The sequence below is a fragment of the Taudactylus pleione genome, unplaced genomic scaffold, assembly GCF_031769625.1.
Source record: "Taudactylus pleione unplaced genomic scaffold, aTauple2 ptg000021l, whole genome shotgun sequence".
Classification (NCBI taxonomy): Eukaryota; Metazoa; Chordata; class Amphibia; order Anura; family Myobatrachidae; genus Taudactylus; species Taudactylus pleione.
In genome coordinates this window covers 20,649,361-20,710,308 of record NW_028284423.1, presented here as the reverse complement: position 1 = coordinate 20,710,308, position 60,948 = coordinate 20,649,361, and the positions used below count along the sequence as shown (strand labels likewise).

The 60,948-nt window shown below is 44.7% G+C and overlaps 1 pseudogene; it reads left to right on the top strand.

Annotated features, from left to right (window-relative positions):
* Positions 1–22,886: 22,886 nt before the first annotated feature.
* LOC148540269 (5.8S ribosomal RNA) lies at positions 22,887–23,027 on the top strand (annotated as a pseudogene).
* Positions 23,028–60,948: the final 37,921 nt, after the last annotated feature.

Sequence of the window (60,948 nt, the reverse complement as noted above, 5' to 3'; positions counted from 1 at the left end):
TATTTTTTAAGCTATTGCTGTCCACGATACTGCCTGAATGTATTTATTTTTTAAGCTATTGCTGCCCATGATGCTGCCTGAATGTATTTATTTTTTAAGCTATTGCTGTCCACGATGCTGCCTGAATGTATTTATTTTTTAAGCTATTGCTGTCCACAATGCTGCCTGAATGTATTTATTTTTGCTACTCTCTTTCTCTCTCTACTGCCCCCTGCTTCTCCTCCCCTTTTCCCCCTTTTTATTCCATCTCTCACTTCCGGCTCTGTCTTTTCCTCATATCTCTTTTCTCCCTCCACACTTTCTCTCTCGCTCTGATATTCTCCTTCCCATTTTTCTCATCCCACTACTTTTTCTCTCTCTTCCCTCCTGTCTTCCACCTTTCCCCCTATCGCTCTCCTGCTCCTCTATGTCTGTGTCTGTTTCCTTTCTGACATTCTTTCCTGCTAATTTTTTGTAATGGAGAACATTGATGGTGTTTGTGTGTTATTAAGTGTGAGTGCCAGGGTGAGTGTGTGATGGTAACATTGTGGGTGTTTGTGTGGTACGTAGCTTGAGTGATTGTGTGACTGGCAGGGCTACTGTAATTGATGAGTGTAGGGACATTGAGGGTCAGTGTGAGTGATACAAAGGTGAATGGGACAGTGAGTATGAGTGGCAGGAATATTGAGATTGAGTGACAGGCACACAGTGTGAGTTACAGGGAGGGTGAGGCCAGGGACACCGAGGTGGAGTTACAGGGAGGTTGAGGGCAGGGACACAGAGGATGAGTTACAGGGAGGGTGAGGGCAGGGACACTGAGGGGGGAGTTACAGGGAGGGTTAGGGTAGGGACACTGAGGTGGGGAGTTACAGGGAGGGTTAGGGTAGGGACACCGAGGTGGAGTTACAGGGAGGGTTAGGGTAGGGACACCGAGGGGGGGGGAGTTACAGGGAGGGTAGGGACACCGAGGGGGGGAGTTACAGGGAGGGGGAGAGCAGGGACACTGAGTGGGGAGTTACAGGGAGGGTGAGAGCAGGGATACCGAGGGGGAGTTACAGGGAGGGTTAGGGTAGGGACATCGAGGGGGCTTCTTTATTTATATAGAGATAGAGCATCTAGGTGGGCAGGTACCATTATTGTGGAGCAATGGCTAGATATGTGTGTGTGTGTGTTTGTGTGTGTGTGTGTGTGTGTATATGTATATATATATATATATATGTATACACACACACACACACACACACACACACACACACAGTATATAACATTTCCACAGCAGACTACATACAAATTCATTAAAAATGAGTTTTCATGAAATTCATAAGCAAAAAATAGCATATATAACACTTGTCTTTTCAGAGCCTCTCTAGCTGGTATGGCACTACAAATCCCAGCACATTCAGTTGACAAAGTGTGCTGCGACTTGTAGTCTCATCACAGCTGGACAGGCAGTCAGTGAATCTAGTTGCACATACAGTAGGACACCAGGGCCTCTTACCTAGAGCTCCAGGTCCTGCTGTGACAGTAGTGCGCCGGCTGCAGGGTCCAAGATTGCTGTATGATGACTGTCAGACTGCGCTGTAGTACCGCTGGGCAGGGGAGCTGAGGAGGAGGTTTAGGAACCGCCCCGTCCTCTGCTAAATCCGGCATCATGACCAGCTCCTGAGTCCTGACAGGTGTTGCCCACTGCCCGCACAGCTGAACGGTGGTCTTGTGCAAAAATGGACCACCCCTTCTAACTCTGCCATACTCTGCCGCGGCCCCCCGCAGTGTCCTGGCTGAAGCACAAGCACTCCGGACGCTGACCCCGCTGCACTGCTTCTGGCTAACGGCACTATAAAGTGCCTGCTAGCCGGAGCAGATGACAGCTTCCTGTTGGCATTCCATAGCGGAACACTAATACAGGAAGCGCCGCGGCCGGCAGCCCGGCACATAGAAATTGGCATGGCCCGCCAGCCGATGACAGCCGGCCCGGCAGAAGGGTTCATGGGACCGGCCCAGCGGGAACTGTCCCGCTGTCCCGGCGGCCCAATCCGCCCCTGTGCGTATACATCGGTTTCTTCTTACACACAATTACAGCAGGTCTGACCTGTCTCAGAATTTGCAAGTTTCATTGCACAAAGTACTCAGGCTGTGTATGCAATCACAGTGGCTAATTTATGCACTCTCATGCAATGGCATTCAAATGACAGGCACGTCGGCTTCCGCAGTCACTCCCCCGTCACCACCCCCAAACACTCACTGCCTGTCGCTCATTCTGTGATGGATTACACAGTGCATACACATGCACAGTACACAACACTCGGCCGATTTGCGTACACGGTTGCAATTACAATTCTTGCTGATTCCAACCCATTGTAAATGATGCAATCTTACTCTTTTCCTGCTAGATTATGCATTCAGGAAGAGTACAGACTGCCTTCACAGAAAATAGCTCACCCACATGAAAACCACCACCCACATGTTTGCTACATGAAATAATATGAACAAAACACTAAATATAACCCAAACTAATCAAATTTCAAATGACATAATAGGAAAATCTAAACTCTGTTAAATGTTATACATTTACAATATATGAATGAAATGTATTATTTAAACCATTATATACAAAATTCTTCCCTTGGATCTCCTACTCAACCATTTACTGTACATGGCATGTGATGCCACCGCAGCCAGCTGAGCTTTCACTGATATGGTCGTATCCGATTAGACTATGCAGTCTGATTCCTTTCCCTGGCTGTAACTGCGGAAATCCATTATGCACAAGTGATTGTTTACTGCAGCTCCGGCCCCCCTGCTGTGATGTAGCAGTTTGTGAATGCGGACTTCAATGCCGAAATCGTGCCACAGAATGCAGTGCAATATGAACTTCTGGGCGCATGCGTCGGGAATAAATGTGCAAGGACAGAAACTTAGGTTCCCCCGAGCACTGTCAGGGAGAGGAGTGTGATCTTATGGCACCAGGGGTTAGGTTGGTAGGGGATAAACTGCACCTGGATGGGGGGGGATTATGCATAATAAATAAATATTAATTACTTTAACGGACCCCTCCGGTCCTGCCCCCCTCTCTGACCCTGTCCACTATCTGCTGTTCCCAGCCCCCTCGTGTCCTGGCTCCATCCCAAGTCAACCTGCTCCCTGCTACGCTCCATCCTGTCCCACTCATTGCTTAATCCCCCACCCTACACGCTCCCATACTTATCCCGTCGGACGGTCCTCCTCTCTGAAGTTTGGGCCTGATTCAGACCTGCTCGCGAGCGCTGAACGCTCGCAAGTGGGTCGATGGTGCCCAAGTGTGCATGTGCACGACAGAGGTGGCTTCATCGGGCGCATGCGTGAGACCCGAGTAACGAAGGCCAAGCCGTCGGTATGGGTCTCGCACCAAAGGGGGCGTGCTGTTGATGTTGATTGACAGCACGCCCCCTTTGGTGGGTGTGCCGGGGGCGTGGCTGCCCAGACAGAGGTGTTTCCATGGGAACACCTACCGTCTGGGTCCGGCCTCACTGACATCACTAGTGATGTCAGTGGGAGTGCTTTTGGCTCTGATAGAGCCAAAAGCACTCCAGGGCTTGCGGCAGCGGGACCCTACCGCAGGGTCTCGTCGCAAGCCCGATGGTCGCGATGGTCTTGACCATCGCGACCATTATGATGGCCGCTCGCTATAGCTGTGGGTGGTCACCCACAGCTATGCGAGCGGCCAGGAGGCCGCTCCAAAAAGGAGAAGGGACGGCCCTGATTCAGAGCGAGCGTTCTGTCAGAGCGTCCGGCTCTGAATCAGGGCCTCTGTCCCATCTCCCTCTGAGTGAGAGCCATTAGAGTGAAAACCCATGTTGTCACTGCATGTGCATTCAGGATAATGAACAGACCTTACACAATTATTTTGCAGATATATAAGAAAAAGTAAAAAAAACAGGCACAATTGGACTATTTGGAACTAACTGGGATACCCGGCATTGCCCGGGTTGAAGACTGGACCCTGAAGTACACTTGCAGCCTTTATTTTTTTACATTAGCCTTGCTTCTAACCTCATTACACTTATCCTGAAAAAGACCCCACAGTTTGCTAACATGCATGCAAACAGTGGCGTAACTACCGTGGGTGCAAGGGGTGCGACTGCTATGATGCCCGAGCTGCCTCTGTGGGCCGGTCCAATTAGACCCACCGAAGGGGGCATAGGTGGCGGCCCACCAATGGATTGGCAGGCAGAAATGTGGAGACACTACCACCAATCATGATTGACAGTGCCGCTAGTCGCGATTGGCTGCCTTACAGTGGCGGCTCCTGATTGGCTGCCAGTCCACGAGCTCTGATTGGCTCACAACCGGTGCTAGATTCCAATGGTGCCTATGCTGTCTGTCCATGTCTGCCACTGCCTGCAGGTGAGTCAGCTGTAATTACCTGGGGGCCTGGTTCCAAATCCACACTTGCTAGCTGCTGATGGCACACAAGGGGAGGCGAGAGGCTGCTGGAGGGAGACAGGGAGACAGGGTGGTGCGATGCTGGGGGAGGCATAATGTGTAAGGGGCATTACTGTGTGGCATTATGTTATAAGGGGCATTACTGTGTGGCAGAATGTGTAAGGGGCACCACTATTGTGTGAAATAATGTGTTATATGTGGCACTGCTACTATGTGGCATAATCTGTAAAGGGCATTACTGCATAGTATAATGTGTAAGGGGCATTACTGTGTAATGTAAGGGGAATTACTATGTGGCATAATGTATAAGGGGCACTACTACTGCATGGCATAATCTGAATGGGCTCTGTGTGGCATATGGGCTCTGTGTGTGAGCAAATGTATGTGTTTTTTTATCTTTGGGGGAGCCCTTTTAAGATCTTGCTATGTGGCACCCAAAGTTCTAGTTATGCCCTGGGCTGACCAATATATATGGTCACTTTAAAAAGGACTAACCCTGGATTTAATATGAACTTGTATGAGTCATAAAGTTTGACACATGCTCAGACTTTGAGGATACAGTACTTTTGTAGCTTTCTCACAGGTTGTTGGCAGACTGTAATTTTCCACTGGAGCCAGCCCCGGAACCTTTGTAATTTAAAAGTGTCCCCATTTTTAGGGATTATTCAGATGGTTAGCGCGCAACTCCGATGGGGGAGGATGTGGGAGGATGGCATATGCACAGGAGGTGTACTGCAGGTTGCAGCATTTATGAGGCGGAGTGGGGGCGTTCCCAGGCAGCTTTTCTGGAAACGGGGGCATCGCCCCAGTTTTCCAGGAGGCACAAGACCAGGGTCTGTGTGGGTGCACGCTTCAGCTACCGCAGCCTGGCAGAAGGGACTACAATCGTGACCTCGGTCTCAGCGCTGCGATCATGCCGATTCAGCAAGGAGGTGTCTGAGACCTCCTTCTGCATTTGCATTTTGAATGGATGGAATTGCACAGCCGATTGTGTAATTCTGTATGTCTCTGAATCAGGCCCTGTGTGACAGTGTGTGGCCCTGACAAAGTTTTGAAACCTAGGCAAAAAACCTAATCCTGATCAAACTACACCACCATGCCAAATTTGGTGGAGCTAGGCCCAAAACTCTGGCTATGCATATAGGACAAACAAACAGACAGACAGACACGTTTTCTCGCTTATTACAGTGCATCCGGAAAGTATTCACAACGCTTCACTTTTTCCACATTTTTTTATGTTACAGCCTTATTCCAAAATGGAATAAATTCATTTTTGTCTCCAAAATTCTACACACAATACCCCATAATGACAACGTGTAAAAAGTTTTTTTGAGATTTCTGCAAATTTAATAAAAAAAAAAACCACTAAGAAATCATATGTACATAAGTATTCATGGCCTTTTCCATGAAGCTCAAAATTGAGCTCAGGCGCATCCTGTTTCCACTGATCATCCTTCAGATGTTCCTACAGCTTAATTGGAGTCCACCTGTGGTAAATTCAGTTGATTGGACATGATTTTGAAAGGCATACACCTGTCTATATAAAGGTCCCACACTTGACAGTGCATGTCAGAGCACAAACCAAGCATGAAGTCCAAGGAATTGTCTGTAGACCTACGAGACAGGATTGGCTTGAGGCACAAATCTGGGGAAGGGTACAGAAAAATATCTGCTGCTTTGAAGGTCCCAATGAACACAGTGGCCTCCATCATCCGTAAATGGAAGAAGTTCGGAACCACCAGGGCTCTTCCTAGAATTGGTCGGCCGTCTAAATTGAGCGATCCGGAGAGAAGGGCCTAGTCAGGGAGGTGACCAAGAACCTGATGGTCACTCTGTCAAAGCTACAGTATTCCTCTGTGGAGAGAGGAGAACCTTCCAGAAGGACAACCATCTTTGCAATAATCCACCAATCAGGCCTGTATATTAGAGTGGCCAGACGGAAGCCACTCCTTAGTAAAAAGCACATGGCAGCCCACCAGGGGTTTGCCAAAATGCACCTGAAGTGCTCTCTGGTCTGATGAGACAAAGATCAAACTCTTTCACATGAATGCCAGGCGTTATCTTGGAGGAAACCAGGCACTGCTCATCACCAGGCTAATACCATCCCTACAGTGAAGCATGGTGGTGGCAGCATCATGCTGTGGGGATGTTTTTCAGTGGCAGGAACTGGGAGACTAGTCAGGATAGAGGGAAAGATGAATGCAGCTATGTACAGAGACATCCTGGATGAAAACCTGATCCAGAGCGCTCTTGACCTCAGACTGGGGCGACAGTTCATCTTTCAGCAGGACAACGACCCTAAGCACACAGCCAAGATATCAAAGGAGTGGCTTCAGGACAACTCTGTGAATGTCCTTGAGTGGCCCAGCCAGAGCCCAGACTTGAATCCGATTGAACATCTCTAGAGAGATCTGAAAATGACGTGCACCGACGCTTCCTATCCAACCTGATGGAGCTTGAGAGGTGCTCCAAAGAGGAATGGGCGATACTGCCCAAAGATAGGTGAGCCAAACTTGTGGCATCATATTCAAAAAGACTTGAGGTTGTAATTGCTGCCAAAGGTGCATCAACAAAGTATTGATCAAAGGTTGTGAATACTTATGTACGTGTGATTTCTTAGTTTGTTTGTTTTTATTAAATTTGCAAAAATCGCAAAAAAACTTTTTACACGTCGTCATTATGGGGTATTGTGTGTAGAATTTTGTGGACAAAAATTAATTTATTCCATTTTGGAATAAGGCTGTAACATAACAAAATGTGGAAGAAGTGATGCGTTGTGAATACTTTCCGGATGCACTGTATATAGATATGCAAACATGAAGACTGAACTTTGGAACAGTTGCAATAAACCAAGTACTGTATGTTAATTGTGCAAACTACCAATGTTTCGGATCAACAGCTTCATAAAGGAACCTATATACTGTATAGTGTCACGGGGCGTATTATCACTAGGTGGTGGTGGGTAATGCTATTGGAGACCTATTTTTGAGGGGGGATCTATTGAGGGTGCATATCCACTAGATGATTAAAATAAGTAAGTGAACGATTACGACATTGTTATCATTCAGTCGCTTATTAATAGTTCATAATTTGTGCATTAAAATGTCGAAAATTACCAGCGATGTGTTTTCGACATCAATCATTGCCTGAACATGCAGGCCAACCTGCCGATAACGAGAGGTTGTACATGCTTGGGGATGAGGGAGGGTGCCTGCACTGAACGACATATCCTTCAGTGTAGGCACATTATCCACTGCACAGGATGCAGAACGATTGCATGATTATAATGCTCTAATCGTACAGTCGTTCCGCTCTCATCTAGTGGATACGCAAGACATCCCCAAAGCATGTTTTTTTTCAATACAATATATATTTTTTAAAAATATTCTCTAAACTTAATAAGTTAAAAATTACAATTTCTAAATATTTTTGAAATAAAAAAAATAAACCAGTTAAGTGGTTAATTTATGTTTGGAGTCACCCTCCAAATCTCTGACAGTAAATAAGTGGGACGTCCAAGAGCAGAGCATTTTGTACGTGGTGGAACTGGTCATGTTGTCTCAGTGCATTGTGTAAGTGAGAACAGATTGATACACTTGGTCACAAAAGCTCAGCTGCATTCAGTGTATATAGGACAATGGAAAGATTTGTCTGTAACACATCAAGATGAACAACATGGAGCATAACACAGGAACAGGAGAGAGAAAACACATGATGATATAAAACATAGGAGCTCATATTGCCTAGCAACCATTTCCCTACCACAGTAATCAGTCACATGAGTATTAACCTTTCATGTGCTGTAAGCTGTACGACCAGTATACGTTCTGATTCAGCGTCCGACTCCCCAGAGCTCCCTGGCAGTCCCGGCAGCATGTTTGTTGTTTTTCTTAGCACAGGATCTGTCGTATGATCGATCCTGTAGCTCACGTGCTCATTAGGGAAACAGCCACTGAAATGACTTGAATTGCTGCACGATGGATCGCATGAACAAAATAAACGGCCTGATCTGCACACGATACGATGGAACATATGGGCTGTACCTCTGATCATAAGATCCGATTATAGGAGCTGCGGGAGCGCGCATCGGATCTTATCTTACTAAAAAATTATACGATTTTCACAAGATCCATCATATGACTCATCAAAAATCGGGCAATCGGCCCGAAATCGTGTAGTTGTATGGCCAGCAGTAGTATAATCTCTCTGTTATAATCCCTCTCAATTGTGTAAGGCTTAGGGGTCTATTTACTAAGCAGTGTTAGGAGAAAGAGGGCCTGATTCAGACCCGCTCGCGAACGCATTGTGCTCGCAAGCGGGTCGATTTTCCCCCACTGCGCTTGCGCTGCCTCCAACGTGCGCATGCGCAAGCCCCAGTGAGCGACGGCAGCTCCGTCGCTCCGGGGCTCACTACAAGACGGGGCGGCTGTCGATGTTGATTGACAGTTTGCCCCATTTTGTAGGTGGGGAGGGGGGGTGGCTGCACAAAAGCAGGTGTTCCCTTAGGAATGCTTGCCATTTGTGGGTGGCCCTGCTGACATCACTAGTGATGTCAGTAGTGGACTTCCTGCTCTATTAGAGCAGGAAGTCCACTCGGGCTTGTGGTAGCCGAGACCCTCCTGCAGGGTCTCGACGCAAGCCCGATGGTTGCGATTATTGCGACCATCGCCAGGCCACTCGCACTAGCTGTGGGTGGTCACCTACAGCTTTGTGAGCGGCCTGGAGGCTGAATAAAAAAAAAAAAAAACGCCCTGATTCAGAGCGAGCGCACGCAAACAGCGAGCGCCTCTGAATCAGGCCCAGAGTGAAAAGTGATAAGAAAGTGATATCGTTCCAGCCAATCAGCTCCCAACTGTCATTTTTCAAACACAGCCTGTGAGCTGATTGGCTGGCACCTTATCACTTTTCACTCTGTCTCCTAACACTGCTTAGTAAATAGACCCCTTAATCTTCATGACGTTATCTAAGACTCATTTAAAACCTGCACCCAATTTTCCACTAAGCACGTCAAGGTATTTTACCACCTCACACTCTTTGGAATCACTCCTATACAACCAGTCTCTGCCTACAGTACAGTCTAAAATTTAAATAGGGGAGTCGCACCAACTGCCAGTGAGTCCCAGCCAGTGATGTTTGGCAGCGTGTGAAATGACAGTTGGTGTGGCTCCCCTATTTGAATTTTGAACTGCGCTGCAGCCCCACCTCTTACCAGGGAAGTCCAAGACCAGAGCATTGTTGTCCCTCCTGGAGAGGGTCATGTTGGGAGGTAAGGTATGCAGTATGTCACACAGGGGCATATTACGAGAGAACGGGGCCTGTGTGCATTCCCCGTCCGGGGCTGCCTCCTCTCTCCCCGGCGGCAGGCGGCAGACTGGCGACTGCAGCATCAGTAGACTCTGGGTACTAGCCTGTGACCAGAGTCTATTGCGCATGGACAGGTCACCGGAAAAATGGCGCAGCCGCCATTTTCCCATCGATTTCTCACTGCACATGCTCAAAACGCTGGGAAAATTTCCATGGCGGCTGTTTTCTGGCATTTTGTGCAGGGCCGAGACACCTGAAGCGAGACCTTGGAGCGAGAAGTATTACGTAATATGAGTGCAGGGTGGGCGGTGCACCTATTATAGATACACCCCTGATGTCACATCAAAATCCAACCGACTTTCACTTTAGGACCACTCCATTTATTTCCATTATTTAATTAACCTAAAATATTGCCTCAGTAATATCTTAAAGTAGAGTGTTCACCCCCTATGGTATTTAATTTTGTTACATCTTGCAAAAAATATATATTTTTTTAATTCTTACCAGAAAAATCCTATATAATGTCAAATAATAAAAAAAATTTAAATTTTATCATATACTGTAAATGAGAAAATACATTAATTGATTCCATAATCATTGTCCCTGTACCCTTGTTTTAGTAATTGGTATAGTTGGTAGATATTTATTTTGCTGCAATAAGAACTGACTCTAGTTGGGTAAGTTTTTAACAGCTTCCACATCTGGACTAGAGATGGGCGGTCTGGATTTGAGTCAGATCTTTATGCCAAGTTCAGATCTCAGAACGAGGCAAAACGTCATCATTCATGGACAAAGATGACATTTTATCTGTGAAAGATGATGCTTTGCCTGGTTCTGAGACTCTTTGAGAAAGCCCTCGTTGCATATAGGGGCGAAACGCGTCAGTGGGATCCCCAATCACTTTGATTCAGTCCAGAATATTCAGCGGCTGCTGACTCCACCGCCCGGAACGCTGCCATCCATGTGACTAACGACGCCGCTACACTGTTGTCCTCACAGCTTGGTTGCTGCTACAGTGTAGGACACTTCTCTAACGAAAGGCAAGCTGGTGCCGATGCCAAGTTCAAGGCTCGTGATAGCTGGAGCTCAAACAGGAAGCCCTGTGGACATTGAGCACACTAGCGGGGTGAGCAACAATTAAGCTGCTGTTTTAGAACTGGCCAGTTCAATAATTTAACATTATACAGGACATTTTCAGTGGTTAACTCATTATCCATCTATGAGGAGGATTAATCAACTTTGTGACGAGCAGAATAAGTCCTCACTGAGATATATATATTTTTTATATGCTGGAATACGGACTGTACCAGGACATTTTATTAATTGTACAACAAATTGAGTAATATTAGTACAATCATCGCTTGAGGTGCTGTGTATTGTATAAATTAAGCAATTGCTATGAATTTGTAGGCTATTTCAAAATGGATTTCATCATATGTATTATGTGATATATTTATAATGGTTATATGTGTATGATTAAATGATTTATTAATTTTTTGATCGAGTCCTGAACAATTTATATACCATCAATAGTTGTTGTGGTTTATCTGCCACTTCACATATTTGTAGTTAATTTTTAATTAGCACAGAGGGTATATATATATATAGATTTTTCTATATATGTAGATTTTGCTCTTGTGTTTTCAATTAGGGTGAGTTTATTATGGACGGGGGGTTCTTTTGTCTTAGACCAGTTTGTCAATTTTTTGAACAATTTGCCGAGCTCCATTAGAGTAACATGCTCTAGCAGTCCCCAATGTTTACAGTTTTTGGACGTTTCAGTTTCCATTGAACAGGAGAGATTTGTGACTAATATTTAAAAAAAACCCACTGATTTAAACACAATACTGATGGCCGATAGCTTTCACCCGACTCCACTTAAAAGAGGTTTGCCATTCTCACAATTATTACGGGTGACTAGAATTACCTCTGAAGTTGAAAAGTTACCTCAAGCACTTTATAGAATGGGCAAGGACTTCATCGACAGGGGTTACAGCCAGTCCGAGGTGGATGATGCCATTAAAAGATGTCTTGCGTTGGATAGGCATGACTTATTAAAAACCAGTAGTGAGCCTGCATCGACACCTGAAAGGTTGATTTTTCCGACAACCTATTCTATCTCATCTAGCAGGCTAAGAGAATCAATCCTTAAACATTGGCACATTATTGGCACAGACCCCATCTTGAAGCATGCATGTGAAAATAAGCCACTTTTTGCCTATAAACGGAGCAACAACCTAAAAGACCTGGTGACCAATGCCGATATACGACCTGGAGGTGGGGCAGATAACTGGCTGATGCCAAGGAACGGTGCTTTTCGTTGCAGTGGCTGCGTCAATTGTAAATATATTTTGACTGGCGATGTCTTTGTTCATCCAATAAATGGCTATAAATATTATTTACATCAGAGGATGAATTGTGAGAGCCGTTATGTCGTGTACATTATACAATGTTCTTGTCCAAAGATTTACGTTGGCAAGACAATCAGGATGTTAAAGGAACGCATTGCCATGCATCGATCATCAATTAAAAAAGCTTTTTCAGCCATTGATGCCAATACACCACCAGTGGCAAGACACTTCGTTGATAAAGGACATAATATGGGTGACTTTCACTTTATGCCTATACATCAGATCAAACCTCTGAGAAGGGGAGGTGATCGGGGAAAAAAGCTGATGCAAAAGGAATGTGAACTAATATATCAGTTGGGTTCTATTCGTCCCTTCGGTCTCAATGATGAACTATCTTTCAATGTATTTTTGTGATGAGCCTACAGGACAAATTAGTTTGGGGACTGCTAGGCGTAGCTAAGGGACTCGATGTTTGTTTTGGTTAGGTGACATGATTTATTTATCCTGTTCTTTTACTGGATGGTAATATCATGTGTTTAAAAATAATTTTTTTGATGTGAGATGTCTTTCATTAGGCAATTATGTTTTTTTGTACTTTTTTGGTCCGTGTATTTGTATATATGTATGTCTTTCAGTGTTTTGTTACTGTATTGTTGGATTAAAGGGGGCCTGTCTGACATCTATTTTTCACTCTGCACGGAGCAGTATGTGCATTCCGGTCACCTAGGTTACCGCTATGGGACAGGTCTTCCGGGTCCCTGGGACACGTGACGCAGTTGTGTCACGTGTCTCTGGCGCCCACTGCACAGGTTTGGTGCTTGACACACGCCCCTCGCATCACGCGCCGTCATTGGTTTCTTTGCGGCATGACGTTTTGCGGGCGGTACCTGTATCTTGCAGTGTTAGATGAACAGCCGTTCTTGCCCGGTATGTGCAGCCCAGAACGAGTCTTGGCTCCCCTGCACCAGGTGAGAGTGTTAATTATTTGTCTGATTCGGCGCCCTTTTCTCCTATTTTTAGGCCAGGTTATCAGATTCAGCTTGTGCTCATGATGAAGGTGGTTGTACCACCGAAACGCCCTTCGGGCGCTTCACCCAGCATTTTGCATTAGGTCACCAGGCATTGTTGAAATTCTACTGCATCGCAGATGTGACATGCAAGTGTATTCTTTTCCCGATGTAATTTGGCTGTATTTCACTAATACATGTTTTTTTCATTGACTGCTCGTTTGGTGTGCTGACTTCAGAGGTTGGTTTCCCCTTTCTTGATGAAGGGGATCTAGTCTCACTTGTTATATATATATATATATATATATATATATTTATTTTTAGTATTAAGCACCGGAGTAATTTTTTCTGTTTGTTGCCTGGTTCTGAGATCCAAATGCCTTCTGTTATTAGGGTTCCAAAGATAAAAACCTTTGCTTTGATTACAGTATCCTAGTACAGTATGATCACTTGATGGGCAAGTTTGTGTCTTTACTCTGGTTACATGAGCATAAGAGCATAAGCTCTACTTCAAGTAGATGGCTGATATTTGGCTTTTGACCAGTCCACACTTCCAATGGTGTCATCTCCTTTACTGCCACTGTAGGAAATTGATTTTTACCATAAACAGTTGTTCTCACTGCTTCAGCCCAAAAATTTATTTTTGAGATTTGAATCATTCAGCATAGCTTGTGTTTTCTCAAGTATTGTTCTATTGGTTCTTTCAGTGAAGTCATTCTGTTCTGGTGTATAGGCAATAGTTACCTGTTTGGTTTTCAATGAGATTCTTGTACACTTTGATATTACTTGTTACCTCACTTTTGTCTCTTAGGAAATAAACCAGTGGCATCCTTCTAGCATCATCAATCAGTGTCATAAAGTAATGCCTGGCACTCATGGTCCTCACACGTCAGTGTGCACTAACTCCAATGGCACTTGTGCTATGAATGCGGACTTAGGAAAATGTGCAACGTATTTGTTTGTCCTTGACATAGCTCCCACATGCTGGTCTTTCAGGATTTTCCTTTGACATCCCAGGCACTATACCACTCTACAGCTTCTGTAAATTGTAGTAGCCTAGGTGTCCCAACCCCCTGTGCCACAGTTCCTTTGATTGGGTGGATTCCTCAGCGACCATTGCACAGCACTCTTCAGTGTCTAAGGTATATAGTTGTTGGTACCAGGTTGATGCAGCAATAAAAGTCCCTCTCTGATTGTACACAATGCACCAACCCTTTGCAAATTGGAATTGGCATCCTCTCCTTTTGAGAAGACTTATGGCAATACTTATGGTAAGTAAGTTAGTTCCTAGGATAAGCATAAATAGTACATCTTACACATCAGCAACAACTTCCTTGTCTCTCACTCTTAAGCACAGTGTATTGTCCCAACTTTTGTGATATTTAGGACCTTGTCTCCTACACCTTGGACTTTGGTTGACTCCCGCAGCTTTAGTGACTTGAACCAGTTTTCATTACAGTTAAAATGCCTTGTGGCTCCTGAGACCATGTTCCAGCAGTCCTTATGATGGCTATATTTAAGGCTGACTAATTATTGCTTTCACACTTAAATGATGAGGTGCCACTTTATACATTTTCAGCAAACTCTTGGGGTACAAAATTAACAATGCTAAATCCAAAGTACTCTCATTCCATCTACCAGATCCCCTCAAAAAGCTACTTAAACTCAACTTTAACATCCAATGGCACAAGATCTCTGTCAAGTACCTCGATATTAAATGATTAAGTCATACTCCCAGCTGTATAATGCCAACTATACCCTCTTCGTCGCCCACATCGTACTTTATCTTTAGCCTATGTCATGGATAGGCTGGATCAATACAATGCATACAAACTTAGATGCAGCATTGGTCACACATCATTTGATTGTGGCAGTCCTGAGTGAGTATATGGGCCCCACAGAATGGGCATGGGAACTGAGATGCTGGAGCCATATTTCCTGCATATAGGTTCACATATGTTTCCATGGATGTTATGTGCCCCTGAAATGGTTGCTCCCTGACTGTCAATCATACTGCAACTAAAAAGTCGCTGTCAGCAACTATAGTAATGATCCTTGGTGCATGTGCAGTGCAACTCTTTCGCATGCACAGACGGATGATAATCGCACTACTGCGAGGACATCGGCATCAGGCCCTATGTATGAATAATCGTAGTACACCTGCGATTATTCTAAGTCCAGATCGACAAGTTTATTTGAGAATTTTTAACTTAAGTATCTCTCTATGCATGACATAGATTATGCAGGGACAGCTCTTGTGAAGACACGCTGTCCCTGTGAACATCTTGCCAGAGAAGTGATTGCTATGCACATGTGCAGCAGTGTCATTTTCTGAAAGATCCCTCTCATGCACGAATGACTCAACTGGCAAAAAAGGACTGAAGACGGCATTAACCTCTGGGGCAAAGCTATGTTTTACATAGGGGCCAGACAGGAGTCACCATTGAGAAAGGGGACTGTGAACTGCAGTGCTGCTTACCCTATTGCAGCAGATATCTGCAATACCTCCTGCATTAGGCTAATTTTGCATAGCCCTAATACTTCATGCAGAAACTGCAGTTACTTCAGATTAAACAAAAATAATTATGAAGGTACTTGGGAACTGTTCAAACTGTGCACTTGAATTGTACATTATACATATGTTCCTTTTTACTGCACAGAACTATGGTGTATTTTTCACAATGCATTGCTGTTATTATTCTGGTACATCCTTAAGTGTGGGCCCCTATCACTGCATTCCCCTGGTTCGCGTTTCATGTCCCAGTAAGACACTGAGCAAACAGTCCTCAGAAACTAGGGATGTGCAGGCCCGGATAGGTTCGAGTTTGCACGCCGAGTTCGGATTTTTCCCTCCAAAAAAACGGAACTCAGAAAGAGGCTAAACGTCATCTTGCATGGACAAACATCATCATTCCTGGACAAAAGTCTGAGTTCCGTTTTTTTGGAGGGAAAAATCCGAACTCGGTGTGCAAACTCGAACCTATCCGAGCCTGCACATCCCTATCAGAAACAAGGATTCCAAAACCAAAAAACCATAATATTAGCAGATAACATGGATTTATAGAATACTTTATTGTACTGAGAAACAAAAGCCATGTCCATTTAAGACAGTGATGGAGGAACGCAAAGACATATCACATGTGCGCAGCCACAAGGTGATTGTTGAATTTCTAAGCCATATTTGATACCTTTGCACCACATAAGTCTATAGCATGAAATGATACCTGGGAGTAAGGTGGTCATCTCTGATTTGGTTGGGAATAATGTGAGCGTGTTACAGAAAATTAATTTTTATAAACATGATTTAAAAAATGATTACTGAATTTTTTCAGTAATGAAGTTTTTGAGTGACAAAGCAGACAGCCGCCAGGCGGAAATTGTTCGTCAGCATGGTTTACTTCTATTTCTTAGCTTATTATATAGTCGTTGTAAAGGAAGTTTAACATATATGCAGTAATTATGACACATTTTTCATAGTCAGTTTACATGTATTTATAACTGTGATATTTATTCAAAGGAAAATTATCTGGTGATGTATATAATGTTGTATTAAACTGATAATTGAAGTTTGCAGTTTATTGTAATTATGTCATAGGAATAACTGGATGTGTGATATCCCAGAGTCTGAAGGTATCACTGTCTTTTCTCTGGGAGCTGCACTGCTGCAAGACACTACAGTCCCCACAATCCCCTGAGGTGCAAAAACCTGACAGCTGGAGAGAGGAGCGATGAGTGTCAGTAATTGTCAGCAGGCTGAGAAGAAGCTCTCATCCTAAGGTGGCAGTTGCCTGAAACGGCAGCTAAGACCAGAGGAGAACTAGGACCATTACGAAGGGCAGCACTATCTTGTATAGAGAGCTGAGGTGGATGGAAAAGCAGTTCCAGATTGAACAGCAGCAGAGAGTAAACAGAGGTTTCAGGCTGTGAGATCTTAAGAGAGGGAAACAGCAACCTGAATCTGAAAGAGATCCTAAGTGAGAGAAAGAAGTGGACGGACGAGTTGCAGGAAAGTGATCAGCTGCAGAAATTTGAAGACCCCCAGAGTTTCCTGCTGAGGCTGGAATCAGAGGGGAAGCTGTCCCTGTGACATGGTATTTAGTAAGAAAGTTCCAATTGTTATATTATTAAGCGGCAAATAGTTATTTACAGTTCAGAGACCTACCCAAGGGTCATACTGTTGAAGCTAGAGTGCGTTACTGCGCATATGCCATTATTGGATCCTAGAGGGAGGCTTCAAATCCCTAACCAAGATGGCCACCAACCTTACTTCTGTGAATGCGCGGTGCCATCTAGTTGCTTCAAAATACAAGGAAGTGGTTCTGGTGTCTTTGTTTGGTTATGTTGTTGATGTCCTCGCGGTTCCATGTTTAGGTAATTTTACATACATTTAAAAGAAAATGACACAATGTGTGAACCAGATTTCAGCAGAATTTAACTAGACTGGTGTTAAGTGCAGTTAATGTTAAATGTTGTCTAGAGCGTACCCCTACTCACTCAATAGAGGAGGGGAAAACTCCTATAAAGGTATCTTTCATATGGTGTAATTCCCAGGGGACAAACATTGTGTTCCCAAGGGTATATCCTTTAGAAGTGAGAGTCAGATGGAGGTATTGATGGCATACCTCACTTACATTCATCTATTTAGTATGGGCTCATAACGTTTTCTTTCTGACTGATTTGTTGTAATGCGGACCAGTATTCATGGTCAAAAGGGTGTAAAGATTTTAAAATTTACTGGAAGCACTATATGAAAGGGATCTTCCACGTGCCTAAAAGAAACCCTTATGTGAATGACTACACCCTTTTGACCATGAGTACCGGTATGCATTACGACCGTGAGTCATGAAAGTCAGATGTGAAACTAAAGGTGGACATAGGCCAGGTTGTCATAAGCACACTTGACTGATTGTATAGTGCAATTACTAAACCAACCTTCAAGAATGCAGGTCAAACCAACAAATCCAGGCATTGCTGCACTTCATAGTGGGTGGTCCCACCTTATTGTTAGTGAATCTTCTTCTTTTTTTCTTGTCTCCACTGCATTTTATTCCTCTAGTCTACCTTCTCATCGAGGCACCTGAGAAGACTTTGCTACTCATTTAATTCTGGGAACAAGAAAGTCATCCTCACACAGATATAGCTAAAGATATAGCTAAAGTAAATTTATTTTGGGGATAATTAATATACTGTAGAAACTGGGGAGAGGTGGTATTAATGTAATGTATTTAATATTATTTAATGTAGTAGGTTTAGAGTGAGGTGAGCTGCCGCAGGTCTGCTGTGACACATAAGAGACTGGGCAAAGTGTTATTGTTGAAGTGATGAGGTGACAGAAGCCACCAAATACCCACTGATGATGCACTGAGTGACCACTTGCAAATCACCAGCGGAGACTGAAACTGAGAGCAGGATGCAGTGTGTCAGCACTGGGAGTCACTGTAGAGATCAGTGCAGCCTGTGAGTGAGTAAAAGAGCTGAACTAGGAAAACATCCCAAATGAGCAGCAGTGCTACTAAGAATTGTATAGGAGCTTTGAGAACTGTTTGAAAGTTACTGAGAACTGTTACAGAGTTACTGCAAGATTGTATGAGAGATTCTGTGAATTATCAACAGTTACTGAGAATTGCAAAGAAATATTGAGATCTGCTATATTTCAAGTATTGTATCATCCTGACTTGTGCTAGAGACTGAGTTTGAGTAAACAGTGTGATATTCATCTTGGTAGAGTTACTAGAGAAGCAGTGACTGAGTTTGCCAGTGTAAAGAGCATCAGCTATTTTGTGTGAGTGCTGAGCTGATTAAATAGCACTTTGCAGTGCTGAAGATAATTGGAATATATTGCAAGTAAACTGTGTTTTTCTTATGCCTTATTACTGGAAAGCCAACTCTATTGCTCTCAGGAATCAAGAAAGAACAGCATTATATGTTAAGCTTATTGCTAATACCAATTGTGGATTACAAATACATGCATGTTATAGTTCAGAGATCGTAAAGCAAAAGAGTACTCCAGTGACAGAACTTTGTGTGCTGTTTAGAGTAAAAAACTGAACAGTTTTTGCTAAACCTGCTGAGCAATAATCTGTGTTGCTATTGTTGCTATTACTGTATGGTTATTGTGTGTTTAAAGTATAGTATATTATGACAAAAAAAAATTTGCATTTTTCCTGATTACAACCTAAAAGATGCTGCAGCAGTAAAGATAAGGAAGCCAAATTAACTATTGGAAAGCATTATTGCCCATTGCCTTTTCTGTACTGTGTTGCTAACTAATGTGTTGAAATTGCTATATTCCTTTTAGTGCTGCAGTTTTCTGTCATATGTATGGTGATCATTGTTTTCATACAGTAAAATTCCCTGGATCTACAGTCAGGTGCATAAATATTGGAACTAAAGCAAAAAAAAAGGGGAAAGGGAGTAGGGGATATCCCAAGCACTGATGATGAACACGCAAAAGATATCGAAAATAAAGGTAGGTGTTTTCCAAATTATATATAATAAAGGACAATATCTGTGTGATGATCTTTTCTAATGAGGTGCACCCATGAGAGTTGTATTGGACATGTATGCGAAAGAGGAGTAAGTACTCTCTTTTTGTGGGGCACTCTACCTACCTATTGATTGTAATCATAAAATATAACTTTTATTAGTATATCATTAAGAGCTTACACATATAGAATGGGACATTGACAGAATTTTCATATTTTGGCCTCTGTTCACCACCACAATGGCTTTGGAATGAAACAAACAAGATGTGCTTTAAATGCAGACTTTCAGATTTAATTTGAGGGTAATTACATCCAAATCAGGTGAACGGTGTAGGAATTACAACGGTTTCTATATGTGCCTCCCACTTTTTAAGGGGCCAAAAGTAATGGGACAAACTAAACAATCCTAAATCTTACTTTCACTTTTTAATACTTTGTTGCAAATCTTTTGCAGGCAATTACAGCCTGAAGTCTGGAACGCATAGACATCACCCGACGCTTGGTTTCATCCCTGGTGATGCTCTGCCAGGCCTCTACTGCAAATGTCTTCAGTTCCTGCTTGTTCTTGGGGCATTTTCCCTTCAGTTTTGTCTTCATCAAGTGAAATGCATGCTCAATCGGATTCAGGTCAGGGGATTGACTTGGCCATTGCATAACATTCCACTTTTTAGCCTTAAAAAACTCTTTGTTTGCTTTTGCAGTATGCTTCGGGTCATTGTCCATCTGCACTGTGAAGCGCCGTCCAATGAGTTCTGAAGCATTTGACTGAATATGAGCATATAATATTGCCCGAAACACTTCAGAATTCATTCTGCTGCTTTTGTCAGCAATCACATCATCAATAAATACAAGGGAACCAGTTCCATTGGCAGCCATACATGCCCGCGCCATGACACTACCACCACCATGCTTCACTGATGAGGTGGTATGTTTTGGATCATGAGCAGTTCCTTTCCTTCTCCATACTCTTCTCTTCCCATCACTCTGGTACAAGTTGATCTTTGTCTCATCTGTCCATAGGATATTGTTCCAGAACTGTAATGGCTTTTTTAGATGTTGTTTGGCAAACTCTAATCTAAACTCTAAGTTTTTGTGGCTCACCAATGGTTTACATCTTGTGGTGAACCCTCTATATTCACTCTTGTGAAGTCTTCTCTTGATTGTTGACTTTGACACATATACACCTACCTCCTGGAGAGTATTCTTGATTTGGCCAACTGTTATGAAGGGGTTTTTCTTCACCAGTGAAATAATTCTTCTGTCATCCACCGTAGTTGTTTTCCGTGGTCTTCCGGGTCTTTTGGTGTTGCTGAGCTCTCCGGTGCGTTCTTTCTTTTTAAGAATGTTCCAAACAGTTGATTTGGCCACACCTAATGTTTTTGCTATCTCTCTGATGGGTTTGTTTTGATTTTTCAGCCTAATGATGGCTTGCTTCACTGAGTGACAGCTCTTTGGATCTCATATTGAGAGTCGACAGCAACTGATTCCAAATGCAAATGTCACACCTAGAATCAACTCTAGACCTTTTACCTGCTTAATTGATAATGAAATAACGAGGAAATAGCCCACACCTGTCCATGAAATAGCTTTTGAGTTGATAGTCCCATTACTTTTGGCCACTTAAAAGGTGGGAGGCACATATAGAAACTGTTGTAATTCCTACACCGTTCACCTGATTTGGATGTAATTACCCTCAAATTAAATCTGAAAGTCTGCAGTTAAAGCACATCTAGTTTGTTTCATTTCAAAGCCATTGTGGTGGTGAATAGAGGCCAAAATATGAAAATTCTGTCAATGTCCCAATATTTATGCACCTGACTGTATGTCCTTATACCCCCCCTTTAACAAATCTAGTTGATTATTCCATTTACCATGGCTTTCACATTAGGTCTTTTTACTGAGTATATGGGACTAGGCTTTCTGCTATGGCTTGAGGTGGATAAAGCTTGTGGCGTTATTGCCAAAAGAGAAGGAAGATCTGCTGGAGCTGCTGTCTCATCTGTAAGGTACAGTACCATCTACACCTAACTTATCTGTGTCCACTGCAATACCTGGTTACCACATATATACAGACAGATTCATGTTGTGTTGCAAAAGCTCCAAGGCCCTTTATTATATTTTACTGCTAAATGTGCAGGTTAAGTTTGAACAGCACAATCCGTGCATTGTGCGATTGATATTTGAATTCACCATCATCTCACTAAAATGTGCTCTCCATTTGTATGTAATAGTGAAGAAGCACTTTCCAAGTAGGCCTGCTGTAATCTACCTAAATGGGCATCAGGAGGAGGTACCTCTTTGGCACAATCAGAGTTAGAGCAGGAGAACCTTGAGGTTGCTCGGACTATGGCCCTGATTCAGAGCCGGACGCTCTGACCAGAGCGCTCACTCTGAATCAGGGCCCTCCTCCATTAATCTGGAGCGTCCTCCTGGACGCTCGTATAGCTGTGGGTCACCACCCACAGCATATACGAGCGTGCAGGATGATGGTCGTGATGGTCTTGACCATCGCGACCATCGAAACCGCGAGCAGAAGCCTGCAGTTGAGTTTCTCAACCGCAAGGCCAGGAGTGATTTTGGCTCTATCAGACCCAAAATCACTCCCACTGACATCACTAGTGATGTCAGTGGGGCCGGCTTCAGATGGTAGGCGTTACCTTGGGAACACCTCCGTCTGGCAGGCACGCCCTCAGCACGCCCACCAAAGGGGGCGTGCTGTCAGTCAACATCGACAGCACGCCCCCTTTGATGAGACACTCCGAGCGAAGGAAAGTCCTTCGCTCGTCGTGTCTCACGCATTCGCACGACGGAGCTCCCTCCGTCGTGCGCATGCGCAGTGCAGACTATCGACCCACTTGCGAGCGGACAGCCGCTCACGAGTGGGTCTGAATGAGGGCCTATGTCACCTCTTTACTTGGTCTACAGGTAAAAGCATGCCAGCAAAATGAATATATAAAGTAGCATTGCAATATAAAACTTTACACAACATCGCTTCTGTAGGAGTGCTGAGATATTTTCTCAAAACTACAGAAAGCAACCATCACACTCTCCCTGAACACCATCAACCATGTCTAATCCTGTGGCAGAATTAATTTCCTCTTCATATTCTTAGACTGATGTATTAATTATGGGGCTTTTAGACCTTAACGTATAGATGTTTGATAATTTTTCCTCAGAATGAATTAAAACGGCTGTCCTGGCGAAGTCCCCATGACCTTCTAAGCTGCTTTACCACAGCTGTGAAAGTCATCCCGCTCATCAAACTGCAGATATGTAGCGATCACAGGGCCTGATTCAGGCGCGAGCTGAAAAAGAAAAAGAGAGACAGAAAAAGCCACGACTCTCAGCTGAGGATCACTCGACTCGCACGTCGATGAAGAACGCAGCTAGCTGCGAGAATTAGTGTGAACGCAGCTAGCCAATAGTTTGCATTCTGCACTTGCATATGCATCGCAATGTGCATGCGCGAACCAGTGCGAGCGTTCGGGAGCGTTCTCTCGCTGCGCATAGACAGCCCTGCTGAATGAGTGACAGGAGAAGCCGTTTGTGGGTGGTGACAGGGTTTGGTCTCTAGAAACGGGGGAGTGGAGGTGCGAACGTGCATCAGAGGCGTGCATAATTAGGAGGCAGTGTCATAGTACACGTCACTTGGCTGAATTTTACACTGAACCGCTCGCAGTGCTTGTGGTAGGGTATGGTCAACCACAAGTGCTGCGTATGCATCCGATGGTACTCAATGTTACCAATGGTTGCATACACTTCCTGGAGATGACGTGCCCTAGTGGGCGTCTTAAGACAGGCTGGTGGGCGTCTGCATACACAATGCGATCTCACGCTAAGACATAGTGCTAATGCCTTGCCGTGCGATTGCCAGCCTTGCAGAATTTGCATACGCATCCAGCGTGCGAACACATCTAGCGAGTGGGTCTGAATTTAGGTCTACATCTCAGTATATGCCATTGGAGATCTGGAGCTCCGTGGACAGCCATGGAATCGGTGGGGAAATAAGTATAAAAAAATTAAAAAGTATATAATTTTACTGTTGTTAGGTTATTTTATTTATTTTTTTTATTTTAAAACTCGAGTACCTGCTATATTGCAGACACCTCGAAAGAACAAGGGAAAAGGACATGGGTGGACAGAGCCATTGTAGGGGTCTGAAAAGATCCCGCTCAAGCTGAAAAAATATAGATTACAGCAGCTCCAAAATAAATCTTTTCCCTGAGGCTGATACATTTCAAGAACCATTGTGTTCTATGGTTCCGGTGATGTTATGTGATAAATTGCTGCTATTAAGATAATGTAGAAGCTAGTTGCGATATCTCCTACATTTCAGCAATTATACATAAAGCGGTACTTAAATGATGTAAAGTAAATGTGGAAAACAGCTTTTCCGCATTTTTTTCCGCATTCTTTTAATTGCAAAAATTGTTGATACATCAGCCCCTCTAAGGCTATATTCAATTAGTTGCGAAAAGTCAGTTTCTGCGGAAAAGTATCACCGGTGACATTATTTACAGGCGAAAACTTATCCTCGTATTCAATTCCAAAGACTTTTCGCCGGTGCGGAAAGTCAATGCATTGGAATAGGCGAAAAAGATTCGCCTAAGAAAGCTGTCGAAAAAAAGTGCAGAATTGGGGTTTTCGGGTGCAAACTTGCAGGAACCACCCTGCATCCTTGAGACAGCACTCCAAAGGTAAACTGTGTCAAAAAATAAAATAAAAAATACTTGAGAACACCCCAAAAAATTTTTTTTAAAAAGGGGGCGAAAAAGTACAAAGTTGGGGGACAAACTTGAAAGACTAGCGAAATAGACTCCAGGGGGGTCCCCAAGTATGCCCCAGGTGTTTAAGTTTGCAGGTGGTTGCAGCAGGTGGATTTTTATGTTTTTTAAAATTTCACTTTAACAACTTTAAAATATGCATGCACCCATTTTCATGTACCCCAAATTTGCTGGGACTACTTATTTTCTGCAAAGAAACCTGCTAAATGCTATTCTTCACCACTTTTGCAAAGACGCTAATTAGCAGCTATTGAGATCATTTAAGTACCCCAAATACCTTCAGCAGGCCCATTCGGGGGTACCTATAGTGATCCCCAATGTCAGTGCATCTTTTGGGGGGTGTCAGGCTGATTTCCCCAAATCTGACAGCACTTTTCGCTTGTTTGCATTTCGCCGGGTGCCGTTTTCGCCAATTTCTTATTGAATACGGGGATAAGCGGGGACGTGCACAATACTTTCCGCATGGAAAACCAGTGATGACGGCACAAAAAAGTCCGGCATGTGAAAAGTACGGGACTTTTCGCACTTAATTGAATATGACGCTAAGAGTTAGAGATCCACAGGTGGATGGACTCAAACATTAATTTGTACATTACTACTGTACATTTGGGATTTTTACAATGTTGCTGAATGCACTTGCAGTGAAAAATAAGAGATGTATTTTCTGATGTGGTAAACTGCAAATAATTTTATTTTAAAAGTTATACATTAACATTTCCAATCAGTAATTGGCCCCAAAGTGTTATTCTACTGCCTCATCTATTTTTTTTTTTATTTAATCGCAGACTAACATCGTAAGAGACATCATTACCATACAAACCTCAACACACTATGAGGTTGATATATAACAATTCCTATACCTGCTCTGAAAACAACATATAAAAAGTATAGAGCATCATAATAAAACAGACACTGAAATGAAGTGAAATAAATAGTGTATATTTTATTCTGATGAGACGTAATAAGGATGAATGTGGAGACAGCAGTAGTCTGTGAGTTGTAGCTACACATCTATTCTTTCTACATCAATTACTGTGATACACATACACTTTTCTGGAAGAAATTATTTCTATTTTCATTAAAATGGAGAAAACATATTAAATATTTAAACAGTGGTTTATTGGAAATATGGTTTAGTTAAATGTTGATCACAGCTCATTTTATTAATTCAACACTGATATTGTTTCAATTACATGTCATATAACTCTTTTGGTGTGGGAATGAGATATGTTCTGATTTACACAGTACAACACATACAGAACCAACACATGCGACTGATGTATATAGATCTGCACCAGAAAAACTCATTCCTGCTGTACAGCTAAGAGACATTGGGCTCAAGGGCCTAGCTACCATGGATTCAGGGGGTGCAGTTGCTATGGTGCCCACAACGCCTCTGGGACCCACCTACCAGCTGCATCCAGCTCACCTCAGGGCAGGCTTGCCTACCCTCCCATTTTGGTAGGGAGCCTCCCGAATATCGGGTGCCACTCCCGACCCCCCAGAAAGGCTGGCAAGCCTCCCGGCTGCCACCTGCCCCCCGACTACCTAGTAGAAACCCCCGCAGCGGGGGACCCGATGACACGATTTGCGCTGAATAGCGTCATCGTGGCTCTGCCCCCTGCGTCACAATGCCTTTATTTTCAGCATTGTGAGGAGGGAGTGGGGTCACAATGAAGCGTTGTGTGGCTCCGCCCCTGGCCCCGCCCCAACACGGACCCATTACCCGGCCACGCCCCCACTGTTTGCAGGCATTCAGAAGGAGGGAGCTGAATGTCGGCAAGTATGCCTCAGGGGCATTACACATTGAGAGAAGTGGCCACAGTGTTGACTGCGTAATGCAGTGTAGGCCATATGTGACCTTCCCGATACCAGTGAGTGGTGTATTTTGTCAGGGCCGTGGGTGCCGCTGACCCCTCCTGCAAACTGCTTCTTAGCCACAGGCACACATCAGTCTGTGACTAGGAAGCAGTTTTCTGCCATGGATCATCAGCACTATGGGCCCTCTGTCATACTGACCAGCAGCAACTCCCTCATCTCTCCTCTCGTACCACTCTCCTCAATAATGCTGGGAGGAGACAAGGCTGTGCTGAGCCTGCTGGGACATCCAAGGACCACAGCCAGTGTCCTCCCAGCATCAGTGAGGAGAGGCAGAGTTGATTGGGACTACAGATGTGCACAGCACTAGGGAGGGGGCATGGACATTTTGCTATGGGGTCCTCAGAGGTCTAGCTACACCCCTTATTGGGCCTGATTCAGAGTTGCTCGCTATGCCAATATTAAAACACAGCGCATGTGGTTTGTAGAGATTTGCAGATCAAATTTAGACACACATGGTATTAGAAATGTAAGTGCTGTTTCCGGGAGGTGCCTGGGAGGTAACAGGGTGGCTAAAAAGACACAAGGAGATGCTGTGTCTGTTGGGAATGCCACATGCATGTCGCTGACAGTGGTTGTGTACAAAGATGCTGAACCACTCACATAGGAGGCCATACTAAGATGGATAATCTGCACCTGCCATAGGGCTGGTGCAAGTTTTGATGGTGCAACTGATGATGCCACCAAGCGGTATTTCAGTGACTATGGAAGTTGACAATGGCCCTGATTCAGAGCCGGACGCTCTGACAGAGCGCTCGCTCTGAATCAGGGCCGGGCTATTTTTTTTTTAGAACGGCCTCCTGGCCGCTCGCATAGCTGTAGGTGACCACCCACAGCTATAGCGAGCGGCCAGGAAGATTGTCACGATGGTCAAGACCATCGCCACCATCAGGCTTGCGACGAGACCCTTGTGGTAGGGTCTCTTTGCCGCAAGCCCCAGAGAGATTTCGGCTCTAACAGAGCCAGAATCTCTCCCACAGACATCACTCGTGATGTCAGTGGGGCCGCCCCCAAATGGAGGCGTTCACATGGGACGCCCCCCCAGGAGGTTAGGTTTAGGCTACGGGAAGGGGGGGTTAGGGCTAGGCACCCCCGGGGGAGGTTAGGGTTAGGAACCCCCCTGGGAGACTTAGGTTTAGGCAGCGGGAAAGGGGGGTTAGGTACTGGGGGGGAGGTTAGGGTTAGGCACCCCTAAGGGAGGGTTAGGGTTAGGGGGTAGTATTAGGTTAGCTAATACTTACCTGAGGACGATCGGGATTTCCACTGCTGCCGGGATGCTGGTGTTGGGATTCCAATCATACCGATTCCGGCTCTACACCTCCCTGCTCTAATCAGTTAGCTGCCATGAAAGTTTGAAATATTAATATTATAAACTAGATAAATGACAGCATAGCCGATATGATTTTCCTCAGACTGTTCCGATTTTATATACTAAATGGATGGAGCATGGTAAAGCAAATCTATTATTATTATTATTATTATTATTATTCAGTATTCAAGAATCTTAAAAATTAGATGTAGTGCTGGACAACTTCTAAAAGGTACACAGATATTACAAACTAAGGCCCTCATTCAGAGCCACTCGCTATTTGCGGTCGTTCGTTCTAAAACAAGGGGTGGCTATTCAAATGAACCGTTCGCTGTTTGCGGTCTGTTCACGCCTCTATGTCTGAACGAGCGAACAAAACTTGCATTCGTTTTTTGGAAAGATACGCCCCCTGGCCGCTCGCATCCTACGTCATGTCCGCTATTTATTAGATTAATCGAGTACATCGACAAGGGTATGAACTGCTCGCTATTCTTGGGGTTGGTGTTTGCTACCACAATTTTGCGAGCAGTTCTGACTATAAAATAACCCAGTGACGTGGTCAATGACGCTGCTGTTTTAAATATGCACACCCATAAAACGCCCGTTTTGACCTTTAAGCACGCCTGCGTTCTGATTTCCACTCCCCATTTTCAAGCACCTTCCCCTGTTACCACCCACATACGCCTCTTTCTGTCACTCAAAATAGCAGGCATTCGCTATTTTGCGAGCACATAAATTTCGGCCGCACTGACTGGTTAGCGCATGCGTATAACGATCCGTATGCATGCGCAGTTGGGCTAACATCGCTCGGAACGAACGAGCGGCCGCTTACGAGCGGCTCTGAATCAGGCCCTAAGACAATCCAATGGGAAAGGGTGAAGAACGCCTTACTTGAGAGAACTTACAATGCATGTTTGATTGTCTAATTATATATCTTACTTTGGTAAGTAACAGCCTTAATAAATATTGCAGTGTAACATCACCACTCCTTTAAGTAATGTGAACACTTATGGACTAATCTGGAAGCTGTTAGTTTTATACGAATGACAGATTAAATTAAGGGCGCGTTTTAAAACACATGCAGCTGTATAGTGGGAGATTCATGAGTACTTGGTAGTTCATACAGTACCTGGCGAGCAAGGAGGGATATAGGCAAATAGATCGCTTTGGCTAATATAGGCTATATTTAATAATCACATTTTTAATTCAGGTTTTGCCTTAATATCTATGATAAACAATATACATAAAATGAGCTATGCACCAGGCAGCTGGTAGAAATGCAATTTGCCATCATTTCTACATATGTCAGTATAAAGACTGAAATGCGTATGAGTAAAACTGTCAGTTTACCTGATGACAGTCCCAACAGATACTGTACTTGATCAAATTTCAAAACCAAGTTGAATATGTATAAATGTATATGCAGCAGCTGGCTTCAAAGAGAATGTAGTTTATGAAATGGAAATAATGTAAATGTTTCATTGTGAGATTTTGAATTACAGGCAGGGCTGGACTGCCCATCTGGCACTTCTGGTAAATGCCAGAAGGGCCGATGGCCAGATGGACCGGTCTGGCGTCAAACCCTTGCCGAGCAGCTTTGCCTCCCGGTGCTATGCTCCTCCGGGATACTTCTCTCTGCATGCCGCGAGGCCAGCGGGGGGCATTATTTGTGCTTACAACCTCCTGAGGTATCAAACAGAAATCTGCCCAAAGTCGGCCTTTTGGGCACCCAAACTCATCGCACCCAGTAGTTTGCATGGGTTTAATCGCTTTACGCTGCTGTCCTGGTGCATTTGGAAGCAACATGCTCGATAAGTATTTGGCACCCGTGTAACTCTACTCACGTCCATCTGTAAAACAATGGAGTGTTGGTCGTCAGGTGCCAATTACTTACGAGTGCCCAAAACCAATTGAATTCCCCCCTTACTTTCCATATACATCCTCCAAGTGGGTTGGGTACGGGTCCCAGTGGTCTGGATATCAGCAGTCAGAATACCGACAGCAGCATCCCGACAGTCAGAATCCCTACACCTGCATGTAAGTACCCTAACCCCTCCTAACCCTAAACCACCTTTCCCACAGCCTAACCCTAACCCTCTGCTCCCGCAGCCTAACCCTAACTCTCCCCTTCTCCACAACCTAAACCTAACCCTCTCCATGCAGCCTAACCCTAACTCTCCCCTCAGTGCCTAACCCCTAACTCCTAGTCTAACCCTAAACCCGATAATTACCATTGGGATGTCAGCATTCGGGATTCTGGAGCCGGGATTCCAACTGCTGTCAGGATTTTGGCGCCGGGATTCTGACCGCTGGCATCCCAACCACCGAAATGCCGACTACATCTCATCCAAGTGTAACTTCTGGAGCTTTATGGAGCTGTAGGTGTTTGTAGGTTTTTTCTGTGAATATGGTCTCATGTAGATCTCTGGCACAGTGCCTACAACCGAATATTTCTAGTAACATCTCCACTCAACTCATTGTGTATGGGTACATAGTAAAGTAAAGACATGTGTGTCTGGGGTAAAGCCAGCTGGCACATTTATTAGAATATAGGGCCCCATTTAATAATGAGTGACATGCTTGTTATCCTTCGTTACTAATCTTAAATGGTGCTCCATCCAATCTGCTCCTAACTATCATTTCGCAAACACTGCCTGCAAAATGATAGCAGCTAATGGGTTGGAGCACCATTTAAGATCAGTAACAAGTAGGGGTGAGCGGGTTCGGATTTCTGAAATCCGAACCCCCCCGAGCCCCCCCGATCCGAGGCAGATCCGAGTCAGGCTCGACTTTTCCCGCCCGACTCGGATCTGAAATCGAGGCAAAACGTCATCATCCCGCCTTCCGAGTCTCGCGGGTTTTGGATCCTATATAAGGTACCTGCGTCGGCGCCATTTTCTCACTCGGCTGTGGACAGTGAAGAGGGAGGGTGGGAGTTAGGGCTGGCTGGGCTGTGTAGTGTAGTGTAGTGTAGTGCAGAGTAGTGTTGTGCTGTGCTGCGCTGTGCTGCTGTTGTCCACTACTTCAAAGTCCATAGGGGCTGGCTGTGTTGTGCTGTGCTGCTGTTGTTAATAGGGGCTGTGTCCACTACTTCAAAGTCCATAGGGGCTGGCTGGACTGTGTTGTGCAGTCAGTTCTCCATAGGGGAACTTTGTCCACTCCAAAGTCCTGTGCAGTGTCCCAGTCCTAAAGGGGTGCTGTAGTGTTGTCCAGGGGGTGCTCTGTCCATCAGGGGTGCTCCCCCCAAGTGCTAAAAAAATAATATTTTTTGTGTGTTTGTGAATTGTGTGCGCAGTAGCCGCACGTGCATCAACAAAGTAGTGCCAAGCGTGCGCCTGTGTCATAAGTAAAGGGCCGGCTGGCTTGACCGTTAAAGGGTGCTGTAACCCCCAAAGTACACTCCAGTCCAAACCAAAAAAAATTTTTTTTCTGTGTTTGTGAATTGTGTGCGCAGTAGCCGCACGTGCATCAACAAAGTAGTGCCAAGCGTGCGCCTGTGTCATAAGTAAAGGGCCAGCTGGCTTGACCGTTAAAGGGTGCTGTATCCCCCAAAGTACACTCCAGTCCAAACCAAAAAAAAAAATTTTTTTCTGTGTTTGTGAATTGTGTGCGCGGTAGCCGCACGTGCATCAACAAAGTAGTGCCAAGCGTGCGCCTGTGTCATAAGTAAAGGGCCGGCTGGCTTGACCGTTAAAGGGTGCTGTAACCCCCAAAGTACACTCCAGTCCAAACCAAAAAAATATATATTTTCTGTGTTTGTGAATTGTGTGCGCAGTAGCCGCACGTGCATCAACAAAGTAGTGCCAAGCGTGCGCCTGTGTCATAAGTAAAGGGCCGGCTGGCTTGACCATTAAAGGGTGCTGTAACCCCCAAAGTACACTCCAGTCCAAACCAAAAAAAAAATTATTTTCTGTGTTTGTGAATTGTGTGCGCAGTAGCCGCACGTGCATCAACAAAGTAGTGCCAAGCGTGCGCCTGTGTCATTAGTAAAGGGCCGGCTGGCTTGACCGTTAAAGGGTGCTGTAACCCCCAAAGTACACTCCAGTCCAAACCAAAAAAATAATTATTTTCTGTGTTTGTGAATTGTGTGCGCAGTAGCCACACGTGCATCATCAAAGTAGTGCCAAGCGTGCGCCTGTGTCATAAGTAAAGGGCCGGCTGGCTTGACCATTAAAGGGTGCTGTAACCCCCAAAGTACACTCCAGTCCAAACCAAAAAAAATTTTTTTTTCTGTGTTTGTGAATTGTGTGCGCATTAGCCGCACGTGCATCAACAAAGGAGCAGCGCCAAGCGTGCGCCTGTGTCCCATAAGTAAAGAGCCGGCTGGCGCATTTCTTAAAGGGTGGTGTAACCCACAAAGTGCACTACTCTCCAGCAAAAATAAAAAAATATTTTCTGTGTTTGTGTGCGCTTTAGCCGCACGTATATATCAATATAACATAAATGGAGGACCAAACTTTCTCCGATAAAAATAAAATAGGGAAAGATCAAGAACCACTTCCTCCTAGTGCTGTTGCTGCTGCTGGGAGTTGTTCATCATCACAGAGAGGAAGTAGGAACATCACTACTTTTATTAAACAATTGACCCTCCAACAGTCCCTAGCGATGAGGATGAAGTACGACAGCAGTCATCCTGAAGCAAAACGTATAACTGAGGCCTTGACTGCTATGTTGGTGTTAGACGTGCGTCCGGTATCCGCCATTAGTGCAGTGGGATTTAGACAATTGATGGAGGTAGTGTGTCCCCGGTTCCAAATCCCGTCTAGATTCCACCTGCATCCTCAAAGCAGCAGCGACAAGCATGCGTCTGTCTGTTAAAGGGCGGTGACACCCTCAAAGTGTGCTACACAAACAATAAAAATATTATTCTTTTTTTTCTGTCTTTGTGAAATGTGTGGGCTGTAGCCGCACCTGCATCCTTAAAGCAGCAGCGACAAGCGTGCGTCTGTCTGTTAAAGGGTGGTGACACCCTCAAAGTGTGCTACACAAACAATAAAAATATTGTTCTTTTTTTTTCTGTCTTTGTGAAATGTGTGGGCTGTAGCCGCACCTGCATCCTGAAAGCAGCAGCGACAAGCGTGCATCTGTCTGTTAAAGGGTGGTGATATCCTCAAAGTGTGCTACACAAACAATAAAAATATTGTTCTTTTTTTTCTGTCTTTGTGAAATGTGTGGGCTGTAGCCGCACCTGCATCCTTAAAGCAGCAGCGACAAGCGTGCGTCTGTCTGTTAAAGGGTGGTGACACCCTCAAAGTGTGCTACACAAACAATAAAAATATTGTTCTTTTTTTTTCTGTCTTTGTGAAATGTGTGGGCTGTAGCCGCACCTGCATCCTTAAAGCAGCAGCGACAAGCGTGCGTCTGTCTGTTAAAGGGTGGTGACACCCTCAAAGTGTGCTACACAAACAATAAAAATATTGTTCTTTTTTTTTCTGTCTTTGTGAATTGTGTGGGCTGTAGCCGCACTTGCATCCTCAAAGCAGCAGCGACAAGCGTGCGTCTGTCTGTTAAAGGGTGGTGACACCCTCAAAGTGTGCTACACAAACAATAAAAATATTGTTCTTTTTTTTCTGTCTTTGTGAATTGTGTGGGCTGTAGCCGCACTTGCATCCTCAAAGCAGCAGCGACAAGCGTGCGTCTGTCTGTTAAAGGGTGGTGACACCCTCAAAGTGTGCTACACAAACAATAAAAATATTGTTATTTTTTTTTTTGTCTTTGTGAATTGTGTGGGCTGTAGCCGCACTTGCATCCTCAAAGCAGCAGTGACAAGCGTGCGTCTGTCTGTTAAAGGGTGGTGACACCCTCAAAGTGTGCTACACAAACAATAAAAATATTCTTCTTCTTTTTTCTGTCTTTGTGAATTGTGTGGGCTGTAGCCGCACTTGCATCCTCAAAGCAGCAGCGACAAGCGTGCGTCTGTCTGTTAAAGGATTACATCGGTGACAGCATCCAAGTAGGCATGTCAGACAGTCCGTACCTGTACTGGCAGGAAAAAGAAGCAATTTGGAGGTCCCTGTACAAACTGGCTCTATTTTACCTGAGTTGCCCCGCCTCCAGTGTGTACTCCGAAAGAGTGTTTAGTGCAGCCGGGAACCTTGTCAGCGAAAGGCGTAGGAGGTTGCTTCCACAAAATGTGGAGATGATGTTCATAAAATGAATTATCAACTCTTCCAGGGAGACCAGCCTCCAGAACGTACAGAGGGACCTGTGGTTGTGGATTCCAGCGGGGACGAATTAATACTCTGTGAGGATGAGGATGTACACAACACTGAAGAGGGTGAGGAATCGGTGGATGAGGAGGATGAGGACGACATCTTGCCTCCGTAGAGCCAGTTTGTGCAGGGACAGATTAATTGCCAGCTTGTTTTGTGGGGGCCCAAACGAACCAATCATTTCAGCCACAGTCGTGTGGCAGACCCTGGCGCTGAAATGTTTGGTTTGTTAAAGTGTGCATGTCCTGTTTATACAACATAAGGGTGGGTGGGAGGGTCCAAGGTCAATTCCATCTTGCACCTCTTTTTTTTCTTTGCATTATGTATAGTTTGGGGCCTAGTTTTTCAAACTGCCATCCTGTCTGCCACTGCAGTGCCACTCCTAGATGGACCACGTGTTTGTGCCGCCCACTCGTATCTCTTAGCATAGTCATCCAGCTACCTCGATGCAACCTTTTGGACATAAAAACACTATTGTGAGGTGTGAGGTGTTCAGAATAGACTGGAAATGAGTGGAAATTAAGGTTATTGAGGTTAATAATAGCATAGGAGCAGAAAAACCCACAAATTCTGTGATTTTAGCTGTTTTTAAGCTTTTTTTTCAAAAAAATACAGATCCAAAACACCAAACCCAGAACCCAAAACACGGAAGGGTGGTTTTGGCAAAACCAATCCAGATCCAAAACACGAAGAAAGATCCAGATCCAAAACCAAAACACAAAACACGAAAAGTGGCCGGTGCACACCCCTAGTAACAAGTGATAACAAGCATATCACTCATTATTAAATGGAACCCAAAATATAAAAAAATGCTGCAGGTGGGCTTTACCAATGGATAATAGGTAGCACTGTACTTGTGATCAGGGGCGTAGGGAGGGCGGTTCCAGTGGAGCGCAAGCTCCAGGCATCGAAGGTGTCTGAAGGCGCCATGCGTTGTGCCTACTGGTTTGCAGGAGGGTGGGTTGGGACAGCGGGAGAGTCCCCGCTGGGCCGGCCCTCTCCCGAGCTGCTTTGAACTGGCCGGCCGACCGTGGATCTAATGGCCGCTACCACGATTGGAGCTCAGCTCCAATCGGGGAGCGGTCATGAATGAGCTTCTGTGCATGCGCAGGTCATGAATGAGCTTCTGCGCATGCGCAGAAGCTTGTTCAATAGTGAAATGGCCGTGAGAGGACTGCTGTGCATCCGTAGCAGCTCCTCCCATGGACCATTGCGGAGCACTTGAGTAACACCTCACGGCTCCGCCCCCAGCAGCAGGACCCAGAGTCAGGAGCTGGAAAGGAGAGAAGTTGCAGTGAAGGGACAGGGCAGCTACGGGAGTCGGGACTCAGGTAGGACCAACTGCTTCTCTCACCCACTCCCTGTACCTCACACTAAGGACCTCATTCAGAGTCGGTCATTGCGGCCACACGGTCGTACGCCACCGATGTTCGCTATACTGTGCATGCGGAAAGTTCGCAATGCGCGTGCGCAAACTAGCCGCTACGATCAGAAATTTCTCCCTCCTTGAACACAGCCAGGTCGGTAGTTTGAGTGACAGATTGAGGCGTTTGTGGGTGGTAACAGGGCAAGGTGCTTGAAAACGGGGCAGTGAAGATCCGAACGCAGGTGTGCCTGATTATGTGAACGGCGTTTTAAGGGAGTGCATACGGATTATGGGAGTGCATAATTAACAATGTAGCGTCATGGCACGTGACCTGGGAGGTTTTTACACTGACATGATCGTAGAGCTTAAGAGAGGGTATGGTCAACCTTAAACTCTACGACCAGTTCCGATGGTTCCCGATGGTCTCGATTAATCCTTATATGCCCGGAGATGACGTGCAATGCGTACGAGAAGGGGGCGTATTTTTTTGTCTTCCGACCGCTTCCTCCCCTTGGTCGGCCAACTACCGATCCAAACTTAGGGATGCAACTTGCGAGGGAATCATTTGCATATCCGGCCCCTTTTTCCATACAACCGTGCGGCTGCTTCGACCGACTCTGAATGTGGTCCTAAGTGCTTCTCTCACCCACCCCTGTACCTCACACTAACTGCTTCTCTCACCCACCCTCTGTAACTCACACTAACTGCTTCTCTCACCCATCCCCTGCACCTCACACTACCGGCTTCCCTCACCCACCCCCTGTACCTCACACAGTGGCGTAACTAGGGTATTTGGAGCCCAGGGCAAATGTGAAAAGGGAGCCCCCCCCATGTGCGCGCGCGTCCCCCCATGTGCGCGCGCCTTCAAAAAAAATGGGCGTGGTCTCTTTAAAATGGGGCTTGTCAACATGACACACCCCTTTATTTTCAAACTGAACATTCCTATCCATATGCACCTTAACCCCAGTAGTACCCCTTATACAGAACCCCCAGTATGCAGTTGTGGTCCCTCTCATGCAGGCCCATAGTAGTGCCCCTTATACAGTATCCCCAGTAGTTGTCCCTCTTATACAGCCCCCAATTAGTTCCCCTTACTCAGTACCCCCAGTAGTGGCCCCCCCAAATGCAGTGCCCCACGTAGTGTTCCCCCTTATGCAGTGCCCCCAGTAGCAGTCCCCACAATGCAATGCGCCCAGTAGCGGTATCCCCTTATGCAGTGCCCTTTTATATAGTGCCCCCAGCAGTAGTCCTCCCCATGCAGTTTTCCCAGTAGTGGTCCCCTTATGCAGGCACCCTGTAGTGATCCCCCCTATCTAGTGCCCCCTGTAGAGGTCCCCGCAGTGCCCCTAGCAGTAAGCCCCTTATATAGTGCCCCCAGCAGTAGTGTCCCCCCCTCCCATGCAGTGCCCCCAGTAGTGGTCCCCCTGATGCAGGCTCCCAGTAGTGACCCCCCCCCTATCCAGTGGTCCCTGTAGTGGCCCTTCCTATTATTGCCCCCAGTAGTGGTCCCCCGAGTGCAGTGCCTCTAGTAATACTAGGCCCCTTTTAGAATGCCCCCAGTGGTAGTCCCCCCCAAGTAGTAGTCCCCAGTAGAGTAGCCCCCCCCCAGTAGAGGTCCTCCCAATGACACCCCCAGTAGATGTCCCACCCAGTAGTAGCCAACCCCTCCCCCGTTGTGCAGATAGGTTTAAAAATAAATAAATATATATAAAAATATACTTACCTGATTCCACGCTGCTCCTGTCCGCGATGCCGCTCCCGCCCTCCAGTCCGCCCGGGCTGGCGCGCTCAGCATTATGGGACTGACGTCATGACGTCAGTCCCATTACCCACTGCAGGAGCTGGACGGAAGTCCGGCTCTTGCAGTGGGTGCTGCAGCAGTCAATGAGAGTCTATCTGACTCTCATTGGCTGCTGTTTAACACACGCATCGCCGCCAGCGCTGGCGGCGATGCGTGTGTTATGCACAGCCTGAGCCCGCCTCCTGGCGCTATTGGGCAAATGCTCAGGGGGAGGAAACGGGCTCAGGCGTGCAGCACAGGACCGGCGCTGGAAGCCTAGCGCCGGTCCTGTGCAAATGTGTAGCGCTGACCGCACTCATTGCGGTCGGCGCTACACTGGCTATCTAGGGCGGGCGGGCCGGTACCGTGGCCGGCGGCGCCCCCCCGCGCCGCCGGTCCAACGGCGCCCAGGGCACGAACCCCGCTCGCCCTGCCCTAGTTAGGCCACTGACCTCACACTACCTGCTTCTGTCACCCACCCCCTGTACTTCACGCTAACTGCTTTTCTCACCCACCCTCTGTAACTCACACTAACTGCTTCTCTCACCCACCCCTGTACCTCACACTAACTGCTTCTCTCACCGACCGCCTGTACCTCACACTAAGTGCTTCTCTCACCCACCCCCTGTACCCCACATTAACTGCTTCTCTCACCCACCCCCTGCAACTCACACTACCTGTTTCCCTCGCCCACCACCTGTACCTCACACTACCTGCTTCTCTCACCCACCCCCTGTACCTCACACTAACTGCTTCTCTCACCCACCCCCAGCACCTCACACTAACTGCTTCCCTCACCCACCCCCTGCACCTCACACTACCTGCTTCCCTCACCCACCCCCTGTACCTCACACTACCTGCTTCTCTCACCCACCCCCTGTACCTCACACTAACTGCTTCCCTCACCCACCCACTGCACCTCACACAACCTGCTTCCCTCACCCACCCCCTATACCTCACACTACCTGCTTCTCTCACCCATCCCCTATACCTCGCACTAACTGCTTCTCTCACCCACCCCCTGCACCTCACACTACCTGCCTCTCTCACCCACCCCCTGCACCTCACACTACCTGCTCCTCTCACCCACCCCCTGCACCACACACTACCTGCTTCTCTCTCCCACCCCCTGTACTTCACACTAAGGACCTCATTCAGAGTCGGTCATAGCGGCCGCACGGTCGTACGCCACCGATGTTCGCTATACTGCGCATGCGTAAAGTTCGCAATGGGCGTGCGCAAACTAGCCGATACGATCAGAAGTTTCTCTCTCCTTGAACACAGCCAGGTCGGTAGTTTGAGTGACAGATTGAGGTGTTTGTGGGTGGTAACAGGGGAAGGTGCTTGAAAACGGGGGAGTGGAGATCCGAACGTAGGCGTGCCTAATTATGCGAACGGCGTTTTATGGGAGTGCATAATTAACAAAGTAGTGTCATGGCACGTGACATGGGAGGTTTTTACACTGACATGATTGTAGAGCTTGAGAGAGGGTATGGTCAACCTTAAGCTCTACGACCAGTTCCAATGATTCCTGATGGTCTCGATTAATCCTTACATACCCAGAGATAACGTGCAATGCGTACGAGAAGGGGGCATATTTTTTGGAATTCCGACCGCTTCCTCCCCTTGGTCGGCCAGCTACCGACCCGAACTTAGGGACGCAACTTGCGAGGGAATTATTTGCATATCTGGCCCCTATTCCCGTACGACCGTGCAGCCGCTTCGACCGACTCTGAATGAGGTCCTAACTGCTGCTCTCACCCACCCCCTGCACCTCACACTACCTGCTTCTCTCACCCACCCCCTGCACCTCACACTAACTGCTTCTCTCACCCACCCCCTGTACCTCACACTACCTGCTTCTCTCACCCACCCCCTGCACCTCACACTACCTGCTTCCCTCTCCCACGCCCTGTACCTCACACTACCTGCTTCCCTCTCCCATCCCCTGCATCTCACACTACCTACTTCCCTCTCGCACCCCCTGTACCTCACACTACCTGCTTCTCTCACCCACCCCCTGCACCTCACGCTACCTGCTTCTCTCACCCACCCTCTGTAACTCACACTAACTGCTTCTCTCACCCACCCCCAGCACCTCACACTAACTGCTTCTCTCACCCACCCTCTGTAACTCACACTACCTGCTTCCCTCTCTCACACCCTGCACCTCACACTACACTCATGATGTGACATAGGTATATATATATATATATTTATATAATTGTGTCATTTGTGTTTGTGTTATTTACATATATATCAGACGTGGCAAGCCATTGTGACAAACCTGTGAAGTATCTGCCCTGAGAAGCCTGGGGTATTGCCAGTAGTATTTCTGAATGAAAAGGCATTTTTCATTGCTTTATGTCTGCAATAAATAGCTACAGGGGGCAATACATATGGGCACAACTACAGGGGGCAATGCATATGGGCACAACTACAGGGGGCAATGCATATCAGCACTACTACAGGGAGCAATGCATATGGGCACAACTACAGGGGGCAGTGCATATGGGCACAGCTACATGGGGCAATGCATACGGGCACAACTACATGGGGCAATGCTTATGGGCACAACTACAGGGGGCAATGCATATGTGCACTACTACAGGGGACAATGCATATGGGCACTACTACAGGAGTGATACGAAAGGCGGCTGGAAAGCTGGGGCAGGAAGATGGAGAGACAGGGGGAAGAAGGCGGAATATATTTAACCCTTCATGCCCACTTTGATGCTGTCCCTAATCTTTATCTTTTCTTCTTTTTACTTTAATCCCATATGGACCCACCTCCTCCCTGGAACACTTGAGGGGGTAGGGGGGAGGGCGCCATAGCACGCACATGCTCCGGGCGCCCTGGCTACACGCTACTCCTCTGCTTGTGACTGCTATCTGCCGTAATACTATGGCTGATCAGTAAATGTATTATTCATCAACACTTAAATGCATCAGCATACAGAAGATATCAGTGGATATAATCAATAAAGATGACAGTTACACTATGTTATCATATGTCGATAACAGTGAAATCAGAACAGATTTAATATTATAATCTTTATGATTATTAGCCTGTGGCTCACATCTTCCTCTGTGTGCATACATTCTTTTACAGACTCCCCTAAATGAGCTAGCTAAACAATACAGAATAACACATATGATACTGTACATATAGCAGAATTTACAACTTTAATGTCCCAAGATGGGACCGATGTCAGCGCTAGTATGGCCTACTTAAGGACAACAGATCAACATGTGGAAGAGTGAAGCAGCATTTAATATGATGGTAAAAAATAGTCCCAAGACACAGTTGATCAGTAGCCTTTAAGGTAAAACATGCAGCTCATTGTGCAAGGGATTGCCGAAAGAGAGAAGAGAAACATAAGCAAATGATTAAGCCTTTGACTAATTTTTAAATGGTATTAACTAGGCCAAAGGTCACACTGAGCGTGATAAACGTACGTGAAGGAAGTCCACTGCCAAAGGGTTCTGCCAACTATGAAGTCCTGGGATGTATCTGGGTCGGACATACTATGCCATACTTGTGGTTTTTGATTCCAAGGCTCTCCTGCTGCAGAACACGGGATGCTTGATTTCCTGAAACCCTGGATGTCAAACTGCAAACAACCAGTACACTGGATACACCTGGGGCCTCTGGACGCTGAATTACCTCTGGATCTTGGCACTGCATAGGCTCTGGATTCCAACACTAAAAGGTCTGTCTGGGAGTGAGACCAGGCACTATGCTCTGCAATAAAGCTGAACATGCAAGAGGGTCTATCTGACATGGCTGGACATGGTAGAGGGGCTAACTGATAACTGAACAGTCCGGTTTATTTTATTATGCTTCTACAAAATATGTCAAACTTGCATCCGCATTTTGAGTTGCATATAACTTGCACTTACATCCATTTGTGCTTGAAGAGATGTGTTCATACATAAGTTCAGTACAGTACAGAAAAAAGCTAACTATGGGCCTGATTCAGAGCCGTTCGCTATTTGCGGTCGTTCGTTCAAAAACAAGGGGTGGCTATTCAAATGATCAGTTCGCAAATTGCAGTCTGTTCACACCTCTAAGTCTGAATGAGCGAGCAAAACATACGCTCGTTTATTTGTTAAAAACGCCCCCTGGCCGCACGCACCATACGTCATGTCCGCTATTTATTAGATTAATCGAGTACATCGACCAGCGTATGAACTGCTCGCTATTCTTGTGGTTGGTTTTTGCTACCACAATCTTGCGAGCAGTTCTGGCTATAAAATAACCCAGTGACGTGGTCAATGACGCTGCTGTATTAATTATGCACACCCATAAAACGCCCGTTTTGACCTTTAAGCACGCCTGCGTTCGGATCTCCACTCCCCATTTTCAAGCACCTTCCCCTGTTACCACCCACATACGCCTCATTCTGTCACTCAAAATAGCAGGCATTCGCTATATTGCGAGCACATGAATTTCGGCCGCACTGACTGGTTCGCGCATGCGTATAACAATCCGTACGCATGCGCAGATGTGCGAACATCGCTCGGAACGAGCGTACTGCCGCTAGCGAGTGGCTCTGAATGAGGGCCTATGTCCCCTTAGAGATGCACACTTAGATACATATTTAAGATGCGTTTTTCAGGAGGCTTATATTTGCATGACCCATAGGCCTAGTGCATGTTTATGTATTGATGATGTTGACTATGTATTTTTGCAACTGACGCACTACTCAAAATACAGGTGCAGAGCTGTAACTGGAAGCCCTATAGAGCTTCTGGATAGAAAATATGTAACTGTAAGCAGAAGACAGATGAAATGTGGCCACTGTCTTGGTGTACCACATCACTTCATTGTTGCTTGTTATTGAGGGGTCCATTTACTAAGCAGTGTTAGGAGACAGAGTGAAAAGTGCTAAGGTGCCAGCCAATCAGCTCCCAACTGTCATCTCACAGGCTGTTTGAAAAATGACAGTGGGGAGCTGATTGGCTGGCACCTTATCACTTTCTTATCACTTTTCACTCTGTCTCCTAACACTGCTTAGTAAATAGACCACTAAATGTCTTATCTGAAAAAAACCTAGTCTGCATAACAAGGCAAAATTGCCACCTGCATGCCCCAACAGAAAATGGGGAATAATGGCACCAAGCTACGAGATTGTTCAATATTGTCCTTAAATGAAACTTGTTTAACATAATGATACAAGATTATTTTATCTATGCCCCAAAACATTTTGCCCCCAAATCCTGCTATGGTCTGTCTTCACCCCTGTGTACACTGGCTCCAATCAGTGCTACCACTGTAAAAAGGAAACTTCTACCCATGTCATCAATAGACCGCAGTGATGCCAGTTATTCATTTAGAGCCATAATCATGCCAAGCCCTTAGGGCACTCACTACCTTTTTGTCTACTTTATTTGCACCTTTTATGTATTATACTACAATTGTATTTAAGTGTCTGTAATTCTGATACTTTCAACTTATACATACAGTATCCTTATTTTTCTGTGTTACTTGTGTTTCCGTGTTACTTGTTAGTGTGCGACTTGTTAGTGAGCAACTAATTTTTTGACCAGATGACTTATTATTATGCTTAATGCCTATGTGTGAAAAAGCGATATAGAGCCCTCAGAAGTTTAATCACCAAGCAGCTGTGGGGAGGTGTGTTACAACCTCCCAGTGGCCTTTTAGAGCCCAACCATATATGGACAATGTAACACAGTGCTATAGGGTGTTACTGACCAATATGTCAATTATATAAGAATTAACACTCCATAATGCAGATAATGCAGATAATTGCAAAATGCAGGCAAGAAGTACTAAAAACACCTTTGGTATTTAATTAACATATAAAACAGACATTTAAATAAATTGCAAATAAATCATAGCAGCATATACAACAGACATATAATATTCATCACAGGACATGCACAACTCAGTATATTAAAGGTGGAAAAAAATCTCCTTTGTATTGTCAGTCCTATATTAATGGATAATTACGCTAAGAAGCATATGAAGATTGGTATCCGGATGGAAGATCGATCATTTCAACAGGTCACCCTTTCAACCCTGCCAACCTTTTGCACTGTCAATCATTTGTCAGTCGACCTTTTGTACCTGTTGACCTTTTGACCATGTCGACCTATTACCTGCCAACCATGTGATGTTTACCAATTGACTGTCAATCTAAGCATTGTAGATCTATTATATCACAGGATGATTGAATATGGAGATGGAAAGATGACAGTTATTGAACATATGGGTATATTCCAGCAATGATAGAGGGAATATACCAGTTTCTGACAAGGGTGAGTCCATATTAGTAAAGATGTCTTGCATAGAGCATGAGTGGTCTCCTTGACTCACATACTGTATAAAGTATCCCAAATGAGCTGTGTGTGGCAGTGCAAATAAGATGGATCTTCTTATTATTGGACTGACAATACAAAGGAGCAATTGTTCCACCATTTATAGACTGGGCTGTGCATATCCTGTGATGAGTGTTATATGGTTGTACTATATGCTGCTATGATTTATTTACATTTCTGTTTATTATTAGACGTTATTTAAATACCAAAGTTTTCTTTATATTTCTTGCCCACATTTTGTCATTTTTTTATTATTTAGTGCCAAACAATTTTTATATAATTGATATATTGATCAGAAACTTCAACATATAGCTTTGGTACTGCGTCATTTGTGGCTTCTTACAAATGAGTGTTGCTGATGATGATGACAATGATTGTGATTACCGATCATGGAAAACAAATGGCGTACAATTTACTCACACCATAAGGGGATTCTTACCATCAATGAAAGCACTGATTGTTAAATAACTAGAACTATTTAATGCAATATGAATGTGGTACTAGTGAGTACTATTAATGAAGAATGGTAAAGTACAAAAGAGGAGTCCTGCTGGTTAATAGAGACATGATATTTTTAATCTTTGTGTTGCTATTATGTTTTTCTAGTTAGGTTTATTAATCCCAGCACTTTACCAATTTTCTTAACCTTTGCCAAGATTTTATATTTGTAAAATAACAGTATGATTTTATGACACAGAAGAATTCTGACTATTTCCCATATTATTATTTTCTCATGTCTGTTTCTCTCTTGGGGACAGGATTGCAAGATTTTATTAGTTTTCCAAGTTTTTGTCTGAGTTATTGCTCAACAAAATCTGTCTGTAATTAAATATTAACCACACTACTGGATCAGACATAAAATATCAACATGTCTTTACATCTACAAATGACTGGGATCTCCACATTTATCCATTCAACTGGTCTTGTGCATACATGTACCTTTTTGTTGTTAATAATAATAATAATAATAATAATAATAATATTAGCATAGGGGGTCCACAACAGAAAACAAAATGCATACAAAAGTACAGTACAAACTCAAGACAAAATATACATGGCGGTCAATAACTAGACGTATATGTAAATGTACAGTGCTGGCTTATCCCGTAATCCAGTTGATCAATGCAACAGGCAGGTTGGTGATGGCAAAGAGTACATGAGGGAGAAGTGCTTACAATGTACAGGGTAGAAGTAGTCAGACATGGATTGAGCAGAGTGGTGAGTGAGTAAGCATATGGAGACAAAAGGGGTGGGTTACTAGAGCTGGTTTGCTTTGGTAAAGATATTGTTTGAAGTTTTGGTGAGAGGGGGAGTGACTGATAGGGAGAGGAAGATAGTTTCATTATTGGGGAGCAGGACAAGTTCTTGAGCCGGGAGTGGGAAGAGGTAATCAGTTGGCAATACCATTTTTCTTTTACATATATTCCCTTCACCAAGGAAAATAAATGTACAGCACTTGTGAGCAAATGTATGTTTTGGCCATAGAGATGTGCACAAACCACTCTGTTTTGGTTTTAAATCATCACCATGTTTTGGTTTTGGCAAATCCACCCTCAAGTGTTTTGGTTTTCTTTAAAAATGTATAAAACAGCTAAAATCATGTAATTTGTTCCTACAGTATAATTAATATAAATGTTAGCTAAAGGCTACAGCGAGCTATCCAGCTAAACGAAGCTACAGAGCAGCAGCACACATACATGGTAGTTTAAAAGAATATAGCACATAGTGTACAGCAATAGCAGACAGGATGGTTGTCTAATAAACAACCCAATAGAATGTTTTCATTAATCAAGAACTAATAGTAATATAAAGTGTCTGCACTAATTAATGACATAAATTAAAAGAATCTCAATATCCTAGAAGCTGTAAATTATAACATGTAAATACACATTTATTAAATATTCATTCCATATAAATACTAGGGGTGTGCACCGGCCACTTTTCGTGTTTTGTGTTTTGGTTTTGGATCTGGATCTTTCTTCGTGTTTTGGATCTGGATTGGTTTTGCCAAAACCACCCTTCCGTGTTTTGGGTTCTGGGTTTTGTGTTTTGGATCTGTATTTTTTTTTTAAAAAGCATAAAAACAGCTAAAATCACAGAATGTGTTGGTTTTTCTGCTCCTATGCTATTATTAACCTCAATAACCTTAATTTCCACTAATTTCCAGTCTATTCTGAACACCTCACACCTCACAATAGTGTTTTTATGTCCAGAAGGTTGCATCGAGGTAGCTGGATGACTATGCTAAGTGACACGAGTGAGCGACACAAACACGTGGCCCATCTAGGAGTGACACTGCAGTGGCAGACAGGATGGCAGTTTGAAAAACTAGGCCCCAAACAGTACATAATGCAAAGAAAAAAAAGAGGTGCAAGATGGAATTGTCCTTGGGCCCTCCCACCCACCCTTATGTTGTATAAACAGGACATGCACACTTTAACAAACCAATCATTTCAGAACCAGGGTCTGCCACACGACTGTGGCTGAAATGATTGGTTCGTTTGGCCCCCCACATAACAAGCTGGCAATTAATCTGTCCCTGCACAAACTGGCTCTACGGAGGCAAGATGTCGTCCTCATCCTCCTCATTCACCGATTCCTCACCCTCTTGAGTGTTGTGTACATCCTCATCCTCACAGAGTATTAATTCGTCCCCGCTGGAATCCACCACCACAGATCCCTCTGTACGTTCTGGAGGCTGGTCTCCCTGGAAGAGTTGATAATTCATTTTTATGAACATCATCTTCTACACATTTTGTGGAAGCAACCTCCTACACCTTTCGCTGACAAGATTCCCGGCTGCACTAAACACTCTTTTGGAGTACACACTGGAGGGGGGCAACTCAGGTAAAATAGAGCCAGTTTGTACAGGGGCCTCCAAATTGCCAGCTTGTCGCTGCTGCTTTGAGGATGCAGGTGCGGCTACTGTGCATATATTTCACACACAAACACAGAAAAAAAGATTATTTTATTTTTGTTGGAGCGCACTTTGGGGGTTACACCACCCTTTAACAGACAGACGCATGCTTGACGCTGCTGCTTTTTGGATGCAGGTGCAGCTACAGCCCACACATTTCACAAAAACAGAAAAAAAAAGAAGAATTTTTTATTTTTTGTGGAGTGCACTTTGGGGGTTACACCACCCTATAACAGACAGACGCACGCTTCTCGCTGCTGCTTGGAGGATGCAGGTGGAATCTAGACGGGATTTGGAACCGGGGACACACTACCTCCATCAATTGTCTAAATCCCACTGCACTAATGGCGGATACCGGACCCACGTCTAACACCAACATAGCAGTCAAGGCCTCAGTTATACGTTTTGCTTCAGGATGACTGCTGTCGTACTTCATCCTCATCGCTAGGGACTGTTGGAGGGTCAATTGTTTAGTAAAAGTGGTGGTGTTCCTACTTCCTCTCTGTGATGATGAACAACTCCCAGCAGCAGCAACAGCACTAGGAGGAAGTGGTTCTTGATCTTTCCCTATTTTATTTTTATCAGAGAAAGTTTGGTCCTCCATTTATGTTATATTGATATATACGTGCGGCTAAAGCGCACACAAACACAGAAAATATTTTTTTATTTTTGCTGGAGAGTAGTGCACTTTGTGGGTTACACCACCCTTTAAGAAATGAGCCAGTCGGCTCTTTACTTATGGGACACAGGCGCACGCTTGGCGCTGCTTCATTGTTGATGCACGTGTAGCCACAGTGCACACAATTCACAAACACAGAAAATATATATTTTTTTGGTTTGGACTGGAGTGTACTTTGGGGGTTACAGCACCCTTTAACGGTCAAGCCAGCCGGCCCTTTACTTATGACACAGGCGCACACTTGGCACTACTTTGTTGATACACGTGCGGCTACTGCGCACACAATTCACAAACACAGGAAATATTTTGTTATTTGGTTTAGAGTGTACTTTGGGGGTTACAGCACCCTTTAACGGTCAAGCCAGCCGGCCCTTTACTTATGACACAGACGCACGCTTGGCACTACTTTGTTGATGCACGTGCGTCTACTGCGCACACAATTCACAAACACAGAAAATATTTTGTTATTTGGTTTAGAGTGTACTTTGGGGGTTACAGCACCCTTTAATGGTCAAGCCAGCCGGCCCTTTACTTATGACACAGGCGCACGCTTGGCACTACTTTGTTGATGCACATGCGGCTACTGCGCACACAATTCACAAACACAGAAAATATTTTGTTATTTGGTTTAGAGTGTACTTTGGGGGTTACAGCACCCTTTAATGGTCAAGCCAGCCGGCCCTTTACTTATGACACAGGCGCACGCTTGGCACTACTTTGTTGATGCACGTGCGGCTACTGCGCACACAATTCACAAACACAGAAAAAATATTTTGTTATTTGGTTTGGAGTGTACTTTGGGGGTTACAGCACCCTTTAATGGTCAAGCCAGCCGGCCCTTCACTTATGACACAGGCGCACGCTTGGCACTACTTTGTTGATGCACGTGCGGCTACTGCGCACACAATTCACAAACACAGAAAATAATTTTTTTTTGGTTGGGACTGGAGTGTACTTTGGGGGTTACAGCACCCTTTAACGGTCAAGCCAGCCGGCCCTTTACTTATGACACAGGCGCACGCTTGGCACTACTTTGTTGATGCACGTGCGGCTACTGCGCACACAATTCACAAACACAGAAAATATTTTTTTGGGGGGTTTGGACTGGAGTGTACTTTGGGGGTTACAGCACCCTTTAACGGTCAAGCCAGCCGGCCCTTTACTTATGACACAGGCGCACGCTTGGCACTACTTTGTTGATGCACGTGCGGCTACTGCGCACACAATTCACAAACACAGAAAAAATATAATTTTTTTAGCACTTGGGGGGAGCACCCCTGATGGACAGAGCACCCCCTGGACAACACTACAGCACCCCTTTAGGACTGGGACACTGCACAGGACTTTGGAGTGGACACAGCCCCTATGGAGAACTGACTGCACAACACAGTCCAGCCAGCCCCTATGGACTTTGAAGTAGTGGACACAGCCCCTATTAACAACAGCAGCACAGCACAAAACAGCCAGCCCCTATGGACTTTGAAGTAGTGGACAACAGCAGCACAGCACAGCACAACACTACTCTGCACTACACTACACTACACTACACAGCCCAGCCAGCCCTAACTCCCACCCTCCCTCTTCACTGTCCACAGCCGAGTGAGAAAATGGCGCCGACGCGGGTACCTTATATAGGATCCAAAACCTGCGAGACCCGGAAGGCGGGATGATGACGTTTTGCCTCGATTTCAGATCCGAGTCAGGCGGGAAAAGTCGAGCCTGACTCGGATCGGCCTCGGATCGGGGGGGCTCGGGGGGGTTCGGATTTCAGAAATCCGAACCCGCTCACCCCTAATATATATATATATATATATATATATATATATATGTACTGCCAAATGAATAAATAAGAGCCTTTCCATAGGCAACAGACAGCATGTGAATACACATCATTTAGCAAACATGAATGCATTTTTCAGCCAGCCAGAACGCCATCCTGATATGGCGAACCTTTTTATCTTATTATTGAGGTGGGTTGGAAATACCGCACCTTTATGAATAGCAAGCCTGCCCTGACCCATTTACAAACAGCAGAAATGCTATAGAGGTAATTATAGTGACAACAGCGATAGAAATCTACGATTCTCCTTATGAATAACATGGGGGAAAAAAGTGGGGAAAACCCCTTATCTTGCTCTACTTCATTAGGTAAAGTGTTTTCCCAGCTCTATGAATATATATGCTTCTAAAAACTGTTCTGTCTAGTCATAAGTCCTCTGTTGTGTGCTAAGATTTTCTAGGTACTTGGCAGGGAATATTGTGTATATGTGTCATTATTTTGAATACAGCCAGTTCAGTTCATATTTTCAAAATGTAATTTCCGACTGTTGAACAAAGTCACAAGTCTGCACGGCTGTGGAGTAAAATCACATCATGTTTATCAAAATCAAATTGCTTTCAATGAAATTGTATTTACTTGATAAGTGCTCTGACATGGTAGTTAATGTTCTTTGCGAAATGGTCAGTTACATAGGTATTACTGCTATTTTGTACTATGAAATCTGAACTAAAAGCCTGAGATAGCTCATAGGTCAATATGTTTATTTATACAAAGCACACAATCAGTTGGAAGGTCCTTACATTCAACTGAGATTCTGGGCATGTGTTCTCTCTGCCATGACTTCACATCATACTTCCCGGCTTTTTAACATTCCTCTCTGGGAGAAGCCCAGTGAGGAAATGCAGCTAGTCACTTCAGGGGGTGGGGTCGTGCGCTTATGTCATTTGGCCCCGCCCACATCATGGCAAACTACCTCGAACTGCAGGACCACGGGACCCCACTCCCTCCATACAGAGTCATGATTCCTGCAAATGAACTCCCCATCCTGCCCACTTCACTAGGAAGTGGGTGAGATTCAGGTGATAGGGACACTCTACAAGTGGTGTGGGGGGCTACCCGAAAATTTGGAAGCCTACCGCCACTTCCAGGAGAGTAGGTAAATATGAATCGCATGTAGTGAGAAACTTTCCCAAACCAAACTGTCACATGCACTGTATACTGGAAGCCAACATTTATAAAAAGAAAACTAGAAAAAAATCATTATTTTAACATACATGGCAAAAAAATAAATATATATTTTTAATAATAAAGCATTTTTTTTCCTGTCCAGAGCTGCTGCTATCGGCATTCTGAGGAGGGGAAGCTGCTGCCAAAAGCAGCCAGAGAATATTATCGCCAGCGAAGACTAATGTTGGCAATGACTATCGCCTGCAGGGCAGCTCGCTAAAAAAAAAATGAGAGGCTCTCTGGTGAAAACAATTCTAAATATAATTACTGTAGTTGTTGAAAAAAAATTAAGATTATGTTAAATCTTTAAGTACGAGTTCAGTGAGTTACAAATCAAATATATGACCATACCTGCCAAAAATCTACCACTGGCGGTGCAGTGGTGAGAGCAATGGAGCCGGGAGGAGGAACTGTCTGTTTTCAACGTTAATCATTTCAGCATAGTATCCATGCATATTCCAAGTACAATATCCATGCATATTCCAAGTACAATATCCATGTATATTCCAAGTACAATATCCATGTATATTCCAAGTACAATATCCATGTATATTCCAAGTACATTATCCATGTATATTCCAAGTACAATATCCATGTATATTCCAAGTACAATATCCGTGCTTATTCCTTGTATCCATACATATACCAAGTGTCCGTACATATACCAAGTGTCCGTGCATATTCCTACTATCCGTACATATACCAAGTATCCGTACATATAACAAGTATCTGTACATATTCCAAGTATCTGTGTATATTCCAAGCATCTGTGCATCTCGTAAGTAACTGTGCATCTCCCTAGTATCTGTGTATATTCCTAGTATCCGTACATATACCAAGTGTCCATGCATATTCCAAGTATCCGTACATATTCCAAGTATCCGTACATATACCAAGTATCCGTGCATTTACCAAGTATCCATACATATACCAAGTATCCATGCATATTCCAAGTATCCGTACATATACCATGTATCCGTACATATTCCAAGTATCCTTGCATATTCCAAGTATCTGTACACATACCATGTATCTGTACATATAACAAGTATCCATGCATATTCCAAGTATCCATGCATATACCAAGTATCCGTGCATATTCCAAGTATCCGTACATATACCAAGTATCTGTACATATTCCAAGTATATGTGCATATTCCAAGTATCTGTGCATCTCGTAAGTAACTGTGCATCTCCCTAGTATCTGTGTATATTCTAAGTATCTGTGCATATTCCAAGTATCCATGCATTCTTAATATCTGTATCTGCTTTAAGAACCCGTCAAACTCTGATTTCTATGCTATTGTTGCGGGATGCCAGCGCTCGGGATCCCAGCGGTCAGAATCCCGACACTGGCATCCCGACAGGGTTAGAATATGGACAAAGTATTCAAACTCTCCCCCTCTCCCTACCCTAAACCTAACCTTCCCTCCCCGATGCCTGACCCTAACCACCCCCCAGGGCCTAAACGTAACCTTCCCCTCCCGCACCTTAAACTTAGCCATTCCTCCCTAGTGCCTAACCCTAATCCTCCCCCTTGTGTCTAACCCTAACACTAACCCTCCCCCCAACCCCGCTACTTACCTTCGGGAATCTGGCGGTCAGGATGCCGGTGCTGGGATTCTGACAAGTGTCGATATTCCGGTGCCGGTATTCTGAGTGCCAGAATCCCTGCGCATTGGGATATTGACCACATCTCCTACACCCTGTATGTGCAAATAAACCTTGGTCACATTATTCCTGGCAAGTGGTAACTTATTTCAGGAGCCTTCTCACACACACACAGGGAAACCCCCCTTAGAAACGCAACATTTGGTTTTCAGCAGTTTTGGTTTCAGTACATATCTACTAGCAAAATGGTGGAGTTGACACCACTGGGATGTTCGTGGAAACTGTAGGGTGAAATCCCCACTACATCCTTTGATCAGTATGTGTGGGGATAGATCATTTGTTTTAAATGATTTGTCTAATAGTGGTCTTGTCTTTCAAGCTCTCTGGTTTATTAAATTTATTGCACATTAAAATAATGCAAAGCAAAATATATTGTTTTGCAATTCAGTAAAGATCAAAGTCAAATTAGTCACTCTGACAATAAACAGGTGGAATAGAAAATAAATATAGTGAAGTGCAGACAATTCTACTTGTGATCATTTATTTTAAATATAATGACGAAAAACGAGGTTAATAAGAGGAGTATTTGCTTATCCTGGCTGCCTTCTTTTACCCCTTCTAATATGCTTGGTTTCCATAGTTACTGCTTTATTCATGATGCTCTGAACCACTTCTAATTATATACTGGCATAAAATTAATACTTTAGTTCTTGATTCAAAAACAACTTGCTGGCTGTTGTTTGTCATCTCATTGTGACAAATCTTGGAGTCATATAGTGTATCTTAGCCTCATACATTATATTACATATTTAAGCAATTACATTATAAAAGTATTGGCATGCAGGATTTCATCCACAAGACAGAAATGTTCCTCTCTACACGGTTCTAATGACAGTTGTCATTTCACTGACTCATGGTGTTACATGGATGCTGGACTTACAGAATATATATTGGTAGACAAAATGGAAGTTCCTTACACCAATTTATAAGTAGCAGCAGGTGCTCGAAAGGCAGAGTTATGTAGAAAAGAAACAATTTGTAAGACTCTGCATTTTATATGAAATGTCACATTTTCTTACTGGTTGACAGCAGTGAGCTGGGGGATTTTGCTGCGTGTGTCTCCTTTCTAGATTACCCCTTCCTTGCAAGCAACTATTGCTACTTATAAATAAATTGATTTCAGCACATTCCTTTTTGTCTGTAAGGCATTTTAGAATCAGTAGGCAGCAGGGAATGCTGGTTCTTGCAGAGCCATTTTGGAGGCACATGGGGTATCTCCTGATAAGTTTCAAAAACACATAATTATATGACCCAATAAAGGGACTATTAGAGTTAGGACCACTTTAAGCAAGATCGGTGTGTGAAATCATACAGGTGCTCCTCACTTAACGTACTGTCTGCTTAACAACTGCTTGGACTTACAACCGCCCATACGACCTGTGATCAGGCAGCCTGGTGGCACCTTCACTCGGCAGCCTTCACTTCAACAGTCCCGTTCACAGTCCCGATCACTATGGCCAGCAGTGATGGGGCAGCTAAGCAGCGATGGCACACCCTACCGTGAGCTGCGGCTGTGTTCTGATCACTGTGGTCAGCAGTGATCAGACAGCCCAGCAGTGCCAGCACCCCCTCCTGTCAGATGCTCCTCATTTATCGACTAATTCATTTAACGACCATATCGTAGGGACGAAACTTGGTCATTAATTGAGGAACATCTGTAACTAAAAGAATGTCTGCATTTTTACAGGTTTACAGCAGTGTGCTGGGCATGTTTTTTTGGGATGTTGTTACGATCCCAGCGGTCAGGAAGCTGACGCTCAGAATACTGGCACCGGAATCCCGACAGCAGGAGGAATCCCGGTGCCAGAATCCTGTCTGCCGGCATCCTGACAGTAAATATTAGGGTTAGGGGGAGGGTTGGGTTTAGGGTTAGGCAGTAGGGGAAGGTTTAGAGTTAGGCTGCTGGGGGCAGGGTTAGGGTTAGGCTGCGAGGGGGAGGGTAAGGGGTAAGGTTAGGGGTTAAGGTTAGAACATTTACCTAGTTGGGTCAGGATTCTGACTGTCGAGATGCCGCTGTTAGTATTCTGACTGCCGACATCCCGATAGCCGGGATCCCGTACCCAACATGTTTTTATTGTGTGTGTTTCTTTCATAGAAAATATATTAGCTAAACATTAGTCTGCAGGAATCTATGACTTGCAAACTCTCTTTATTCTAGGGAAAAGGATTGGCACCTAGCAACAGCTTGTGGGTAAGTGTGCAAGTCTATCGACTTTGCTGGAGACTTTGCTTCTCCTACAGCCGGGGGAGTGGGCGGCGTAGCTGTCATGGTTCAATCATGTGCATCGCAGATACGTATGTGCATCACAGACATATGCTGGTCACATGAGTGCGAAGTCACATGCTTGCTAAGCCTGCCCCCTGCTTCAGATTTTACAGAAGCTTACAGATATCACCATTCAGTAGGGTCGTGAAAGTGAGGTAAGTCTATAATCTTTCAACTAGACAAAATTTCCTTGAACACAGAAATGTCAGCAGTGGAAGTTATAGTAGCCAGAAAATTCAGTAAAGGTTCATTAATGCACATGGTAGAGTAGCTTAGACATGATTGCCTGGAAAAGAAAATTCCTTTAAGAAGTCTAAAGTAAAGCTTGTATTCAGTAAGGCTGGAAATTAGGATGGCCCGGACAGAACCATAAAAACATATAAATAATATATAATGGCCAAGGCTAAACCTGCTTTTAGCTTAACAGCAAGAAAATCTATTGTTAAGTTCATTGTAATGAACAAGCAGATGAGGCTTGTGTAGACCTCCAGGAATTAAACCCAACAATGATAGATTGATATCTGTATCTCGGTCTGGGTCTTAATGATGCATTTATGAAGGGTAGGAAGCATAGAGATTAGAGTCAGTCAGCAACCGAGTAATGTCGCTATCCACATGCATTGTGGGAGCTTTTGAAGTAGGTCTGGGCTCCCACAGAAGCAGTCCTTGAACATTTCTAGGTGGAGTTTGGGTCTGTTGTGGAGATGGGTGATTAAGGGGACCCAAATTCTGTTGGGCAAGACAGGGTATACTAGAATGAGGTGAAACACTCTGTCCACTTTGATTTTGTGGAGAACTCTCATTAGCATGACAGGAGGGGAAAGGCATATGGAAGAAGTAGATTGGTCCATGGCAATGAAATTGCATCCATGCAAAAGGCTCATTGAGTCCAGATTCTGAAAACAAAGGTTGGAAACGTTGCTTTTGATGGGATTGTAAACAGGTCCACAAGTGACTGCCCGAAGGTCGTCACAATGCTGAGAAAGATTTCTGGTCTCAGGCTCACTCAGACTTATGTTCTCTTCCAAGACAGGGAATCAGCAATCTCATTCAGCTTTCCCAGGACATATGTGGCAGATAGTAGAATTGATCATTCTACCACCCAATTCTAGATGTCTACTGCCTCTTCGACAGAGAAGGAGAGATCGAATGCCTTGCATTCTGTTGAGGTAGGAAACCACAGTTCTGTTGTCTAGACAGAGTTGAATATAAATATCTTGAATAGGTGAGGGAACTAAAGATAACAGGGCTAACTTGGCTGCGCTTCGCTCCAGAAGGTTGATGTGGGTTGTTGATTCCCAGACAGACAACTTCCCTCTTACTGCCTTGTCTTTTGTGAATGCTCCTAAACCTGTGAGAGAAGCATCTGAGTGGATTACAAGTCCAGAGGAGGGGCAAAAATGGGACTGGGAGGGGGCAGTGGAAGGACTGTTTAACTCTGTATCTCTCTGAGAATTGTAAGGGTTAGCAGGATTTTGTCTGACCAAGTGAACCCCTCCTGGAGGAGAGATGCCAGAAGGTTCTGAGAGTGCCTGCATATGACAGAAGCATGGAGGAATCCTGGATCTAAAGCTCTTATTTTCCCTATCACTTTGGCTAAATCTCTGGTGAAGTGGTGAAGAACATGATAAGCAAAGTTTTGAATATCTGCCTATTTACCTGGAGAAGCCACTATTGAGAAAAAATGGCAATCTATTAAAAACCCCAGAAAAACAGTTGAATGCCAAGGTGTGAATATTGATTAGTTGATTTGTAGATTCTGAAGGAGGGTCATAATTAGCTCTCGGTAAGAAAGAGGCTTCTTCTGGTCCGAGTGGACATTCTGATGGGGATGAGTCACTATGTCCTTCATAAGCTATGTGAACTTGGAGAAACTGAACATCATGATGGTTCATTGATAGAGAATGTCATTCCAGAGGAATCTTAGAAGCCTTCTGTGAATTGGGTGGAACTGAATTGTATGAACGACCTCTGTGAGGTCTTTCTTGATACAAAGATCATTCTGGGCAAGCAGAAAAGACATGTCTGCAAAACACTCCATTCTGAATGAACAAGACTTTATATATTGGATCACAGAATTAAGGGTATATTTACTAAAGGTTGATTTTGTACAATTTTTGGTTGATTTTGTAATTCAGGGTCTAACTCATACATTTACTAACAAGATTTTTGATTTTTTTTTTTAAACAATCTGTTAGTAAATGTGTGATTTAGGGATGTATTTACTAAAAGTCGATTTGGGTCGATTCTTTGTCGATTTTTTCAGGGTCAAAATCACACATTCACTTAAAGATAATTTTTTTACATTGTTAAAAAAAAAGATGTAAAAAAAATCATCTGTTAGTACATGTGTGGTTTAGACCCTGAAACACAAATTCAACCAAAAACTGATCCAACATCGACCAAAAATTGAACAAAATCAACTTTTAGTAAATATAACCCTTGATGTTTAAAATGGGTATGTAAGATGAAGACCCATCCTGTTTCCTTCAGGCAAAAGGTGGCTGGTAGCCATCTGTCTGTGATAATCTACCTCCAGGATGTAATTGCTTGAGAAAGATTAGGGGGAGGGGCTGTGTGAATGCAATTTACCATATCCTTATCTTTTCTACAGGGATTAGCATTGGTGAATACCGCACCTCTTGTGACTCGTGTCTAAGAAAAACCTCCTCCGCTCTGGGGGCACTTTGTTGATCTTAGATCAAACTGATGGCTATGGGCCTGATTCATTACAGATCGCAACTGCGAATGCAAAAGCAATTACGCATGCAGTTCAACTGCGATAGTATGCTAATTCATTGCGATCGCAATGCAGCCGCAGCACTACATAAGGATGCCCACTTTACCATACACACATCCATAACGATTAGCTAGACTGCAAAAACATTGGTACCATCGCAGCCTCACGCACACTTGCACAAGCTCTGACCTTACTCAGAAATTGCTTACTTCAGAGCACACTATGAGGCCTCAGGCTGCGTAGGGCATCGCAGTGGATCATTTATGCACGCCCATGCAACGGCGTTCAAACACATTAGCATGCCTGCGTTTTCCCAACCCCCCCCTGCCATCACCCACAAATGGCACTTCCTATCAATCACTATGTGATGGGTCTGCATAGCCGATGTGATCACAGTCCCGATTGCATTGGCCGGTTCGCGCACGTGCACTGCGATGCATACGCAAGCACAGTATGCAACAATCGGCCGATTACGTGCATATTAGCAGTTGCGTTCCTTGCTGACTCAGGCCCTATGACAGTACAACCCTCCTGGCGAAAGGGCTACCTTGAAGGCTGGTGGCCCCTCTGCAAAGAATTTCCCAGCCTAATAGCGAATTTTAATTCATCTATAAAATTGAAGCCAAAAAGGTTGGAATCTGTTAGATTGGGGACATCCACTGCACTAGGAGCTAGATTAGTCAGACCTGCTTTAGCTAGCCAGCGAGTTCTGCAGGTATTCGATCTAAAATCGAAAGTCTGGTGAATCATTAAGGTAACTCTGCTTATAGCTTTTAAGAGGGATGTTTTGGAAGCTAAGGAACGACTAGAAACTCCCTTTTTTTCTGCCTTATCTATCTGAATGAAGAAAGTGCTGGGTCAATCTCCAGGGCAAAGAGGACAAGGTAGTCAGGAATACCTGTATGGTTATAGAGAACCATTTCATTCTCTTTAATTAAGTGGGCAATTTGAAATACAGTACCTGAGAGTGTTCGCACAGTGCCCAGTCAATGTGTACATTTCATTAGGTGGCATTCTGCCCACTATGGTAATCCGGCCATTTGCAGGTCACTATACACGCCTCTGCAAGATTTTTCAAGTTTTTTAAAAGTTCACATTACCCACTTTAAAATATGCTTGCACCCATTTTCAGGCACCCCAAATTTGATGAGACTACTTATTTTTCCCCAAAAAACTTGCTAAATCCTATTCTTCACCACTTTTCCAAAGATGCAAAATAGCAGCTAATCAGACCATTTAAACACCCCAAATACCTGCAGCAGGGCTATTCGGGGGTACCCATAGTGAACCCCCATGTCAGAGCATCTTTTGGGAGGTGTCAGCCTGATTTCCCCAAAAATGACAGCACTTTTCGCTCATTTCATTTTTACAGGGTCCCGTTTTCTCAGATTTGGAATTGAATAAGGGGATACGCGGGGACGAGCGCGATACATTTTCACTCTGAAAGCTGCGATGACGACAAAAAGTTCGGGAACTGATTTTTCGTTCCTAATTGAATATGGCCCTAAGTCATTATTCTTTGAATAGTTATTATTTTTTATTTGTGTATAAATGTGAGCATACATCAGCCGATAGAGAGTTGAAAAAGACGTTCTAACAACTAACAAGAGACCCACAATTCCAGCTGCAAACGACTACAGGAAAAAAGATATACATTAAAAATTCAGTCCAGTTATATTATAAGTACAGTATGTCCTGCAAATCAGAAAAATGCATCATTGCTAATTATTCTGGAACTTATAAAAAAATAGGCAAAATATAAATTCCACAGTCTGGGTCAAGTAAACAATTTACTAAGGAGCAAGAGCCAGTTAAAGGCAGATTCCAAGTTTACTGTATGGCAATTACAGTTAAGGTCAGTATGCTGACTATTACAATACTGTACACTTGGTTGAGAAAAGAAGGAAGAGGGGGCAGGACATTAAAATAGGATTAAAAGATAAAGTCAGAGAACAATATTGGCATTCAAAGGATATCCTTGGAGGCCCAAGCCAATAGCTAGTCCCAAAGCTCATTCCATGTGAACCCCTAGAACCCAGGCTAGCGAGGTCTTCCTCCACTAACAGCCACCCGTTGTTCCCATAGATCAGTAAACGATCACCGGTACTTAGGTGGCCACCTGGTCTTAGTACTCGAGGCAGTAGCGGTTCACACAAATATACTATGGGATCCGATGGTGAGAGGAACAGCCAGAATAGGTACAGTCAGTGTTTTGGCTTGGGAGCCGATGATGTGGCTTATGAGCCGATGAAGCGACATGGGAGTCGGTGATACAGCTGAGAGCTGGGAGCAGAAGTTATTTGATGGTGCGGCTTTGAGAGCCGATAGTGTGGCTAAGGTGCCGATGGTGCGGCCTTGAGCTGGTAGCAGGAGTTTGTGTATTTGCTGTGTAGCATTGAGAGCCGGTACACAAGTTTGTGTATTGCTATGTTACTTTGAGAGCCAATGGTGTGGCTTTAGAGCCTGTACTAAAGTTTGTGTACTTGTGATGCGGCTTTGAGAGCCGATGGTGTGGTTTATGTACCGGTACACAACTTTGTGTACTTGCAATGTGGCTTTGAGAGCCGATGGTGTAGCTTGAGAGCCGGTACACAAGTTTGTGTACTTGTGATGCAGCTTTGAGAGCCGATGGTGTGGTTTGAGAGCCAGTACACAAGTTTGTATACTACGATGCGGCTTTGAGAGCTGTTGGTGTGGTTTGAGAACCGGTTTGTGTATTTGCAATGCGGCTTTCAGAGCCGATGGCAGCATGGAAGTTGCTGGTGCAGCTGGGAAGCTGATGCAGTGGCAGGTGAGCCGGTGACAGCACAGAAGCTGCTGGTGTGGCCAGGGGGCCGATGGAGAAGCTGGTTAGCTGGTGGCAGCACAGAAGCTGCTGGAGTGGCTAGGGAGCCAATTGAGAGGCTGGTGAGCTGCTGGTGCAGCTAGGGAGTCTATGGAGAGGCTGGTGAACCGGTGGCAGCACGGAAGCGGCTAGTGCAGCTAAAGAGCCGATGGAGAGGCTGTTTAGCCGGTGGCAGCCCGGAAGCTGCTGGTGCGGCTAGGGAGCCGATGGAGATGCTGGTGAGCCAGTGGCAGCACAAAAGCTGCTGGAGTGGCTAGGGAGCCAATGGAGAGGCTGGTGAGCTGTGGCAGCACGGAAGCTGCTGGTGCAGCTAGGGAGCCAAAGACAAGGTAGTACAGCTGAAAGACCCAGGATACACTACCACGAGGAGACACAGAATGCTGGCCATGCAGCTGAGCCGAGAGAACCCACAGGAACGTTATAGTCGGCGAGGCGGCAAAAGGCCAGTGTGTAGAAATAGAGGGAGGAACCAATCATGCCATGCTGTGGGTAACACGTGACCTCCTGAGGCGTGCAGATCATCTAGCAACTGAGGGAACCGGAACAACATCGTCATGAGAAGGTAAACTGTTAGAGGGAGACAATGCGTGACCATGACTTGTAACACCATGTTGGCCTCCTTAATTCTTTAGAGTGTGGGTGTAGTTGATACTGAAGAGCCACCATTAGCACAGCACTACAGCACAGATTTAGGTCATTTTACATTTTAAGCCATCAGTGGGTATGTTTATTAAAGTTCGATTTTATTCGATTTTGGATTTGTAGTGTATTTGAATGTGATTTACATTTTTCACATCAGGGATATACTAAAGGTAAAATCATATGTAAAATTAAATATAAAACCGAATCCCGTTCAAAAATCGAATATCACCAAAACATTTGTACTTTTACATAAAAAAACATAGGATCCCCTGATATCCTAACATTAGTTCCGAAAATCGAACACAAATCCAACATAACATCAAACCCAAAATAATAGACTAATACAGACAGGCGATTTAAGCTTCTAAACAGCATTCTATTTCTTGTAACTTAATTGTGCTCCTTATAAAAGTAGACGCAAGCATGTACTGCACTGTGGCTGTACGAAAAATGGTTAATCCAGGATAAGCAATGCTGGCAACTTTTCTGCAGTATGCAAATCACCACCTGACTGAGAGGACCCGGGAGCCTAAAGCAGAGGGATAACAGCAGCTTATTGAGGTACCGCAGAGGCTATGCAGGCCTAGGTACTTCCATGCAGGGGCTGGCTGGCAACTTTTAGCCTGGGGGGCAAATGCATGCAGGTGGCCCTGGCAGAGGAGTAGCGTGTAGCCAGGGTGCCCGGAGCACGTGCGTGCTTAGGCGCCCCCCCCTCAAGTGTTCCAAGGAGGGGGCAGCTCCATATGGAATTAATGTAAAGTAAAAATAAAGATATGGGGCAGCCCCCTGTAGTTGTGCCCATATGCAGTGCCCCCTGTGCCCCAGGAGAGGACCCCCTTATGCAGGCCACCAGTAGTGCCCCTAGTAGTGATCCTCCTATGCAGTGCCCCTTATACAGTGCCCCCAGTAGTGGTCCCCCTGTGCAGTGCCCCTTGTTCCCCCAGTAGTAAGCCCCTTAT